At 59.1% G+C, this 56,183-nt stretch overlaps 4 protein-coding genes, 3 long non-coding RNA genes and 1 other non-coding gene across 20 annotated transcripts; 4 read left to right on the plus strand and 4 right to left on the minus strand.

Moving 5' to 3' along the window:
* The first annotated feature begins 657 nt into the window (after positions 1 to 657).
* On the plus strand, positions 658 to 8,831 carry ZNF672 (zinc finger protein 672). 6 transcript variants are annotated; one of them, XM_051828568.3, is made up of 4 exons: positions 683 to 892; positions 5,448 to 5,553; positions 5,822 to 5,866; positions 6,460 to 8,831. In XM_051828568.3, the coding sequence occupies exon 4, from the start codon at positions 6,819 to 6,821 to the stop codon at positions 8,220 to 8,222; it is 1,404 nt and encodes a 467-aa protein (XP_051684528.3). In that variant the 5' UTR covers positions 683 to 892; positions 5,448 to 5,553; positions 5,822 to 5,866; positions 6,460 to 6,818; the 3' UTR covers positions 8,223 to 8,831. The 6 variants fall into 6 exon arrangements, with proteins under 6 accessions (XP_069932062.2, XP_051684528.3, XP_051684527.3 ...); XM_051828567.3 differs by having other exon boundaries at positions 6,534 to 8,831; XM_051828569.3 differs by having other exon boundaries at positions 5,826 to 5,866.
* Positions 8,832 to 9,153: 322 nt separating this feature from the next.
* ZNF692 (zinc finger protein 692) lies at positions 9,154 to 15,065 on the minus strand. 3 transcript variants are annotated; one of them, XM_089334751.1, is made up of 11 exons: positions 14,752 to 15,065; positions 14,602 to 14,630; positions 14,138 to 14,401; positions 13,813 to 13,861; positions 13,624 to 13,722; positions 13,173 to 13,391; positions 13,010 to 13,087; positions 12,433 to 12,511; positions 11,274 to 11,388; positions 9,741 to 9,840; positions 9,154 to 9,619 (listed from the first exon to the last, which is right to left on the minus strand). In XM_089334751.1, the coding sequence occupies exons 1-11, from the start codon at positions 14,928 to 14,930 to the stop codon at positions 9,325 to 9,327; spliced, it is 1,506 nt and encodes a 501-aa protein (XP_089190877.1). In that variant the 5' UTR covers positions 14,931 to 15,065; the 3' UTR covers positions 9,154 to 9,324. The 3 variants fall into 3 exon arrangements, with proteins under 3 accessions (XP_089190877.1, XP_089190876.1, XP_089190875.1); XM_089334750.1 differs by lacking the exon at positions 13,624 to 13,722; XM_089334749.1 differs by lacking the exons at positions 13,813 to 13,861; positions 14,138 to 14,401; positions 14,602 to 14,630; positions 14,752 to 15,065 and having other exon boundaries at positions 13,620 to 13,719.
* A 1,602-nt stretch (positions 15,066 to 16,667) lies between these two features.
* On the minus strand, positions 16,668 to 19,713 carry LOC103346383 (uncharacterized). The gene is made up of 2 exons (XR_016235000.1): positions 19,530 to 19,713; positions 16,668 to 17,688 (listed from the first exon to the last, which is right to left on the minus strand). It is a non-coding gene; the product is annotated as an uncharacterized LOC103346383 (long non-coding RNA).
* A 45-nt stretch (positions 19,714 to 19,758) lies between these two features.
* LOC149125942 (uncharacterized) lies at positions 19,759 to 22,528 on the plus strand. 2 transcript variants are annotated; one of them, XR_016235002.1, is made up of 2 exons: positions 19,759 to 19,861; positions 21,369 to 22,528. It is a non-coding gene; the product is annotated as an uncharacterized LOC149125942 (long non-coding RNA). The 2 variants fall into 2 exon arrangements; XR_016235001.1 differs by lacking the exon at positions 19,759 to 19,861 and adding an exon at positions 19,882 to 20,765.
* On the plus strand, positions 19,824 to 19,929 carry TRNAL-CAA (transfer RNA leucine (anticodon CAA)). The gene is made up of 2 exons: positions 19,824 to 19,861; positions 19,884 to 19,929. It is a non-coding gene; the product is annotated as a tRNA-Leu (tRNA).
* A 1,675-nt stretch (positions 22,529 to 24,203) lies between the features above and the next one.
* LOC100355677 (L-amino-acid oxidase) lies at positions 24,204 to 28,556 on the minus strand. Its single transcript, XM_089335754.1, is given in 8 exon segments — positions 24,204 to 24,448; positions 24,451 to 25,037; positions 25,442 to 25,574; positions 25,961 to 26,033; positions 26,730 to 26,919; positions 27,528 to 27,596; positions 27,598 to 27,638; positions 27,845 to 28,556. Coding segments are annotated over 8 exon segments (1,641 nt in total). The 5' UTR covers positions 28,148 to 28,556.
* An 18,189-nt stretch (positions 28,557 to 46,745) lies between these two features.
* On the minus strand, positions 46,746 to 50,009 carry LOC149125943 (uncharacterized). The gene is made up of 2 exons (XR_016235008.1): positions 48,770 to 50,009; positions 46,746 to 47,103 (listed from the first exon to the last, which is right to left on the minus strand). It is a non-coding gene; the product is annotated as an uncharacterized LOC149125943 (long non-coding RNA).
* Positions 50,010 to 50,126: 117 nt separating this feature from the next.
* On the plus strand, positions 50,127 to 55,941 carry PGBD2 (piggyBac transposable element derived 2). 5 transcript variants are annotated; one of them, XM_070075965.2, is made up of 5 exons: positions 50,151 to 50,360; positions 51,154 to 51,341; positions 52,464 to 52,773; positions 52,948 to 53,008; positions 53,824 to 55,941. In XM_070075965.2, exons 4-5 carry the CDS (start codon positions 52,992 to 52,994, stop codon positions 55,583 to 55,585), a joined length of 1,779 nt encoding a protein of 592 aa, XP_069932066.2. In that variant the 5' UTR covers positions 50,151 to 50,360; positions 51,154 to 51,341; positions 52,464 to 52,773; positions 52,948 to 52,991; the 3' UTR covers positions 55,586 to 55,941. The 5 variants fall into 5 exon arrangements, with proteins under 5 accessions (XP_008250668.4, XP_017195325.4, XP_069932066.2 ...); XM_008252446.5 differs by lacking the exon at positions 51,154 to 51,341 and having other exon boundaries at positions 50,127 to 50,360; XM_017339836.4 differs by lacking the exon at positions 51,154 to 51,341 and having other exon boundaries at positions 50,142 to 50,360; positions 52,572 to 52,773.
* Positions 55,942 to 56,183: the final 242 nt, after the last annotated feature.

Below are 56,183 nucleotides of genomic sequence, written 5' to 3' on the forward strand. Positions count from 1 at the left end.
CATGCACAAACCTTCACCTCGACTTCTCACTGCACTCAATATTCCTGTTCCGATTATCGCCAGCCGCTGATGACTCGCAGAGGAAACAATCCACCTTCCTGCATTAGCCGGGAGCTACTCCACGGGCAGCTGGTTAGAATGTGTGCAGCCATTGTGTACACAAAGGCTTCTCTTCCGGGTTCAGTGAGCCCAGCCCCTTCAATTACGTGACCTGTGTGTCACCGCCCTGGCCACTGGGAATTAGCCGTGTTTGTTTACCGGTGTCCCAAAAAGCATGACCTCAGTACTGAGCAAGCGTCCAGAAATGTTCGCATTCTGGCTTGGAAGGCGTCCTCCGAGCGTCCTGAAATTCCACTTCAGACGCGTTTTCCGTACTTCCGCCCCCTCCTCGCTCAGACCCTGGTCCCCGCAGACCCGCCCTCTACCACGCTGCGGTCCGCACGACGGCAGACAAGCAGGAGGCGCGGGAATACTGCCGCGGACCCGGCGGGCGCGCGCGGACCCGGCTCCTGCACCCCGGCGGCGGGAGTCCCATCTCGGCGCCCTTTCCTCTGATTGGGCGGCATGAGGCCGGATGGGCGGGCAGACCAAAAACCCTCGAAATGATTGGTTGGTCGTGGGAAGAAGGCGGGCCCTCCGGAATTCCCCCTCCGGCCGCAGGGGCTGTGCGGTCAGCAGGGGGCGCGCGTCCGGGTCTTCCCGGCAACCGGTGACAGGGCCGCAAGGGGCCGGCCACTGGCCAGCGGGGAGAGAGCGTGACCCCATCCCAGCGCCGGACGCCGCTCCGCTCGGCGGCCGCGCGCTCCTCAGCCACTTCCTCGGTCCACGACGCGGGGTCGGCGGGCCCGCCCAGCCGGAGCTGCGCGCCGTCACAGGAGCCATTCGGCGACCGGTGAGGGGCCCGAGGGACCGGGCGGGCGAGGGTGGCGCGGGGCAGCGGCCCAGCCGTCGGCCGCCTTCCCCCTCCGCCCCGGAGACTCGCGTCCACCGCGTCGAGACAGCCGCCCTGCCACGAGTGACGCGGCGGGGCGGAGGCGGGGCGATTGGCCCGAGGCGTGCGTGGGCCACGCGCGGCCGCTTCTCCCGGCCCGCGCGTCTTCGCGGTCCTTCCGGGTGACCTTCAGGGCCGGCGAGCCCCCGGGGCACTGACAGCCGCTGGGCTCCGAGGGCGTCAGAGACCCGCGCTCCCCGCCGCGCCCGGGTGGGAAGGGGCTCGCGGGGCAGAGCCTTCTCCGCGAGGGGCGGCAGCTGACCCCGCGCCCGGGGACTGGCCGCGCGGAGACCGCAGGGGCTGCATCCGAGGCCAAGCCTTCCCCGAGCCCCTCTGCCCCGCGTGAGGGCTGACAGCGGCCTGGCAGACTGTGCGGGACCCCTCGGGAGGCACGGTCCTGAGCACCGTTCTGGACTCGGGGCGGCTTCCATGTCGAGAGAGCGGGCACGCCGAGTGCCCGGTCCAAGGTCACCCGGCAACGTGGCCGCTCGCCTCTGCTTCCGGGCCGGTGGCAGCCCCAGCAGTGCTTGCAGGGTGTGCCGTGAACGGGGCCCTTCCTCCAGGACCTCCCTGGCGGGGCAGAAGACCCCACGTTCCGGGAGGCTCCCTCCACCGCGGGCCTCGGTTTTGTCCTTGTCAGGGACGGAGGATGGATTCCTGCTCTGTGGGTTTCTGCCTGCCTGCGTGCTCACCCATACCTTTACACCTCTCAGACTTCAAAGGACAACGTTTGCGAAACCACAACTTACAAAAGAACGTTCGGATCAAGTCAGGCGTGAGCACCCCAGCTCCCTGCCCTCTCAGAGTGGACCTGGAGCTGAAGGGAGCAACTGTTTGAAGAACTGGACCCTGTTTCTGTTACGGGGAGGAGGATGCAGGGGTGGCCGCTCCCGGTCTGAATTCCATCCCCCACCTTTGCCTGCTGGAGCACGGTTAAGATTTCCCATAGTGGGTGGGCCCCGTTCACTGATTAATTCAGAATACAGCCAAGTAAGGGCGGGAGAGCAGCATGGGGGACCTCTCCCAGAAAAGGGGTATTTGAGAAGGGGCTCTCACGGAGGGGAAAGAGACCAAAGCAGGCTCTCGGAAGCCATGTACACCTTCCTCTGCCCTCTACCCCCCGCCCAGAGTGAGGAGTGTGTCCGTTGTGTCCGTCTGGTCTGGATGTCAAGGGGTCTCCCAGTGTCACAGAATCCTGGAGACAGCGTCTCTCAGCTCCCAGGAGGAAACCAGAGACTCACCTCTCCAGGATGTAGCTACAGCTCCCACCGCCCCCTCCTGCTCCCTCTCCTAATGGGAGTCGTCCTATTTCCTGGCCCAGGGCCCTGAGATTGATTCAATACCCACAGAATACACCCTGGGTGCTTGAGCAGCATCTCACCTCCTCATCCTCTGGCCGCTTGGTGCTTCGTACGGAGCTGCACAGTCAGGCCTGTTGTCTCTGCTAAGTGAGCTTCTATGCACCGGCCAGGCCTCAGAAAGCTTGGAGGGTGCCAGGGGAGAGGGACAGGTAGACCACTTGGCCTGCTGTCCTGTCCCTGCACCCCACTGTGTGCCTGTGTTGGATGACTCTGGACAAGCCTGCACAGGAACCTCAGATCATAAGGGATAACGAGTAACGCCCACTTCCCATACAAGAAGGGGACACATGTGCAAACATGTTGATGGCACTAACGCCTGGGATGGTTTCACCTTCTGAGTAGCAGTGAGAGAAAGTTGCATAGGTCATGACCCCAAGTCCCAGCCAGGTCTCCTCCTCTTTCCAGAAGAGAGGTGGACTCTTCAGGAGGGGCTGATCAGAGGCCAGAGCGTGGGAAGTGAGAGCAACGACCCTCCTGCAGGGCCCAGGGGCCCTGAGTCGGGCAGGTTCACAGCCCTCTCCCACAGAGTCTCCAGGTGCTCCGGCATGGGCTGCTCACCCTCTGTGAGTTGTTCCAGGGCTTGGAAAGGCAGTCTGTGTCCAATACAAATAAAATATGAGCCAATTTATCATCTTGAATTATCTTTAACATGGGTGAAATTAATTTTTGTACTGTTTAACCCAATAAATCCTAAATACATCAACATTAAGTATTACTAATGAGATATGTTGCATTATTTTCCCATATTAAGTCTGAAATGAGGAGTGCGTTTGGCCCTTACAGCACCATCTCAATCTGGATGAGCCACACTGCGAGTGCTCAGTCACCTCCTGTTTCTCTCTGCCACTGTGGTGGTCAGTGCAGCTCTGAACAGTCCCCTCAGCCCCTCCCTGCAGCTCACACCAGTCCTACCTAACTCCACTTCAAGATGGAGAGATCATAAGGTGGTCACTTGCCTCTAGCAAGTCCTGACTTTCTGGAGCCTCATCTCACCTCAGGATGCGGGCATGGCAGGACAGCTGCAGAGGAAACCCCATTCTGCCTGAAGGACTCACCGCAGAAGAAAAGTCTCTCACAGCACATTGTCAGTAACTGTTCTCCATCATGACCACTTCTAGCCCTGGTTTGCAATTTGTGACCAACTAGGTATGATCTGAAATGCCTACATTATCTATGAGGAAAAAAAATAAAGCAATATGTGAAACTCAGTTTATCTTGAATCTCTTGTGAATGTTAATTTTCCACTAGTTTATCTTACTTAGTACCTGTTTTTATTAGTTATATGTAAAGTATTAAATGCTTGGAAGATAATAAGGTACTTTATTTTTATTTGGAAGGCAGAGAGACAGAACGATATGATCTTCCACCCACTGGTTTACTTCCCAAATGCCCACAACAAGCAGGACTGAGCCAGACCAAAGCTAGGAGTGCAGAACTCAAATCTGGTCTCCCATGTGGGTGGCAGGGACCCAACCACTTGAACCATCACAGCTGCCTCATTAGCAGGAAGCTGGAACAAGAGGTAGAGCCAGAACTCAAGCCCAAGCACTGTGATATGGGATGTGGGCATCCCAAGCAGTGTCTTACTGACCGCACCAACCAAATGCCCACCCCCCGACCCCTGCAAAGTACTTTCAAGGATTCAACAATTAGGACTTTTCACTTCCCCTTTTCCAAGCTTTCCTGTATGTTTTTCCCAAAGTACTGGAAATTTGGCAGATTACTTCAAAGCTCACAGCCAGGAGAGAGGTGGTTGTGATAGTCCAGAAAGCATCCTCTTTTAGCACAGTTGATATTTTCTTCTTTCAGGCCCACCTCAGGCACTGACCCCTTTGCTTCTGGGGCAAACTCCCACGTGGAGTGAGGTTCAGAAGAGACTTGAAGAGCCTGCCATGGCACTCAGGCACCTAACCTGCATCCCAGACCAAAGTCTCTCTTATTCCTTGTCCACAATGGAAGGAAATGCTGTCTTCATTTTAACGAAATTTATGTGTGTCTATTTGTGTTTTTATTTCTTTTGGCATGTGCCCTGGGAGAAGGTGGCTTCTGAAATAAAGGCCTGTGAGGTGCTGTGATCCCCGGAAACCCCTGCCAGAGCATTGCTCTCTGGGGCATTTGGGACCAGCCATTGACCTGGAGTGTCTGGGTCGCACATTCCTTCTGGAGTAACCAGGAGGTTCCTGCCACTGCTTGCCAACACATTTGTAAAACCATTCTCTTTGAGGGGCCGGCTCCATGGTGCAGTAGGTTAATGCTCCGCCTGCAGTGCCAGCATCCCATATGGGCACCAGTTCTAGTCCCAGCGCTCCTCTTCCAATCCAGCTCTCTGCTATGGCCTGGGAAAGCAGTAGAAGATGGCCCAAGTCCTTGGGACCCTGCACCCACATGGGAGACCCGGAAGAAGCTCCTGGCTTCGGATCAGCACAGCTCTGGCCGTTGCGGCCATCTGGGAAGTGAACCAACAGAAGGAAGACCTGTCTCTCTGACTCTCCCTCTCACTGTCTGTAACTCTACCTGTCAAATAAATAATAAAATCTTTTTTAAAAAAATCATTCTCTTTGAATAAAATGTCTGGAATTCAATATACTGCACCCCCCCCCCAAAAGTAGAGTGCTGTCACCAATGAAACAAGAATGGCAACATGATCAGTGAGTTGTGATGCTGTTCTTCCTAGTTTTTCCCCCTAAGTTTTACTTTATTTATTGAAGAGAGAGGGATGGAGGACTCCCATCTGCTCATTCTCTCCCAAAATGCCTGCAACAGCTGAGCAGCAGGAGCTGGGAGCCAGCTCAACACGGTCTACCACATGGGTGGCATAAACCCAGTTGTCTGAGGCCTGCTGCCTCCCCAGGTCTGCATTAGCAGGAAGCTGGAGTCAGCAGCCAGAGCCAAGCATTAGACTGATGTGGACACAGCATCTTAACCAGTGTCTTAACTGCTAGGCCGAATGTCCACTCCCTTCCTAAACTTTACTTTTCAAAATGTCCATTAAAAAGTACCCTCCTTTCTCACAGTGAGAATAAAGACCCTCTCTCTCCCTGCTTGTCTCCTGCTCAGATTAAACCTGCATTCCCCCTCTCCCTTTACCCCTGCAGGGCAGAGCACCCCTGCCCCTCCAGAGGCACCAGAGGAGGACTTCCCACGCTGGCTGCTCCTGCCCTGCACCGAGGGGAGTCACAGCCCCAGAGCTCACCTCTGCAGGTTTGCTGCTTTTCCCCATCTTTGTGGGGAGTATTTGTATGGATTTCTATCCACTAACACGGAAATGACTGTGGACCATTGGTTTGCCTCCCCCACCCCATCTGTCGGGGGGCAGGTGGCTGAACCAGGCACTTTTTCTGAACTCCGGTGCCCACAGAACTGGGCCGGGGCACAGTCTGGCCTTGTGGGAAGCAGTCAATGGGGAGGCGGGCAGGTGGGGAGGGCGTGCCAGTGTCCCTTCCCGGCTGACGAGCTGCCCTTCTCCCAGACAGCTGCCAGGAGCACCCTGTCGGATCTGAGGGTTCCACCGGAGGTAAGCAGGGTGCTCTCCATAAAGGGGTTCATCTGCTACTCCTGGTTCTCCGATCCCTGGACCTGGGCAGAATGATAGCCAACGACTCGGCCTCCCGGAGGCTCCTGGAGCCTGCCCCTCCCCTTCCCTTCCCAGCCTTCCTGACGGTGGGGACGTGCTTCTCGGGCGCTGCCAGCAGCTTGTGACCGCGTTTGCTGTGAACTCACCTGTGCACGCTCCTCTCCCCACCTCCTGGGTCCTGAGCTGCCCTCTCCTATCTGGGGCTGGGTACTTCCTTGCAAAGCCAAGGAACAATGTTTTGGGGTTCCTCAAAGACTTGCCCGGCACAGGCCTCGGCTCGCTGTGCACCAGGTTTGCGGCTTCTGCCCAGGCTGCTGCCAGACCCCGGCCCATGCGCGTCCTCAGAGTGCCGCTTTGTCCTGTGCAGGCCTAGCTGGGCTCCCCCGGCACAGGACGGTGTGGGGGGAGCTAAGCCCCGGGATTTTTCATTGCCTGTGCTCTACTAGCGCATCTCTGGCGGCCCAGTCTGTGGCTAGAGAGCAGGCCGGACACCCCGTCTGTCCCACTCGTCCCCACTCTGTCCCTGCGCCCAGGCCTCCCGCCTCCTGTGCAGAGCGCAAGCCCTGCTCCGCATCGTCTCCTGCTGCTGTGCCTCCCGCCCTCACAGGTGCCACGTGGACACCCCCTTCACACGGGTGGAACTCGGCGGCTTTGCATCCTCTCGGAGACGGACCACGCGGGGAAGTTACAGGAACACGGAGCCAGCGTTCCCCTGGGCGGGGCTGCTGGCGCTTTCGCTGGGGTTCACTGTGACCTCCCCACGGGGCTCCAGGTCCGGGGTGAGCCTGGCCGCAACCACCCCTCCCCCCCGCAGCGCCCCCTGTCCAGGCCTTAGGGACCCTAAACCTCCCTGGCGCCGCGAGGGCGCGCCTCCCCACGGGCCGGGCTCGCCATGTTCCCTGCGGCAGGGGTGGCGGCGAGGCCCTACGCTTGCAGCGAGTGCGGCAAGAGCTTCGGCTACAGCTCGGTGCTGCTGCGGCACGAGCGTGCCCACGGCGGCGAGCGCCGCTTCCGCTGCCTGGAGTGCGGCGAGCGCTGCGCGCGGGCCGCCGACCTCCGCACGCACCGGCGCGCGCACGCCGGCCAGACCCTATACATCTGCAGTGAGTGCGGCCAGAGCTTCCGCCGCAGCGGCCACCTCGACCTGCACCTGAGCGCGCACCGGCGGCGCGGCCGCATCTGCCCCTGCCGTCTCTGCGGCCGCCGCTTCCCCCACCTGCCGGCGCTGCTTCTGCACCGGCGCCGCCACCACCCCCCCGAGCGGCCGCGCCGCTGCCCGCAGTGCGCCCGCGCCTTCCGCGACAGCACACTGCGTTTCCATCAGGCTCGGGCGCACCCCGCAGGACCCACCGTCTCCCCAGCCACCAGCGCGCTCCGCCCCCACAAGGCGCCATCGCAGCTGGCCGTCCAGGCCAGTGCGCAGCTACGGCGGCGAGCGCGCATCCCAGCGGCCCGGGGAGCCCGAGACAGTGCACCCGCGTTCCCGCACCCCGCGGAGGCGCACCAGTGCGGCGTGTGCGGCAAGAGCTTCGGCAAGGGCGCCACGCTCGCGCGACACCTGCACACGCACTCGGGCGAGAAGCCCTTCACCTGCCCCGAGTGCGGCAAGCGCTTCTTGGAGAGCGCCACGCTGGTGCGTCACCGGCGCACGCACACGGGCGAGAAGCCGTACGCGTGCGGCGACTGCGGGCGCTGCTTCAGCGAGAGCTCCACGCTGCTGCGTCACCGGCGCAGCCACCGAGGCGAGCGGCCGCACTCGTGCGCCATCTGCGGCAAAGGCTTTGGGCAGCGGTACGACCTGGTGGTGCACCAGCGCATCCACACGGGCGAGAAGCCCTTCTCGTGCCCCGAGTGCGGCCGAGGCTTCAGTGACCGCTCGGACCTCACCAAGCATCGGCGCACGCACACGGGGGAGAAGCCCTACGGCTGCGAGCTGTGCGGCAAGCGATTCACATGCGTGTCCAACCTCAACGTGCACCTGCGCAACCACGCGGGCCACAAGCCACACAAGTGCCCCGAGTGCGGCAAAGCCTTCAGCGTGGCCTCCAAGCTGGCCTTGCACCGCAAGACGCACCTGGGCGAGCGGCCGGCAGAGTGCGCCCAGTGTGGCAAATGCTTCAGCCACAGCAGGTCGCTGTCGCAGCACCTACGGGCCCACACGCGTGCCCGCACCTCTGCCGCCGCCGCCACTGCCACCACCACCCAGGCTGCAGTCGGCACCGCCCTCACCTTTGCGGGGCCAGCCCCACAGGAAAAGCCAGCGCTCTTTGCGTCCCCATGGAGGGGGACTTGCTGAGGCCACAGGAAGGCCAGGACAACTGCAGGCAGCTGCAGGCTTGGGAAAGGACTCCACGGGTGGCCCTTCCCTGGGCTCTCCTGCCTCTGCACCTCCCTCCCCGGTAGTTCTGCGCCCACCCGGTCCTTAAGTTCCTGGCTTCTCTCTAGGGGTGCGGGTGCAGGGAGTCAGGGTCTGAACGCCTCCCCTGCTGCCACCCTGCACTGTTTGCTTCCGGCTTTCCTGCCTGCCTTCTATCTCCCCGGGCCTCTCCTAATTTCAGCCTGTCTCCACCTCCCCTTCCCCGTCGTGTGCTGTGCCCACCTCCTCAGGTGTCCAGCAGATGTGGCCGCAGTCCGTCTCACCAGCCTCTTGATCTCACCTGGTCATCCTGCTTCCTCCCCAGCACCTGGGAAGCAGCCGGCAGACCCAGGGGCTCTGGGCTCAGCCTCCTGCAGTCGGCAGGGAGCTATCTGCTCCGTGACCCCAGCCGGACCGTGTGGGCCGTTGTCAATGAGTGGCAGAGGCTTCCAAGCCAGAGGGGAGGGGCGGGAGGGAAGAGGCCTGCAGGTGTCCAGTGACTGTCGGCGTACGGCTGGTGAAATAAAGACTTGTTTGGGTTTGAGATTCCGAGAGCCCCTCTGAACCCTCAGGCAGCCGTCTCCACAGACGCCAGGTTCTCTGGCAGTTCAAGGTCTTGTCCCTTCCCACCGCAGCACAGCCTCTTGGACGCAGGACTCCTTGCTTCTGTGCCGTGAGGAGCCGATAGCCAGTACGATGCGGCCCCAGATCGCGTGCCTCCTCCTGCTAGGCGTCCCCCCGGGCAACCGGCACCCTCCTCACGGTCGCATTGAAAGTGCCAGCGTGCATCGGAAACCTGCCCTCGGGGCAGGGCAAACGTGGAAAAGGGCCCAACCTCAGGTGCCCACACAACCCGCTCGGCCACACGTGCCCAGGAACAACGCGGTTTATTCCGTCCTTGTCCAAGACCAAGGTCGCCCAGCTGCCCTGCGCTCCGGGCCGCTGTGGTCCCAGGGCCCAGGCCCCTGGCATTCTCTTCTGGTCCCTCTCCTCCTGGATCCTTTTCCAGCCTGGGGTCTGGCTCCCCAGCTGAGGGGACAGCTCATTGCTGGGGGAGCAGGGTTGGAGCCTGAGGGGGCCTGGGCCCTTGGGTGGCACCCAGGGGCTCGGGGGCAGAGTGGCTGGGGCAGGGCTCCTCGGGCCCAGATGACTCTGGTGGGGCCAGGAGCAGGGCCGGGTGACTCTTGCTGCGGTGTGCTGCGACACTGTCCGGCTTCTCAAAGCGCTTGCCACAGAACTCACAGGGGAAGCGCAAGGCGGCCGCTGTCTCCGCGTGCTTGCGCCGGTGCCAGTTGAGGGAGGCCTTTTGGCGGCAGGTGAACCCGCAGATCTCACACCTGGAGCCAAGGACAGGAAGGGAAGGAGGCGGCCTCGTCCCGTCAGGACTTCAGGGCTCTTCCTGCTTCCTGTGCCCGGCTGCCAGGCCCGCCCCCACCCGTGGCCCTGGCCCTCACTCACTGCAGGGGCTTCTCTCCCGTGTGGATGCGTCTGTGGATGACCAGGTTGCTGCTGGTTCGGAAAGACCGGGCACAGAACTCACAGATGTAGTCCCGGGTGTCTGTGGGTGCACGGGAGAAATAGTATGCTCTAGCCCCAGGCCGTGGCCCCTCTGCAGCTCACCCACCCCTCTTGAGGGTCAGGAGGCCTGGGTGGTCACTGCTTGTGTTCCGTATCGTGGAACTAGTCTGGGCCTTGACCTGACGGGTCACAACAGCCGAGTGAGATATGACTACAGAAAATGTGACACCACCAAAGAGCCTTCCTTACAGTCACCCAGTCCCACCAGAACCACTGAGCTCCCAGGGGAGGCTCCCTGCCTCGCAGCTGGGCCCCCAAGCTGCTCTTTGCGAAAGAGAGGCATGGAAAGGAGACCTGGGTCCTTGTGTGTGGACGAAGGCACAGGTAGCAGCTACACGGAAGCCTGGAGCTCGGGAGGGGAATTCGGATTGAAGGCCGAGCCCTGCAGACACGCCCCAGCGCCTGGAATCCTCTCCCTGCTCCAGCTGTTGGCTGAAGGCAGCCAATGCCACCCCCTCCTTAACGTGTCCCCCCTGAACAGTCCAGTGGCACCTGGAGTGTGTCACCTGTGCTGCACCCCAGATCTCTCCCTACACCAAGTGCAGGGGTGCCACATTCACCCCTCTTCTCTGCCCCCACACCCACTCGCCCCTCCCTGGGACAGGGTGCTGCAGCCACACAGCACCAAGTACCTGCTGCACACCTCCCCTAACTCCAGGTTCATGTCTCCTGAGATGCCTGATGAGCACGTCCCCTAGCCCGCCGCTCACAAAACTGCAGCCTCTTCCGCCTGGCTGCTGCAGCTGGAACCCTCCGCGGCGCCAGCTGCCCCTGCCCGCCCCTGCTGTGGCCATCTGCCCTCGCCAGGCGGCCACTCTCCCCAGCTTGGCTGCAACCAGCAAGTACAGCCCAGCCCACCTCTGCAGTGGCCGCTGCAGCCCCCTGCTCCCACAGCGGTCTCTGTGTTTCTGGGCCAGCCCTGTCCCTGTGTGGCTCCAGACCCGGGACGGTGTCTCCTCACCTGAAGTGAGAGCCAGGCAGAGTGCCCTCCTCCTTCCTCTGTACCCTCCTGGCCTCCCCAATCCTGCACAGGCCAGGCTGGGGCACCTCAGGGTCAGCAAACGGAGCCCAGGCCCCCGATCCTGCACAGGCCAGGCTGGGGCACCTCAGGGTCAGCAAACGGAGCCCAGGCCCCCGATCCTGCACAGGCCAGGCTGGGGCACCTCAGGGTCAGCAGACGGAGCCCAGGCCCCCGATCCTGCACAGGCCAGGCTGGGGCACCTCAGTGTCGGCAGATGGAGCCCAGGCCCCCGATCCTGCACAGGCCAGGCTGGGGCACCTCAGGGTCAGCAGGCGGAGCCCAGGCCCCAGGCCCACTGCACTTAGGGCTCTGCTCACAGCGTCCTCCACGCCCCCTTCCCCAGCCCCGGGAGGCGTCCCCGAGGCTCAGCCGCAGGTGCCGGGCGCACTCACCGCTGTGCAGCTTCACGTGCTCCTTGAGGTGCTTCTTGAAGTTGAAGGACTTCCCGCAGGCCGGCTCCGGGCACGAGAAGGACTTCTGCTGGATGTGCTGGTATTTCTTGTGGTGCTGAGGCAGAGGCGGGAGGTGGGCAGTGGGAAGCAAAATGATGACGGCCTTCCCGGGGAGACGACCACCTGACCCCACAGGCAGGCTTCGGTCCCCCGTCCTACCTGGCCGCACCGACAGAGCCAACAGCCCCGCGTGCCTCCCCCCACCGTCACCCCTGCCCTCACACGGTTCTGCTCTTGCCTGGCCCCCGCCTCACTCTGCGTGCTCTGCAGTGCTCACTCCACAGTGCTCGGGGACACTCCCAGTGCCCCAAGTGTGGCCTCCCGTGTGAGGGGGACGGGGCAGGTGGGTGCGGCTGCTATCTCTCACAGCAGCAGCCCTGTGCAACGACAGCGCCCAGCCTTCCTCCGCAGCTGCGCTGTCAGTCCTGCAGACACGCTCCCAGCCTGGAGACTTCTAGGGGGAACGGCTTCTTCAGCCTTAATAACCCGGCGCATCTGACCTGACTGCACCTGGCCCCATGCACAGCCCCGCCTCCCCTGGTCAGCCTGCAGGAGAGCTCCAGCACCCCTGTGACGGCACAAGATGCCCCCCGCAAGGCTCCGCCCTTCCTCAGGCTTCGCTGTCACTCAGGGGCTCCTCCCGCTTCAGCTCTGGCCATGGCTCTGTCCCACGACCTGCACGGCTGGGGTCTACCTCACTGTGGGGCTCTGGCCGGCCCGGCGTGTGCCCCTGCCCAGCGGGAAGTGGCGTGCACCGCCACATGGGCTGAGGAGCCTCCAGGGAGCCTCAGGGCCACATCTGGGGGCGGGAACAGCGTCAGCACCTGTCCCCTAGGGGTGCTGTGAGGACCCCAACTACACACGCCGCCTGCCTAACCCCCCAGCAGCCCAGCTCTGTGCCAGGGCTCTGTGAAACAGGCAGTGGTGGGGGTGGGCCGTGCCTGGGGGACTGACTTTGCGGCCTCGGGCACCAGCCGTCAGTCTACGGATTATCAACCGTGGGCGAGCTCTGCAAGTGCCCGCTTCCCCACTGCTGTCCTCAGCTTCGCCGGCAGCCCGTCCCCAGCCCTGCGGCCACCAGGCCCTGCCTTGCCCTCACATTCAGATACTGCCGGTTGGAGAAGATCTTTCCACAGCCAGGGAAGTCACAAGGCATCAGCTCCCTCCTGGCGGCTTTCCTGGGGACAGACAGGAGGCAGCACTCCCGCCTGCTGTCCCCAGCCCCCACCCGGCCCCTGGGTCCCGTCTCCCCACATCCTACCTGGGGACAGACAGGAGGCAGCACTCCCGCCTGCTGTCCCCAGCCCCCGCCCGGCCCCTGGGTCCCGTCTCCCCACATCCTACCTGGGGACAGACAGGAGGCAGCACTCCCGCCTGCTGTCCCCAGCCCCCGCCCGGCCCCTGGGTCCCATCTCCCCACATCCTACCTGGGGACAGACAGGAGGCAGCACTCCCGCCTGCTGTCCCCAGCCCCCGCCCGGCCCCTGGGTCCCATCTCCCCACATCCTACCTGGGGACAGACAGGAGGCAGCACTCCCGCCTGCTGTCCCCAGCCCCCGCCCGGCCCCTGGGTCCCGTCTCCCCACATCCTACCTGGGGACAGACAGGAGGCAGCACTCCCGCCTGCTGTCCCCAGCCCCCGCCCGGCCCCTGGGTCCCGTCTCCCCACAGCCTACCTGATTCTCTTGGGACCGATCTGTGCAGTGTCCTCATCCCAGGCTGGGCTCTGAGCAGACGGGGCCTGGCTTCCAGGGCTACAAGCAGCAAAGAGGGAGCAGAGGGCCTCGAGGGGGGCCGCGTCCCAGGACGCCCCTGCCCTCTGTCTCAGCATCAGGTTACCTGGCCAGGGGCTCGCTCTGCTGGGCTGCTCGAGGGGCCCCATCGTGCTCCAGCTGCACCCTGAGTTCTGACAGCACAGCAGCGCCGGAGCCCAGCGGGGATGCTGGTGAAGAGAGTGTAGCAGGAGCAGGGGGTGCTGCAGGGGCTGAGGGGGCCTCCTCCTCCCCCAGCGTGAGGGTGGCAGGGGAGGGGCGTGGTCTGGGGGCATCTGGGTCACTGCTGAAGGGAGAAGCGAGAGGAAGAGGACATCAGCTGTCGGGACACTCAGCCAGCCCCAGCCCGACCCTAACCCCTGAGTTGAAGATCCCCAGCTTGGGACAACCCTGGCCAGCACCAGGCTGCGGTCCACACCCGCTGTCGGCCCTCAGAGCCCACCCTCCGGTTCCGCGTGCAGGGCTCTGAACTGCGGGCCCCTCCCGGCTCTGCTCAGCACCCCTGGGGCCCAACTTGCTCATCTGTGGAGCTGTAGGTCCAGGGGCTGGCGTCACTCAGCATCTCCTCTTCCTCCTCGCCGTCCTCTTCCTCCTCGCCCTCCTGCTCTCCCTGCCTGCCGGCGCAAAGACGCCAAGCCTGAGGCCCCGCCCCCCCCCGCAGGGCAGGTGCAGCTCGTCCTGCCCCGGGCTCCCCAGGCTCCCCGTACCTGGGCAGCCCCGCCTCTTGAGTGTGCTCTTCATGCTCGGGTTCCCAATCTGTGGACACAGGCAGCGTCAGAGGGGAAGGCACTGCGTTCCGGTGCAGTTGTAAGGGCCGAGGTGGGGGGGGCTTGACAAGGAGTGAGGGGCCTCCGACCTCTTGGGAAGGTCCCAGCCACCGAGGTCTCCCCACAGGGCACCGGGTGCCCTCGGTGCCCTCCACGGAGGCACAGCACACGCTACCCTCCTGGGCAGGGCCTGAGAGCACACCACTTCCCTCGCACCGAGCTTCCCTGGGCAAGGACCCCTTGTCAGCACAGGGTCCCAGCCTACCTGCAGGCTGCCGCCTGCCGCTGGCCGCAGGGCAACAGCTGCTCCGGGCAGTGCGTGCGAGGGGCACGGGCTTGGGCTCCTCTGGAGGTGAAGGGCCCGAAGAGGGTCCCCAGGAGAAGGTGTGGCCTGCCGAGCACTCCCACACAAGCCCCCCGTCGGCACCCCCGGGCCCCCGAAGGCCGGGCACCAGGCTGCACTCGCGGCTGTGGGCGTGCGACAAGAGCACCAGATACTGCAGACCCTTGGGGGGCACCGGCTCAGGACCTGGAGGGGTGGGGGAAGCCATCAGGCCCGGCCAGGGCTCCTGCTTCTGCCCTGAGGGCCACACCCACACAACCCTGGGGCCGCAAACTCCTGGGCCGCCTGGTGCTGCTCCTGTGCACCCAGCAGGCCCCTGTCCGGGCTGCCCCCATCAGACCACTGTGCCCCGCTTCCCAAACCCACTCAGGCGCCCCGGCCCCTACCTGCACAGAGGATGCAGCCTGAGGTGTACCTGCCAGAGAGAGGGGGCGGGCGGGTCAGGCCCGCGTGCCCCGCCCCCAGCCCCCGGACAGCGCAGGGAGCAGGGCCTGGAGAGCCACCGGGCCCTGGGCAGGGAGGAGGGGGATCCTCACCGGTCCAGCAGGAACTTGGCGAGCTGCGAGTGCAGCGCGAAGCCCAGCCGCTCCTTGAGCAGGCACCACCGCTCCATGTGGCCGCCCAGCCGGATGCGGCACTTGCTGCGGCGCGCGTCCAGCTGCCGCCGCTGCTCCCGCCGCCTGCGGGTGGCGTCTGCCCCCGAGGGGGACGCCATGGGCGCCAGGACCTGCGGGGCGGGGGCCCGGCCGCTGGGAGGCCACTAGTTGTCCTGACGTCGGGGGACGGCCAGCCTGGCGCGAGATCACGGTCAGGACACCGACCCGCGGACCCAACAGGAGTCACGCACCAGAGCGTGAAGCTCTCCCGGGGGAGCGCCAGCTGGGGTGGGGGGCACAGACGCTGCGCCCTGGAGAAGCACGGGGCCTTCACTGGTTCTGGGGGGGCAGTGGTCGTGGCCTGGTTTGCACCTGGGGGGTGCTCTTCCCGGTCAGGGCCGGGGGCGTGGGCCTGAGAGGAGGCCACCCCGGGCCGCCCCCGTGAGGCTCGCCGAGCGCGGGGACACACCGGTCCCGCAGACCCCACCCTGCCAAGGCCTTACCTGCGCGCCCCACCCGCCCTCTCCCCACTGCGCCTGCGCCCCGCGGCCTCGCGCGCAGGCCCGGAGAGCCGCGGAGGGCCGGGGCCCACCTCGCGCGCGCGGCGCCGTTTCTCCTTTAAGAGGAAACGGTCCCCTCGGCACGGGCGGCTCCAGCGGAACCGCGTCCCCGAGCGGGGCGGGCCGGACGGGGCCGCGCGTGCGCGCCTGCGCGCGGCCAGCCCGCGCAGCGCCTGCCGGGAGAGCGGTGCGCGCGCGTGGGTCGCGCTCGCGGTGGGCGCTGTCCGCGGAGAACGCCCGCGACCAGAGGCGTGGGAGAGCGGGCTGCGCGCCTGGGGTCGAGGCCTCCCGCCGTGTGCGGACCCCAGCCCCTCCGCCCACGGGCCGTGCCTTCCGTGGGGTCCCCCGCCGTTGCCGCCAGCACGGAGCGCGCACCGCGCCGCCGGCCGCCGCCACGCGTGGGCCGCGAGGCCGCGTTGCCGCCGTGTGCGCCTCCTGTGTGGTGCGAACTGGGCCCGCGTGGCGCCCCGGCCGTGTTGGCGCGGCTGAGGGAACGGACAGCCCGACGAGGCTGCCCAACGCGGCCCACGCCGGCCCCGCGCGCCCCAGGGCGCCTGCCTCTGCCGTGGCCAGGCCGTGCACTGGGCGCGTGCCCTGAGTGCTGCTTCCACTGTCTCCCACCCAGGGGCGGCCATTCCTGGGCGCAGCGACCTCTGTCTCACCAGCACACCCACGTGTTCCATCGTCCGTTTTCTCTTGATTTCTGGGGTTCTTAACCAGGACTCTGGAATCCAGGGGCCCATGAATTTGGACAGGAAATAATTTATGTCTTTTTCTAAACTAACTTCTGGCTGCAATTGAGCATTTCCTTCTATTAAGCAACACACCTCAGTAGTAGCAGGACTTAATGTGATGAATAAAAACCACACATATTTTCATACCACACTACAATTTTGTAAAAGATTTATTTGGAAGAGCAACAGAGAGGGATATCCTCCATCTATTGGTTCACTCCCCAAATGGCCACAGTGGCCAGGACTGAAGCCAGAAGCCTGGAACTCCAGCCTGGTCTCCCATGTGGGTGGCAGGGGCCCAAGCACTTGGGCCATCCTCCACTGCTTTTCCAGGTGCACTAGCAGGGAGTTGGATCAGAAGCAGAGAAGATGGGACTCAAACCAGCACTCCATTGTGGGATGCCGGCATGGCAAGTGGTAGCATTAACCACCGCGCCACAGCTCCAGCCCCACACGTGACGGCGGTTGCAGATATTTCCCAACGTCATTTAAATTCTTCCCTAATTCAAATGAATGCTACTTTACTTTGTTATATAGTGACTTTAAAAATAGTACACATTACTATGTTACAAATTTAATATTTTTAATATTTTATGGAAGAAGGCCAGCCCTCTGCTGTGGCCAGGGAGTGCAGTGGAGGATGGCCCAAGTGCTTGGGCCCTGCACCCCATGGGAGACCAGGAAAAGCACCTGGCTCCTGGCTCCTGCCATCGGATCAGCGCGGTGCGCCGGCCGCAGCTTGCCGGCCGCGGCGGCCATTGGAGGGTGAACCAACGGCAAAGGAAGACCTTTCTCTCTGTCTCTCTCTCTCACTGTCCACTCTGCCTGTCAAAATAAATAAATAAATAAATAAAAATATTTTATGGAAGAATTTTGATATAATTAGCTCCCTTTGTAATCCTGTATATTTTGTCTCACACATTTAAAAACATTACAATGGCACTTTTCCTCAGCATGATAAAAGGCATATATGAAAAGCCCAGAGCTAACACCAAATTCCATAGAGAAAACTGAACATTTTCCAAGTAATATCAGGAACAAGAATGCCTACTTTCACAAATTCTATGCAACATTCTATGAGAAATTCTAACTAAATTAGATTGGTAAGAAAAAAAGAAGTAATTGAACAGGTAAACTATTCGTAGATGACATGATCCTACATATTTTTTTAAATGCCAAAGACCACAAACATACACCAACCCTGCAAGAGCTAATAAATTAAACAAAAATGCAGGATACAATACACAACCTTAAATTGTGTTTCTATATAGCAGCAATGAACAAGAGAAATAATTTCATTTGCAATAGCACCCCAATGAAAAATATGTAGGCATAAATTTAATCAAGTAAATGAAAAACGTGTACATTGAAATCTATAAAGCATGGCTAAAAGAAAAAGATTACCTAAATAAATGAAAAGTTAGCCTATGTTCATGGACTGGAAGAAAATATTAAAGAGTCAATACTACTCACTGTAATGTATAGAGTCAATGCAATCTTTATCAGACTTCCAATGTCTGGTTTTGTTTTGCTTGTGGAAATGTATAAGCCAATCTTCTACTTCATATGGGACTGCAAGGGCCCTCAATTAGGAAAAAAAAAAAAAAAAAAAAAACACTTGAAGGGAACAAACCTAGTTGGAAGACACATTTCCCAATTTCACAACTTGCTACAAAGCCACAACAAAAGTCATCAAAACAGGTTAGTAATGCCATAAAATAGACATGTGGGTCATGGAATAGAATTGATAGTCTGGGGAAAAAAACTTATAAATCTATGGTCAATTGATTTTGGGAAAAAGTCTTCAACAAATGGTGCTAGCATGACTAGATACTCACATACAAAAATAATGAAGTTTGACTTCTACCTCACACCATAAACACTAAAAAATGGATTAAAGGCCTAAATATAAAAAAAACCATAAAACTGGAAGAAAGCATAAGGATAGATCTTCCTTTTTATTTGACAATGGATTCTTAGATAGGCTATCAAAAGCATGAATAAAAGAAAAAACAGAAAAACTGTCCTTATTCAAAGTTTAAAACTTTTGTGTACTAAAGACATTATGAAGAAAGTGAAATAGATGGTCTACAGAATGGGACGGAATATTTTCGAGACACCTCAACTGAAAAATGGGCAAAGGAATTGAACAGGTATTTCTCCAGAGAAGACCTAAGAACTAACAAGCACATGAAAATGTACCCAACATTATCAGTCATTAGGAAAATGCAAATCAGAACCACAATGATATCACTAGGGTGGCTATGAAAAAGGGGAAATACGTGTGGAGAAATTAGAACCTCCTACATTGCTCATGGAAGCATAAAATGCCTTAGCCACTCTGAAAAATATCTTCCCAGTTCTTCATATGACTCAGCAGTGCTACCCGGATTTATATTCCCCCAAAGAACTGGAACCCCGTTCAGACGTGCACATGCGCAGTCATGTTCAAGCCAAAGCTACCCCAGAGTGGCTGAAGAGGAAGCACGGTGTGTCCGCGCTTGGAGTGGCGAGGAAAGAAGTCCCGATGCACGCCACGCGTGGAAATCACAGTATGGCCAAGGCAAATGCAGCCACGTGGAATACGTTTTTCTTTCCTTACCATATTCTCACAACAAGCAAACTACCCAGCTTCCGGCTGGCTAGAGTGTCTGTTCTAAAGATGCGTAACGCTTGCTGGTGACTTCCAGAGTCTGGCCTGAGAAAGCAGCTGCCGTTGCGCGCTATGTGGCCTGCCAGGTCAGCGCGACCAGAGGTTTGAATGTATCCTAACAGAATTCAAAGGGGGTACAGCAACTAAGGGCAGGATGAGCATGGCCTCCAGGCTGCTGGGCTTCATCCTGACTAACGAAGCACTGGGCTCTCTCAACCCGGTGCTTGGCCTCTTCCAGATCTCAGCAAGTAACGCTTTGTAGCCCTTCGCTGCGCAGACTTCAGCTCCTTCCTCCTCGCGGTCACGGCCATCTATCCAGCAAGGTTCCCGGGGACGTCTGCACAGGTCTGGGCTGACCACACCCTGCCTCCGGTCTGTCCACTCAGCGGAGCCCCCATCTCCTCTGGGGTCTGACCAGCTCCTCTTCCCACACCTGTGACGCCTACAAGGCCTGCCCTTCCCTGGACTCCGCCAGTCATTCCCCACCCTCTCACCCCTGCCCTGCAGCGTAGGGGTGAGCAGACCCCTCCCCGGGCAGTCTGCAACGCTGAGGTTGACGCTGTAGACATGTTTGCCCGAGTCGTGTGCGAGTGTGAGAGGGACACAGCTCCTGCCCGCTGGCGCATCCCCGTGGGCCCAGGACCGCCGTCCGGGCCTCCCACTGGGTGGCCCAGGCGCAGCACCGGAGCCGCCACCTCAGCGGGGAGCGGGCTCCGGGCAGGGCAGCCGCCGCACTCGAACCCGGGCCCCGGCTGAGGCCCGCGTCCTCACCACGCATTTTGGTTCTCGGAAAGCTGTGTTAGCCCCAGCGCCCTCCGTGGGCGCCCGGCCGGCACCAGGGACGCCGCGTCGCACGGCCGGCCGGGGTTTCTGTGCCGTCCGCCTCCGTCAGCGGCCCCCGGGACGTCCGCACGGCGCCGACTCTCGCCTCGCGCCCGGCCCCGCCCGCGGCGCCCGCGCCTCAGCCCCGCTCCGGGCCCGCCCCGCCGGCGCCTGCGCAGTGGGGCGGCGGGCGGCCGGGCGGCGCAGGCAGCAGGCGCGGCGGGAGCGGCCCGGCTGTCGGGTGTCAGGATGGCCGAGTGGTCTAAGGCGCCAGACTCAAGGTGCGCACCTTGCCTGCGGGCGTTCTGGTCTCCGAATGGAGGCGTGGGTTCGAATCCCACTTCTGACACAACATTTTCCTTCCCTTTTCTCGCAGACCTCGGCCCTTCCGCGGGCGCTCTCTTTTGTGCGGGACCTCGGCCGCGCCGGGGGTCAGTCCTGTTCGGGCCCGCGGCGAGCGGGAGGCGCGGGGGCGGGCGGAGCCTTCGGCCCAGTCGTCACGCGCCCTCACTTAGTCTGTCACGTCAGGGCGCCTACTCTTGTCGCCTCCCTGGTGGTCTAGTGGTTAGGATTCGGCGCTCTCACCGCCGCGGCCCGGGTTCGATTCCCGGTCAGGGAAGCTTAACTTTTTTTCATTTATTATTATTAAAAAACAAGACACAGTGGCAGAGAGCCTAGGACGTTCTCTCGGGGCAGGGCAGCCATCAGCAGAGATTCCTACCGTGCGTGAACCTAAAGGAACCTCACAGGCCCCGCAAAACCTGGCCGTGGCTGCCGGAGGCGCCTGGTCCCGGAGCCGGGCGTGGACTCTGCGCCCGCTCAGGGGCTGACAGGGCCGTGGGCGCGCGGGAAGGACGCGGTGACTGTCCCCGGACAGGAATGGGACCGGCAGGGCCCCTGCCGGGGGCTCCGGCCGCTCTTCACCGCAGTCGAACTTGCCCGACTTTGCGCCGCGTGTCCTCACGGCGGCCGCCCAGCGCCAGAGCGGGGTGGCTCCTCGGCGGGAGAGCGGGGTTCCGATCCCGGCTGCTCCTCGCGGGCTGAAAGAAATCGTCTTCCCCAAGTCTTTGGTGTTCTCTCTCTCAAACTGGCCCGATGACGAAGAAGAAAGAAAAAGGAATCCTGCCAGACTTCTCCGTTTCAGTCTGAAACCTCTTCAAATTGCTCGACAGGAATCCCGCATGTGTAAGCACAGAGGCACGCAGATGTCTATGTGTGATGTGATGGCCTGCAGCGGAAGGATTATGAAAATTTTTAATTTTCTTTGTTGAAATTTTATGCATATGGTGAATTTTCTACCAAAGTATATACACTGTATTAGTAGAAAAATAATATACTTCACTTGTTCACTTGTAAACTCACATTGGCTCAAATGAATCTTAGTTTTAGATGTAACTACCAGACTTTTTAATTTATGTTACATTTATTTTAATTTTTAATTAGTTTTGACAGATTCAGTGTGGTTTGTAGATACAATTCAAAGAACATAATGATATTCCCTTCCTTCCGCCTTCCCCCCTCTTCCTCCTGCCCTTTTCCTCTCCCTTTCTTTTTTTTTTAAGCTTTTGAGATAACATTTTAAAATTACATTACAGTAAAAAGGGTTAACACTTCGCCAAATAAGACAAATAAAAAGCAAAAAGACCCTAGTTTGGTGAGAATATAGACAGTGGCTATAAACAATAATTAAATGTAAAAATGACCATTTCACCCATATACAGTGAATTTTAATGATCACAGATCATTAAAACTATAGTGATGTAACATTCTTAACTGTTGAACTTCCAGACTTTCCGAAAAAAACAGAGCGGAAAATCTTCAGAGCAGTCGGCTTAGAGAAGAGTTCTCACACAGGACACCAAGAGCGAAGTGCGTGAAAGAAACCCGCTACAGGAAAGGCAGCCACAGTGAACGCTGGCACCCCAAGGAACTTTGGTAAGAGGAGGAGACGAGCTCCAGACAGGAAAAAGAAACTTGCAAACCTCATTTGTGGCACAGGCTCACACGTAGGTATACAGAGAACTGCTGACACTCGGCAGAGACAAAGCGAACACCTCAGCTAGAAGAGGAACTCAAGGCGTGCGACGACTTTTAACCAAAGACACCTAGAAAAAGACACCCATCGCTGCAGTGAGACCTCAGCACGTACTGCTCAGGGTGCGTAAAATGAAAACTGGAACCGAATGCTGGTGAGGATGCGAGGAAGCTGGGCCCCTTGTGCGGTGCAGGCTCAGCGTTCTGCAGAGGCGTTGCGTTTCGTAACCTGCACACGTGCGCACCAAAGCACCAAAGAACCGCAACCCTGGGGATTTACCCCCGAGAAGTGAGAGCTTCCACTCACGTGAGAGCCCACACGCAAGTGCTCATTGCACGGTGACTGGAAGCATCCCAGGTCCCTCAGTGCTCATTGCACGGTGATTGGAAGCATCCCAGGTCCCTCAGTGCTCATTGCACGGTGACTGGAAGCATCCCAGGTCCCTCAGTGCTCATTGCACGGTGACTGGACGCATCCCAGGTCCCTCAGCAGGTGAAAGGACAAACACAGACTCGGCTCACTATAGAGTACTGCCTAGCAAAGACAACAAATCAACTGCTGATGCGTGAAACTTGGGTAGACCTGGGACGCACTCAATGTGTGAGGAAGCTAGTTTCCCAAGATAGAGATGGCAGGACCCACCCGTCCCCTGGAGATGACATTACAGGGACAGAGGGGTTAGGAATGTGGGGCTAGGGATCCAAGGCAGCCTGTGAATGGAGGGGGTAGTTCTGTGTTCTGATTGTGATGGTGGTTCCAAGAAGGTACATGTGACAACACGAGACAGAGCTGTACACACACAGCACACCAATGTCATATCTCTGGTTTTATTACATATTAATTATGTAAAATGTCATTATTGGCAAAATATATATATATATAGTGATTATTGGAAGTGAAGGCTACACTGGGACCTTTCTGTATTCTTCTTATTTTTTTAAGGATTTTATTTATTTGAGAGATAGAATTACAGACAGTGAGAGGGAAAGACAGAGAGAAAGGTCTTCCTTCTGCTGGTTCACTCCCTAAATGGTTGCAACAGTCGGAGCTGAACTGATCCGAAGCCAGGAGCCAGGAGCTTCTTCCGGGTCTCCCATGTGGGTGCAGGGTCCCAAGCACTTGGGCCATCTTCTACTGCCTTCCCAGGCCATAGCAGAGAGCTGTATCGGAAGAGAAGCCGGGACTAGAACCGGTGCCCATATGGGATGCCAGCACCGCAGGCGGAGGATTAGCCTACTGCACTACAGCGTGGGCCCCCTGTACTCTCTTTGAAACCTTCAGTGATTCTATGATTATAATATTTTTTTTCCCCAAATGATCTGCTGCCTAGGGGATGGCCTTGTGGTGTAGCAGATTAAGCTAACGCTTGGGAAGCCAACATCCCATATTTTTAATGGCTGGGTTTGAGTCCGAGCTATTTCACTTCCAACTCAGATTCCTGCTAATGGGACTGGAGGGCAATGAGTGATGGCTCAAGTACTTGGATTCTTGCCACCCGCGTGGGAGACCCAGGTGGAGTCCTGGCTCCTGGCTTTGTTGGCCCTGGCCTGGCAGTTGGGGGCATTTGGGGATGTTCACCAGGGCAGGGCTGGGTCTCAGTCACCAGGCTCCAGAGCTGCTCCTGAGTAGTTCTAATCCAGTGACCTCATTGTGTGCAGTGCAACTAGGTAGGGGCTGTGAGGCTGGGATGTGGGTAAGGAAGGAGACAGAGGACCACGGTGTTGGGGGGCGGGGGCTGAGGGAGTCAGCCCCTTGCACTCCTTATGAGCAGGTCCTGTGTGCTGCATCCCTGGGCCACTTCTCAGGGCTGTGTGTGGCAGGCAAGCCTGAGGGACACAGGGACGTCTCCCCCACACCCTGCGGGTCTGCCTGCTGCCTGCTGCAATACTCGTGAGTCCTCTAGGGCACTGCAGCCCACTGCATGCGGAGCCCACCTTGAGCCCAGCCTCAGGGGACTTGGGGACACAAGACAACCATCTGTTAGTCGTGACAACATTCAGGCCAGGTCACAGCCTCCTCCTGAGCGCCTAACCACATCCTCATCTGTGTGACAAGGTGGGGTTTCTAAAAATTTAAAACCTCAAGCCAAAGTAAAGCAAAGCTGTGTAGGCTGTGTCGACTGAACATTAAGGAAACCTTTGGTACCGGAGGACGTCAGATGCCGGACACCTGGCACCGGCCACGACGTCAGGCGGGAATAGGTGTTGACTGCTGATTGGCTTACTGCTTCCAGCTTGCTCACCATGCCCGCACGATAACTGCCACTAACAGAATGTGGTTTTGCCTTTGAACCCCGCGCCGCCCGCGCACTGCTGCAACTCTGCTGCCTTCTCCAGGCTCCTCTGTGGAAAGGCAGTCACCAGCTGGCTCCTAGACTCCTAACTTGATCTCAAAGTGTCGCTGTGTTTTAATCGATGCACCAGCCACACTCTGTCTGCTTGAAAGCCATCATCAGGGGCCACCCCTGTCAGCCTCTTCCTCTCTCGGGGCAGCCAGGACCAGAAGACAGAGCGGGTCGGGGACAGGTGGGGGCAGACCGAGGCCCTGGGCATTCTGAGAACTGGTTTCCTCTCAAGCACGTAGCAAATTCACTGCTGAACGTCCCCTAAAGGAATCATCACCAGTTTGAGGAACCGGAGCAGCAGCCTCACCCACACGAGCATTTGGGCCACAGCCCGAGTCAGGGCTGGGTCTGAGTCCCCTAGGGCCGGCATTTGGGACCCCTGGCAGGTGGGCCGACTCCTGGAGACTCGGGATGTGTGCTCACCCGCGAAGTAGACAGGCCCTTCAGCTTGGCTGAGTTCCTGGCTGTAGTCCACGTACCGGTAGGGGTGAAGAGGGTGATGCCGCCCATGGAGTATGGGTCCCGGCTCCAGCGCTTGACTGTGCCGTAGGGGCACAGGGCCCGCAGCTCCCTCTCAGGGTGTGCGTGGACGGCGGCCAGGTCGTTCAAGACCATGTCCAGGATGCGCTCGCTGTTCAAGGCCGTGAAGAAGGCTGAGTCTTCCTCCCTGGTGAAGGAGGCCAGCAGGACGTCCGAGGTGTGTGAGAAGGCGTGGCTGGGGCAGTAGATGAAGTGGGAGGGCCGGTCGGTGGTGGACATGCCGCTGGTGATGCATTCCCAGAAGCGCTTGGTGGCGCTGCTGTAGTGCGCCTGGCGCAGCGAGTGCTCCTTGGCCGGGCTCTGTGGGGGCCGGAAACACAACAGCCGCGTGGCCTTGGCTGTGGTGGCCACTACCAGGAAGTCGGCCGCCAGGCGCTCCCGCGGCTGCAGTGGGTCCGGTGTCCCGAGAGTGACGTGTACTCGCCCCCACAACGTGTCCACCTCATGCGCGGGCGAGTACAGCCGCACTGTCCTGGGCAGGAGGGTGTCTTGCAAGGCCTGGGGCAGCTGGTCGAAGCCCCCAGCGATCTCACGATACCTGGACACAGGCGGGAGGGGAGGCTAACTTTGGGCTCTTGGCAGCGTCTGCCCTGGGTCTCCAGCTCAGGGTGGTGAGTACGTCTTTGTGGCTTCAGATCGCACGGTTGGGAAGCAAGGGTCTGGTGGCTGGGGCCTGAGTTTCAGCACGCCTGACCCATCCTCCTGGGCTGAAAAGCAGCCACACCCCAGCATGGACCCCCAAATCGGAGCTGGGGCCACTCTCCCTGGACTCTGGACGGTCCTCAGAGCAGGGTCTAGACAGCAGGCAGCAGCGCAGGCCCTGGCCCAGACCCATGGACTCCTGTGTTCCAGCAGCACCCCCCACCTCCCCAGTGACACGGAGGCTGGCCCCCTGGCTGCCCCCACCTCTGCCCTTGGCCGCCCCACGCCCGTGCACCCTACCGGAGGTCCTGGAGGAGGGAGATGGAAGCCTGCATGGTTTCGATGAAGGCCTTGTGGTAGCCAGAGTCTGGTTCCAGCAGGTCCTCGATCATCTGCATGGCGCCGAGGCTCAGGTCCCCACGGTGGACAGGAACTCCTGCAGCCGGGTGCAGGGAGAGGCCAGGGAGGCCTCCCAGCCAGGGCCAGTGAGGAACGGAGTCAGGGTGGGTAGCCCGAGTCTGTGTCAGTGCAGCCTGCTCTGTGGGACCCCACCCCAGCCACACAGCGGGCGGCCGCATCCCCACTGGTAAGCTCTGCTGCTGAAGCTGTCCCAGGCCTCTGCCGGCCTTCACCGGTGTCGCCCCCCATGATGCCGTGAGCTCTCCCCGGATGCCGGGAGCCCTGAGCTGTTCTCCCTGGGTCCCTCTCTCCTCCTCTCTAGCCCTCCTGTCCTCACAGAGCCTGCCTTCCAGCAGGGGAGAAGCACGTGGAACCGGGACAATGGCCGTGGGAGAGGGCAGCGGCCTGCGGGCTGACGACTGACCTTGGTGGTGAAGGAGCCAGACTTCCTCAGAATGTGCTCACAGCTGCTGGTCTTCAGTTCCTCCTCCACCTGCGCACACCGGAGAGTCTGCTGCAGCCCACCCCACCCCCCGCCCAGTCCCTGGCTGTGTGTGTGTGTGTGTGTGTGTGTGTGTGTTCAGGGCTTGCTCCATGTGGACCCTGGGTTCCAGGATTGTGTCCTGAAACTGACTGGTGAGTCCAGACACTCTGGTCTTGTACCTGTCGTGGGGTATGCGGAGGGAGGGCCCCAGGCTCACTGGCCCGCGGGCTCCCAGAGGTGGAAGCCCGCGTTGCCACAGTGGGGCGGGCCTGGGCCCCCTGAGCTGTTCAGTGAGGCTGGACAGGATCTGACCTCCTTGGCAGGACACCGGGGCAGGGCCTCCCCTGAGAACTCGTGTCCCACGGAGGACAAAGGCACTGGTCATGCTGGGTGACCCTCACCCAGACAGCCAAGGGTGGGTGGGCCTTTCAGGCTGGGCCGGCAGGGTTTCCCCGTGTGCCCAGGCTCGGTCACACACTCACACCCAGTCTCGGCTTCGGCCTGGGCCTGCCTTCTGCACCTCTGGCCGAGCGTGGGGTCAGGTGCTCACGGCGACTGCTGGGCATGGCGCCTCCTGAGCAGGGGGCTGGGGCTGGGGCCCACCATCCTTCCCCTCCCCCTCCCGAGGGGGTGGGAGAGACGCCTGCGGAGGCTCACCAGAGGTGGCCCCACGGCGGCAGCGGCCCTCGTGGGCTCACCTTCCACAGACTGCAGGAAGAGCTGCTCGGCCGTCTTGCCCTTCTCTGCTCTGACAGGGTAGCCCAGCGGCCCGGGGTCGGCCTGCATGTGCCCCAGGCACTGCCGCATGCCGTTGACCAGCACCCAGGTCTGGCTGTTCCGAGGCCAGAACTCCTGGAGGGGCAACCCTAGCTTCCAGACGAGCCTGAGGGCCAGCCTGCGGGAAGAGGAGTCGCCCACCTGCCCTGCTCCCGGGGCACTGCTCCTGCCTCCACGGACTCACCCGGCCGCCCAGCCTCCACGCACAGAGTCCCAGGGGCCCCGGCAAGTGGCGGCACAGCCAGCAGGGGGCCAGGCAGCCTTGCTGTGGTGTCACCACGCCATGACGGTCCCCCACACTGGCTAGCGCTGTCTCACTGTGCTGGGACCTGTGACCTCCAGGCCATCAGGTGCAGCCATTCCAGCCCCAGAGATGCCATGGGGGCTCACGGGGTGCATCCTCTGGAGGCCACCCCACCCTTCCCGAGTCCCTGGGCTGCACCCTGTGAGCCCACTCCACCCTCTGGGATGGCCCCAGCAGACTGGGCCGCTCTTGACCTCCAAGCTGTAGCCTTCTGCAGTGCCCAGCACGTGGCCCCTTGCCTGGCAGGCAGTGCAGTCATGCCCATTAGATAGATGACAGCACAAAAGCCTGCAACTCTTAATGATCTGGGATGGGCCCCAGCCCCTCCCCACCCCTGCTGGCCTGCCCCTCCTTGTGTCACCTGGCCTTGGTGTGGGCACCCACCAGGTAGCCTTCCTACCGCCACGTTCTCTCCACCGTACCTGTGACTGACAGGAATCCGCATGGCGCCCAACTCCACGTGCCACGGCACTCCAGGCACTCTGTGGGTCTACCCTGCCGCCCACACGCCCCGAGGCCTCCAGCACAGTCACCTGGAAAGACAGCCCTGTCCTGGCCCCGTCCACGCCAGCCGCATCCCCACACCCCACACCCCAGTTCCCACGTCTGCCCCACTACTGGGTCCCACCACCTGCTCTCCCAGCCCTCCCCCTGGGTCTGTACCCTGCTCTCCAGCACTGTCCCCTGCCGAGTTCCCCACCCTCTGCTCAGAGGGATCCTCCTGAGCCCGGCCGTGCACCTGGTGGCCAGCTTCCTGCAGGGTCTTGGCCACGGTGAGCCTGGCTATGCCAGCCCCAATCACGACAATCCTCTTCCTCTCAGCCGTCTTCCCCAGCCCCTCTCGGGCCAGCTGCACCAGCTCTTCATACTGGGGGTCCTCAAAGCACTTGACAAGCTTGAAGTCCTGGGTAGCCGAACTCAGCACGGACAGGAGGGCAAGGACCAGCCAGCCTGGGTAGGTGACAGTGCAGACAGCAGTCAACCCCACACGGAGGAGTGGCTTTGTCACCAGGCCTGTGATGCGGGGTCCCAGCTCTCCCATTTCTTTCCTGCCCTACCAGAGGGTGCCTCCATCAGGGGGCTTTCCACAGACTGCCGCTGGCCAGCGATGCTCCCTCGGGGACTAACGCCCCTGCTGCACACCTGCCAACAGCTAGCCTGGAGGCCAGGCCCTCAGCCCAGGAGGACCGGTGGGGGGCTGCTTGCCACACTGACAGAATGTCTGTCGGGCTGAGAAGACCCTAAAGCATGGCAGCGTGGAGGGACGCTGTCCACTAAGGCACACAGCCTCCGAGACATGTGTACAGCTCGGACCAGCCCCAGTACAGCCCCTGACTCCCACAGAACTCAGGCCCAGGAAGCATGCGTTGGCCCCAAGTGCCTCACGGCACTTGCTGTTTGCCAAGCAAAGTCAATGACAAACCCATGGCCCTCATTCTCTTTCCTACGCAGCTAACCGACCACCAGTCCCTGACTCTGGGGTCAGGGTGAGTCTGCCCACCACCCTGGCCAGCCCCAGGCTCCTCGGTGGACACCTGGGGTCAGGTCTGGTTGATGAATAACTGAGTGAGGAGTAGATCTGGAAAGTGTCCATCGTACATCTTCAACTTGCTCCTTCTCAAACGCACCTGTCTGTTACTGGCCTCCTGGGCGAGGGCTCCCAGCCCCTCCTTGGTGGAGGTTTCCTCCCACCAGCTTTGCAACCACAAGATCACCGCCTGTCCCCTTGGCCTCCTACACCCAGACTCCTTGCTTCAAACCCATGCCAGGGGTCCTTGCCTGTGCTGCTACAGCACTGTCCTCACAGGACCCTGTCTCTCTCCACCCCGTGCTAGGAGAGCCCCTTGGGGAGTCACCGCCGGCCGCCCCCCGACTCAGGCCCCTGCTCCTGCCCAAGACCCCGAGCTTGGCCTCGGCGAGACATCTGCTTCGGGGGCTCAGCCCGGCGCCTCCTGTGCACCCCGGGCTCACACGTCTTTCCTGCCGCAGAGACTCTGATGCCCAACCGTGGGGCAGGGCTGGCCCTCGGCCTGGCCGGAAACCGCAGCGGGTGAGGGGACGAAACTCCATGCTGCGAGCTCCCGCCCCGGGCACCAAGCCCCTCACTCTGCACGCGGGAACCCGGGGCTTGGTGTGTGCGTGCGTCGGAGTCTCACAGAGCACCGACCCCCAAGGGCTGTGCCCCCAGGGGCTTGCTCAGCACCTCCCGATCTCTGAGTGCCGGGCCTGTCCCCCGAGATCCCCAGGCCCCACGTTGGGCAGGGGAAACCAAATGGTGCGTGCTGGACCGGCTCTGCATATGGGGGTGAAAGTGACCGCAGGGTGGTGGTCTCTTGTCCAGGACGCCAGGCAATGCTGGGCACGTTCTCTGTCTTCACCCTGGACTGACCACACATGTGTGTCATTGGTTAAAGTGTCTACACTGCACGGCACACACCCCACACCTCTCAAAACTCAGGTCAGACTCTAAAGCATAAATACGTGCCCATGTGCTAACACTAACATTGCATTTTGCAGGTTAAAAAAGGTGGGGGATGGGGTGGGAAGAGGACAACAGAGGAGAGGCAGGAGCCGAAATCACTGTAGGAGCTGTCCCCTGGGGGAAGCCGCAGGACTGGGCACAGCATGGGCTGGGCGGGCGGTGGGGACACCTGGGAGGCCTGCTCGTGCTCTGCCTGTGCCTTGCTCGGGATCCCGGGAGCCCTGTGCCTGGAATGTGCAGTTCTGATAAAACATCCGCAAATTCCAACAGAAGAAAAGCCCAACAAAGACTTTTTTTTTAAATATCCCTGTCCCTTCCCAGGAGGCCCCTCGGTGCTGCCAGGGCCCAGGATGTGGGCGGCTCAGATCCTGCGCTCACCTGGGGGCAGGTCTTCTTTCCCGCTTGTGAGCAAGCCGAGGCTGCCAGGAGCGTGGACCTGCTGACAGCCCCACTCCTGTCGAAGGGGCGGGCCGGACCTGAGACCTCGCCAAACCTGGCCCCTGGGGGAACGCTCAGGACAAGAGAAAACGAAACCGACATCTGACTCAGCCACTGAGCGGAATCAGCAGCACAGGTGTGCTCACAGGTGTGCACCTGATGCCCAGAGGAGCCCGGGGAGCTCCGGGCCTGGGATGCGGGCACCCCCTCAGAAGGTGGGGACGGCCTCCAGGTGCATCCTGAGCACAGGGCGCTGCCCCTGTGGGCCCGGTGGCCACTCTCCCAGCCGCTTGTGCCCGGGGGCTGGTGAGGTCTGCTGGGGGCCTGGCCAGCACAGCTTCCTGTCCCTCCATCTACCCAGAGCCAGGAGAGGGGTCCCCAAGGGAGGCCTGGGTTGGGAGAGTTTTCTGCTAGCCCTCTGATGGGAGGGGCAAAGTTTGGGCCCATGGTGGGCACCCCATGGCAGCCCAGGCACGGGGTCTGGTCGGGAGGGCAGCCAAGTCCAGGAGCTAGCAGGAGCAGAATGCTGGGCCGGCAGGGGTAGGCCCAGTCCGTGTCCTGCCTGATGGCACTCTGGAGCCCGTGCCTGGCCCAGGCCCTTGCCACCGCTCTGTTTTGTTCTTGTCAGCCAACCTAGGGTACGTGAGTCACCCTAGAGCCCAGTCTGCTCTCGATCATGTCCCTGAGCCATGCCCCCGCCTCACCTGCCGACCCTGTGCATGGCAAAGGCACAGTGGAGACAGTGTAGGCCGTGGGGGACAGCATGAGGGCGGAAGCCCTGGCTGCACCTCCTCTGTCCCTGCCATGCACCCCACTTCCACTGTAACCATGCACAGAACCCCAGGGAGCAGTGGAGGGGTGTTGCCGATCGGGCAAGAGAAGGGAGACAGAACAGGGGCCCAGGAGAACACACAGCACACAGCACAGCCCCCTGCCCCAGACACACACTCGGCTCCCTCCTCCGAACCATCCCAGAACATCCCACCCTGTGAGAAGGAGAAGGCACAGGAGGAAGAGGCGGGGACAGGGAGGGGCTCAGACCGTGGCCTCTCACTGAAACCAGCAGCCCAGGAAGCTGTGTTAGGGGAGAGTCCCCGTCCTGCGCTGGGGCCCGGGGAGGCAAGCGTACCTCCTTTTGGAGTGGCCAGCCTGTGAGAGGGCCTTGCCAGTTCTGCTGTGCCCACCCCACAGGGCCGCGCCTTGGCAGCAGGTAAGGGGCCACACACCTGGGAGCCTGCCCAGGGCCTGCAGCACCCGTGCCCACAAGGCCAGGGCTGCAGCTGGTCGTCAGCCTCTGGGAGGGTGGGTTGAGGTCAGAGACCCCTGCAAGGATGTGTGTGTCACCTTCTTTTCTCACGAGCCCGTGGCTTTGGCCTCCCTGCAGCTGGGCTTCCCAGACTCTCTGTCCCCTTATATACGGGCCCTGCCGGGGAGCTTGGGGAGGAGAAGGGAAGAGGGTGGGATTTTCAGGTGTCTGTCAATGCCAGCTGGGGCTCATGACTCTGCCTGACAACCAGGAAGGCATCCTGGAATGACGCAAGAGGCACATGGTGCAAGAGTGTGCCGACTAGTGGCTGGCCAGGTGGGGACGAGGCCTCAGTTTCCACCTCCCTCGCTGTCTCTGCGATCCAGCGCCTGTGCTGTCTCCCAGCTTCCTACAGAGGGTGGGACCCCAGACCTGGCGTGGACTCACCCAGCCTCACCCAGGCTTGCCTGGCCTTCGCTCCCAAGAACTGCACCTGGACAGGTTCCAGAGAGAGCAGTGGTAGGCTGGTGGGGAGCACTGTAGGGGTCTGCCACGGCGGGGGTGGGGGGCAGCTGGCTCCTGGGCCCCACTGGGCTCCAGGCTGTCCTCCTCTCTGCCCTGGGGCCCTCTGCATGCCTGGACACAGTGCTGTCTCCACTCTGCCTCGGGCACTTCTTGGCTCTGAGCCTTGTTAAAGACAAAAGTTATTTGTACCACTTTTGGGGACCATAAGACAGACTTAATACGATGTGGCTTTTTTTAAAGATGTACAATATTTATGTGAAAGTTAGAGTGACAGAGAGAGGAGAGAGAGATGGAAAAAGAGAGAGAGGAGAGAAAGAGAGATCGATCTTCCAGCTGCTGGTTCAGTCCCAGATGGCCACAATGGCCAGGGCAGGGCCTGGACCAGGCTGAAGCCAGGAGTCCGGGACTCCATCCTGGCCCCCCACGTGGGCGGCAGGGGCCCAAGTACTGGGCCTTCAGCTGCCTTACCAGGAACATTAGCAGGGAGCTGCATTGGAGGTGCAGTAGCCGGGACTCCAACCGGTGCGCCAATATGGAACACCATGATGCAGGCTGTGGCTTAACCCGCTGCGCCACACTGCTTGTCCTGGCACAATGGGTCTTTCAAAACAAGTTTTATCGTGTCTTTGTGGCTTACAACATGATGTTACAGATGCACGCAGATAATGAAATGGCTTCTGTAGCGAAGCCGATTAAGATAGCTTTGTCACTGCCTTTGTTGTGACAAAAGGAACTAAAATCTGCTACTTAACAGAAATCCCTGGTACAGTCCCATTTGATTAACTTTAGCCCTTGTTTGTACATTGGTTCTCTACACTGGTTCCTCTTGCCTGTCTGCTGTTTTATATCCTTCGACCTGCATCTCCCCGTTCTCTCTCCACTCTCCGCCCTGGTAACCACTGTTCCATTCTCTCTCTGTATATTTGAGATTTAGAAAAGACAGAACCCAAGCAGGATCATGCACTATCCTTATGTCTGGCTTATTTTACTCAGTAGAGTGGCCTCCAAGTCCATCTATGCTGTTGCAAATAACAGGATCTGCTTTCCATTTAAAAAAGACTTATTTATTTATTTGAAAGTGAGAGAGAGATCTTCCATCCGTTGATTCACTCCCCAGATGGCCACAACAGCCAAGGCTGGGCCAGGCAGGAGCCAGGATCTTCATCTGGGTCTCCCATATGGGTGCTGGCTGCTCTACTTCTGATCCAGCTCCCTGCTGTGGCCCTGGAAGGCAGCAGAAGACAGTCCAAGTGCTTGGGCCCCTGCACCCGTGTTGCAGACCTAGAAGAGGCTCCTGGCTGCAAATCGGCTCAGCTCTGGCCATTGCGACCATTTGGGGAGTGAAACAGTGGAGGGAAGACCTCTCTCTCCCCTTTCTCTGCCTCTGCCTCTCTGTACCTCTGCCTTTCAAATAAATAAATAAATCCTACAAAAAAGTGCCGTGAGAGCATAGGAATCTCTCCTGCCCTTGGCCGCTGCCCCACACGCTGGGTCACACAGGAGTTCCACTTTAGGAACCTCCACACTGTTTCCCAAAGTGGTGCGTCCGTCTGCTGCCTGGCAGCCGTGTGTGAGGCACCCTTGTCTCCACGCTGTCACCGTCTTTCTGGTGACAGCCATGATGTGAGGTGGTTGATGCAGCGGTTGTCACCTGTGTTTCCCCGACGAGTCCGATCCTGAGCTCTTTTTCACACACCTTCTAGTTGATAAATGTCTTCTTTAGAGAAGTCTCTTCAAAGTCTGTGTCCACTTCTTAGTCAGGTTATTTGTTTTTCTGTGATTGAGTTACAAGGATTTCCGTGTAAGTTTTGGGTATTAACCCCGGATCAGATGTGTGGTTTGCCCACAGTTTTCCTAGTGTGTGGACTGCCTTTTCATTGTGCCGAGTGCTTCTTCCGCTGTGCAGACTTTCCAGTTTCGTGTGGTATGATTTATTTACTTATTCTAAAAAGATTATTTATTACTGTTTCTTCATTTGAGAGAGAGATGGACAGGGCTCCCCTCTGCTAACTCAGTCCTCGCATGCATGCAGTGGCTTGAGCTGGGTTGGGGCTAGAGCCAGGATCTGGGCGCTTCATTCGTCTGCAGTGTGCGTGGCAGGAACCAAGCTACCTGAGCTCTGCCTCCCGGAGTCTGCATTGGTGGGAATCTGGAGTCAGGAGCCAGACTTGGGTCAAACCCAAGGACTCCCGTGCGTGACGTGGGCTTCTTGACCACCAGGCCAAGCGCCTGCCCCCTCTTTCAGTGACTTTTGCGTTTGCAGCCTAGGATTTGCTGTGATGGCCAAAAATGATTGACAAGGCCAATGTGAAGATTCCCCTGCTGTTGTCTTCTAGGAGTTTTATGGTTTCAGCTGTTAGGTTTCGAGCTGACTTTAGCATATGGTGTAAGATTGAAGAATTAAAATTGCAGGCCTAAACCTCCTTCCCCAAAGCTGAAACCCCGTGGGGCAGGGGTTGTATAGTTTCGGTTCCTTATCTTTACAGCTGCACCTGTGTGAGGATGAGGGGCCGAAGCTGTGTAACCCTTGCCTCACCCATCATTCCCGCCAGATGTCCTTTGAACTCCCCACGCGTGCTAATGAGTTTCCCGTGGTGTGGGTTGATTTGCTAATTAGTTTCCTGCAGTGTGAGATGATTTGCTAAATGGTACCATAATGTGTGCAATGTCTCTGAAAACCCTATAAAAACCCTGACCCTTGACTTCTCGGGGCTGCTTGTTCCTGTGTGTTCAGAGAGCCCCAGCATGCTGGATCAATAAACCCCTTGCTGATTGCATGAGAGTGTCTCTTGGAGTCGTTCCTTGTGTGGCGGATGTTTCTCGACCCTAATAAGATAAGGGTCCAAAGTCATACTTTTTACATGGAAATGTGGTTTTCCCAGCGCTATTTATTGAAGAGATTGTTCCTTCCTCATGTGTGCCCTACATTTGGGTTTTGTAACAGGAGGGAGAGATTGGGCCCCACTCCAAATACAACAGGGACAGAGATTCATGCTGCATTGCAGGGTGGGGGTCAGAGCACAGAAAACTACCTGGAGGAGGCATCAGGGCTAAAGGAGAGTCAGCAAGATTCTTGCTGAAGGCAGGCCCGGGTGACGCAGAGGATGGGAGATCCGACCAGATTTGGTGGGTGGGGGACTCCTGCTGAACCGACCTGACAGGGTTCTTGCAAAAAGTGGACCGAAGCAGCCAAGGACAGAGCCCAAGGTCAGACTTCAGCTTGGTGGAAGGAGAGAGCCTTTGTCAGCACCCCAGTCTGCTCTCCTGGAACAGTGGAGGTCCGTGTGTCGCTGCGGAGGACACTTGCTGGGTGCGAGCACTCAGGTGTCCATGAGAAGGAAGACACAGAGGACAGCGGCTTGAAGCATCTCACCTGGAGGGGCGAGGGCAGCGGGTCAGCAATACAGTCTCTGGTTTGCAGTTTGAACGTCTCCAGGGGCAGCGCTGGGGGGCCGTGCTGCAGCAGACGTGTCCACAGGGCATCCGCCATGCTCACTCGCTTGCAGTCGACGCCAGCCCACCCAGCATCAGCCCGCAGGGTGTGGGAAAGGGAGGTGTTAGTTCTCAGTGACTCCGTGTCAGGGGGCGGGAGGAAAGTGGGGAACGTTGGTTTGGAGCCTGAAGCTGAGGAAGCTGGGGACCGAGAACCTGCAGGCAGGGCTGTGGTCTCCCCACTGACACGGACCACGTCTGGACAGTCCTCCACTGCTGAGCAAAGGCGACCAAGTGAAGTTATTCTTGTCAAAGTAAGTCTTGTCTCATTGTGCTCGGCCCGCTCATTTACACAAGCGCAGTACCATTGTTCATGGACCACAAGGCCTTTGGAAGTTTGCTTTTCTGGAACTTTCCGTAAGGAATCTCCAACTTCAGGTTTGTTAAAGCCTCTTAAGGCCAGGAAGCCGAGTCCAGAAATCAGCAGTGCGTTTCACGTGGGACACTTCAGAGGAGGTGAACCCCGCGCTTCTCAGGTACCCAGGGGTCCTGAGGTGTGTGGGCCCGGCCTGTCGTCCCGGGAGTCCTGAAGCCAGGTCCAGGCGGCCTTGGTGAAGCGTCTCTTGGTGACAGTGCTCAGACAGCGTTCTCTCTGGTGTGTCTGCGAGCTCTCTCCAGAGACCCACGTCAGAGTTGGAGTGGTTGGCCTGGTGGGTGGATGCGTGGGTGCCAGCTGGGCCCTCCAGGCTGTCTTGGCTCCCCCAGTCCCCAGCTGCCGCCTCTCTCTGCACACGGAGGGGACTCCCAGACCCATGATGCTCGGAAGCCAGGCTGTGCTGGGATACCAGAGGGCTCTGTGCACGGGGAGGCAGGCAGTAGGGTCAGGACTGTGGGGTGCCAGGACCCGGGAGGAGCATTCGATGTTCTGCACCACCTGACAGCAGCAGGAGCCCCAGTGAGGAAGCAGCTCGCCCAGGTGGGGAGCCCTGGAGCTGGGCTTTGGAGGCTGGCCCTGGGCACCCGCTCCCCAGGAGTCCTGTGCACCTCGTCCAGGCCCCCTGGTCTCCAGTGCCTTCCTTTCAAGTGCATTCAACCTGGCTGCCTGGAGGGGGGAGAAGGGAGCCCTGGCAGAGGGGCTGGAGCTGGCCCTCTGGACTCTGTGTTCCTGAGTGTGTGGCTTGCCTGAGTGTTTAGCTTGTTGGCACTGTCTAGCTGGCCTGGGGAGGGCGCACCCTACCGCTCCCTGCTCTCACAGCTGCTGGCCCCCAGGTCTGTTCTCTGCCTCTGGGACGTGGCCACACTGAGTGCTGTGTGCGCGAGGAGTGACTCGGCCTTGACTTGTGTCGGTGTGCGACAGTGAACGCAGGGTCCTCCAGGCTGCGTCACCCTGCGTGGCGGGCACAGAGCACATCCGCGTTCTGCTGGGCACTAGTGAGCCAGCAAATCACTGACCCCAGAGCTGAGGACCAGCGAGTCGGGGGGCACAAGAGGTACAGCTGTCCCCAGGGACAGGCACAGCACAAGCTGACGCTGTGATTCTGTGCGCGGTGATGGTGCAAGGGGGACGAGGTTCAGCCTGTGGGACTCCGTCCCCTGAGCAGGTCCTGAGCCTCTGTGGTGGGGGGTGAGGCTGCACACCCTGGACCCCAGGTCCAGTGAGGGCAGGAGCATCAGGGAGGCAGCAGGAGCCGTGTTCACACTCAAGACAGGGCCTGGGGTGGCAGGACCCGCACTGCCTCCACTCTGTCTCCCTGGGATCCTCAGAGGGCGTGGCCCAGGCTGTCGACCTTTCTGGAGACAGGGTCTGTGAGAGTGGAGGGCTGGGGCCCCCTGCCCAGACAGATGCTGGGAGGAAAGTACGGGGGAGGAGGCGGTGAGCTGCTGACTCACGGGCCTCCTGGGCTGTTCGAGAGATAACTGCCGCCTCCTCATGGCAGCCGGCCAGTGTAGCCGGGATGCCTTGCCCAGTCTAGCTGGGATGCCTTGCCCTGGAGCGGCTTGAAGGGCTGGTTATCACAGGGCACCTGGAAGTCTCGGGGCTCCAGGTTGCTGGGCTGGAGACTTCCCTGGGTTCCCCCCAGCCCCTCTGCACTCCCCTCATTAAGTGCTAGGATGACTGAGCCACTTCTCAACACAGTGCCAGGCCATCTGGGAAGCAGGTGCAACTGAGTGGAGGCTGGAGGAAGGAGGGAGACCTAGGCGGGGGCAGCAGACACCGTCCTCCCCAGGGGAGGACATTTCAGAGGAGACACAGGGTAGTGCCCGTGAAATGATTGATGCGGTCGCAGGTCGGACGGGCAGGCCGTGGACAGCTGCAGGGAGCAGGAGCCCAGCTGCTCCATCTGTCCTCACACCCGCGGGCCACTGGGCTGCTGTTTAAACAAAGCTCAAGGATATCCTGCGCTGTCTTGCGTGTGTCTCCTTTCAATAGCCAGGGAACGGGCAGGCAGGAGAACGAGCAGAGAGCAGACACCACGGCCGACGTGAAGCGTGGGAGAGGCCGCTGTGGAACAGTCCTGGACCTGGGGCCAGAGAGGCTGTGCCGAGGCGGTGAGCCTGGGCCCCAGCCATGCACACGGCAGGAAGGGCCCCTGCAGAAGAAGAAAGGTGTATCTGGGCCGTGCTTCCAGTTCCTGCGATGTCTGCCACAGGGTGGCAGGGGCCCGAGCACTTGGGCCAGCCCGGCACACTGGGGTACTGGGTCGTGGGCGCAGCTTGACCCTCTGGGCCACAGCGGCTGTCCTGGATGACAGTCGGCTGTCAAATCCTCTGGTTTATTGTGGGTTCCCTGATGGAATCTTCTAGCTGTCATTCCTTCCTCTTCATCAGTCGTGAGGCTTCCAGAAAGCGAGAGTGACTTCCGGGGAGGGCAGATTGGTAACCTGCGTAAGCTCCTTAAAAGCCACCTCTCTCCTTCCCAGAAATCCCCTCCAGGAATTTATTCCAGGGCAACAATCATCCAAGTACTGCAAAGGTTGTGTGTAAAGGAGGCTCTCGAGGACAATCTGTCCACGCGAAAACCGGGACAAGCTAAACATTCATCTCCCAGGGGGTCTGGTAAACAGATCGCTGTCAGTTCCAGTAGTGGGACATGTCTCAGCGATGCATGAGGATCGGAACTGCACTCATCGAGGTGGAAAACCCAAAGAATCTAAGCACAGAAGTCACACTCGTGTTTAAAACCTGCGTGTGCAGTGTGTGTCGATGTGGAAGCAAACCCAGGTCCGGCACCTGCGGAATCCCGGAAGCTGGCTTCCTGAGGCCTTCCTGAACTACCCGCTTCGCTAAGGAATGTGTGCTGTGTTCCTAATCTGAGAAGACAACCCATCAGCAATTCACAAGGCTACCTTCTCTGACGAGGAGTTCCTACGTAGCCACTCCTTCTCTGAATTCGTACTTGCAGCCAACAGTGTCCAGCACGGAATTTAGGACTTCGCCCCCCTCACGTGACTCGGTCAACATGACCGCGAGGCTGGGGACGGTTGTTCTGCTGCTTCTGCTTTTGGAAGCCATACAGGATCAATCACCGTTTTTGGAAAAGCTCAACACAACTTTAGGCACTCTCTTGGGCCCTTCAAAATGTGTTAGGGGGCGATCAGTGCCTACGCGTGCTTGAAAATGCGCAGCAGTTCTGAGGCCTCTCCCGTCCACTCTTAGACGAGCATGAGGGGCAGAGTAATGGCTCCTCAGAGATGTCCACAGCCTGGTCCAGGGCCTGAGGGTGTGGTTCACGGTTGGTAGAAAAGAGCGAGGTTTGCCCGAGGACGGAGGCTGCCGGTCTGCAGCCCTTACACCAGGAGATGACTCTGAATGATCCAGGGGCCCAGCGTCCCCAGCTGTGGAAGGCGGGGACACAAGAGCAGCTCTGACGTGGTGTGAGAGGCCCAGCCTGACACAGACACTTTGCACACAGGAGCAGGGCCGGGCGGCCAGGATGCCAGGAAGTGTCCTGGAGCCACTGTGGGAACGCTGTCCTGCCCACACCTTGATGTCTCCTAGCGAGACCCGTGCCACACTTCTGACTTACAGGTAGAAGATGTAGGGTGTTTGAAGCCACAGAATTTGTGTTAATTTGCTATACCAGCACTGGAAAACTAACCCAGTGCCCAACAGAGATGTGCTCATCTTCATTCCAATACCCAGTCCTGATCCAGAAACAAACCCCTGTGAATATAAGTGGACTCATGCCGCCCCCGTGGAGGGGGGGTGGCGCCCCCAACACCGTGTTGACATGTGTGGAGCTTGTATTCTGCACCCAGAGATCTGCTTTGCACTCAGGGGCATCTGAAGCATTCGGAGTTCCAGTGTGACATCCCCTTTAACACATGCTCCTGAAACTCTCTCCACCATCGAGGCTGAGCCGCCGCTCAGACCTGCTGCGAGGACACACTGTCCCCTCCAGTGGGCTTTCCCGTCCTGTATGCACCCTTCAGTGACCGTCTGAAGACACTCTGTGCAAACAGTGGTTGCCAAAGACCTTGCCGAGGTGATCTTGGCCTGCACCAGCTCCCAGTGGCTGTCACGTGCCCAGCTCTGTCAGAGGGCTCCTATTTTATTAGCACGAAGATGGGGCAGCGCTGTCAATAGCACCCATGTGTGGGTTGCCGGGAAAGTGGCCAGCGTGACTCTTGGGTGAGCTACTGTTAGAAGTGCTGTTACCTGGATCGCCCAAACGAGTTCTCAGCCCCACGACTAATTAGCGCGGCACCGAGAAGCGAGGGCGCTGTTGACTTAGCGCCGAGGGACTCATTACTTTCAGGGTTCCTTCGGGGATCATTGCTGCCCCATCCGAAGGTCTGCTCCCTGAGACTGCGAGTCACACAACTCAAGCACGGAGCAGAAGCACAGCTGACACGGCGGGGAAGTCTTCTAGGCCCTGGCAGAGGAGCTGGAGGCTGGGAGACCCGGCTTCCAGGCTGAGGGAGTGCGTGGAGAGTGAAGCGTGCCCGGCTCCCTGGAGTCCTGCGCTGGGCTCACACGCCCTGTTTCTCTGCTGAGGGAGACGCTGCTCTCTGAGTGGACACTCCCGCTGGGTGGCCTGGCGCCCTGGGACCAGGAGTGCCGGCAGGGATGCCACAGCAGCCCTCGTTAGCCTGGGCAGATTCTCCCCGGAGGGCCTATCGGGAACTTTTTAAAAAAATGATGTTTACTTCCCTGGGATAAGCAGAGCCGTCAGCAGGGAACACATCCCAGGGCTCACCCTGCTTCTAGGAGCCGGCTAATCAGAACTTCTCCAGCGCACGAGCACCGTGGCCCCGGGGTGCTCAATGGCTGAGGGTGGTGCCTCCTGAGTACAAGGTGCCCAGCGCTGTGGAAAATGCATAGCGGGGGAAAAGCTAGGCATGGGTTTCAACGCTTTTCGCGTTGAACCTTTTAGTTCCAGTTTTCCCTGAACTTTTTGAAGCACCGTCATAGGTACACACACACATACACATCCGTTTACCTTTTACTTGGAAACATTTCAGACTTACAGGAAAGTCACAGAAGTGGTGGAGCACACCCTACGGCTAACCCTGCACATCGCTGCAGGGTGGCCTTCTAGAATTACCAGGGCCGCAGCACAATCAGCCAAACCACAGGTCTTTCTCCAAGAACTCACTAAACCCAACCCAGGCTCCCACGTGGCACTGAACCGCGTCTCAGCCTCCTTCCATGGCTGGCTTCCCCACACCCTTCCCTGTCGTCCCGGACTTCAACACGTGTTAGATGTTCCATTCACTTCTGTGTTGCGTGTTAGATGTTCTGTTTCATTAAACCCTGCAAAAACCTTCTGACCTGGGCAGAATTATGCTCACAGGTTTAATATTTCCATTTATTCATTTTATTTATTTTGTTTAGGAGGCAGAGAGACAGGAACACATGAGAGAGAGAGAGAGAGAGAGAGAGAGAGAGAGAGAGAGAGAGAAACAGAATTTTCCCATCTGCTGGTTTTCTCGGCAAATATCCACTACCTATGGGCTGGTTCAGGCTGAAGCCAGGAGCTGGGAACTCTCTCTGGGCCTCCTATGTGGGTAGCAGGGACTCGAGTACTTGAGCCATCGGGTGCTGCCTCCCAGGGTGCACATTAGGAGGCAGTGCAGTCAGGAGAAGAGTTGGGACTGGAACCCTGGACTCTGACCTGGGATGGAAAAGTCTGAACGGCCAAACCCCTCCCCGTCTCTTCACAAGTTTTAGAGAAGAAATAAAGACCCAATGAGGTTAAGAAATCACCCACAGTCCCAAAGTTCCTTTTTTTAAATTTTTTTTTTTTTGACAGGCAGAGCGGACAGTGAGAGAGAGAGACAGAGAGAAAGGTCTTCCTTTGCCGTTGGTTCACCCTCCAATGGCCGCCGCGGCCGGCGCGTTGCGGCCGGCGCACCGCGCTGATCCGATGGCAGGAGCCAGGAGCCAGGTGCTTTTCCTGGTCTCCCATGGGGTGCAGGGCCCAAGCACCTGGGCCATCCTCCACTGCACTCCCTGGCCACAGCAGAGGGCTGGCCTGGAAGAAGGGCAACCGGGACAGAATCCGGCGCCCCGACCGGGACTAGAACCGGTGTGCCGGCGCCGCTAGGCGGAGGATTAGCCTAGTGAGCCGCGGCGCCGGCCCCAAAGTTCCTTTTGTTGTCTTGTTTTGTTCTTGGTTCTTGGGTGGTGAAGACCTACCCACTTAACGAACGCTTAAAGGCGCAGCATCGTACTGCAGACATTACGCTAAGTGGTGGATCTTTGGAAGTCATTCTTTATGTACGACTGTACCTACATACGCTCAGCCGACATCTCCACAGCTCCTGCCCCGTCCCCCAGCAGCCATCGCACACTTGACTGTTTATTCCACCTTGACTAAGGTGTATCTGAAAAACAAAACTGTGTACGTTTATGTTGTCTAATGTGATGTTTTGGCATATTAAGAGTTTTCTAAAATCTCATGGAAATAAGTATTATGGGAAAATATGAATGGATTTCAAAAATCTTCTGCACCAAAATAAACATCTCTTAACTCCATTTTCCATGAACTTTTTTTAAAAGATTTATTTATTTATTTGAAAGTCATAGCTACACAGAGAGGAGAGGCAGAGAGAGAGAGAGAGAGAGAGAGAGAGAGTCTTCCATCCGATGATTCACTCCCCAGTTGGCCACAATGGCCGGAACTGTACCGATCGGAAGCCAGGAGCCAGGAGCTTCTTCCGGGTCTCCCACATGGGTGCAGGGGCCCAAGGACTTGGCCATCTTCTATTACTTTTCCCAGGCCATAGCAGAGGGCTGGATCAGAAGTGGAGCAGCTGGGTCTCAAAACAGTGCACATATGGGATGCCGGCGCTTCAGGCCAGGGTGTTAACCCACTGTGCCACAGCGCCGGCCCCTGCATGCACTCTTGAAGAATTTCTCCTATGTATGCATTGTGAAATGATTAAACCAAGCTGACTAGCATAGCCACCACCTCATACACTTATCCTTGCTTTCTGGTGAGAAGATCTGAGCGCTGTTCTCTTAGCAATTTCCAAGTGTCTGTTAACGTTGGTCTTCATGCTGCACAGAGCTCTGCAGAGCTACTCATCTTGTCCAGCTGAAACCCGTGCCCTTGGACCCACACAACAGGTCCTCATTCCCCCACCCCTCCTGCCTGGAAACCACCCTTCCACTCTCTGCTCATCTGGGGCCGACCTTTTTGGACTCCACAGGTGAGATCACGCAGTACCTGTTTTTCTTGCCTGGCGCATTTCACCCAGCATGAGTTTCCCCAGGTCGTCACACAGGCCAGAATTTGTACACCATAGTCCCTATCCATCCATCTGCTGGGGGTCCTTTGGTTAATCTCTAACCTGGCTATTGAGAATAACACTGACATGAACACACAAGTGCAAGTGTCTCTGGGAAAGCCTGACTTCATTTCCCTTGGAGATGTGTCAGTAGTGGGATTGCTGGGCCACGTGGCGGTTCTCTGTGATTTTCTGAAAACCTCCGCCCTCCGCCGTTTCTCCCATCATGGCAGCAGTAATCGACCTCCCGCCCACAGCGTGCACACACTCCCTCACCTCCTCACCAGTGCTTGTTATTATTCTAGTGATAGCTGTTCTGACCGCTGTGAGGCAGCAGCTCCCGACTCACCCAGAGAGTGGGTTTGAACTTGTCTGTGTCTGATGATCAGTGATATCGAGCGGCATCTGGAACATGCAGAGCCCAGCTCCTGGTCTCTGCCCACCCGAGCCCCGACCTGCTTGTCTGTCACCATCTTCCCTAGTGAATGGCACCTCCATACTTTCAATTGTTCAAATCAAAACCCAGGAGGGTAGGGTGGGAAACATCATTATGTTCCCAAAGCTGTCTATATGAAATGCAAGAAATCTGTTCCCTTTAGATAAATTTTAAAAATAATAATTTAAAAACCACAGGGGGCTGTCCTGGCTGCCTCTCATGCACTCACATCAGCAAATCCAAGGCTGTGCTCCTGGAGCACATCCGGGCCCCGCCTGGCCCCACCCACCCTCTCACCTCCGCAGTCTCCGAGGTCTCCTGGCTTCTCTGCCTCTGCCCTGGGCCCTGCTTGTCCATTGGCAGCACAGCAGTGCAGGCCTCACTCCTCCTGTCTTTCCCTAAAGGTAAGGATGCTACAACGCAATGGGCTGTAGGACACTCGGCTACGTGTGAACTTCAGGGCCCAGTGTCATGCTGTAGCAGGGTAAGCTGCCACCTGTGATACTGGCATCCTGTAGGGGCGCCGGTTCGTGTCTTGGCTGCTCTACTTCTGATCCAGCTCCCTGCTAATAGACTGGGAAAAGCAGCAGCAGATGGCCCAAGCGTTCAGGCCCCTGCCACCCATGTGGGAGACCCGGATGAAGCTCCTGGCTCCTGCATTGAGGCCACCTGGGGAGTGAACCAGTGGATGGAAGACTCTCTCACTCTGTCTTTTCCTTTCTCTTTGCAACTCTGACTTTCACATAAATAAATCTTTTAAAACAACGTGCACTTCAGGTAAATACCTTTTACGCACCTTTTTAGTATAAGGGGCATGTTGGAAGATATACTCTTGACGTTCACCTCAATCCTTTTCGTGTGCTTTGTCAGAATTGGAGACATGGAAAAGAACTATTTACTCTTCTGAATGTGGATGGGGTCTGTCTTACACCTCTCTGACAGAAAACCACAGACTGGGCCATTCGCAATGAGAACAAATTCATTTCCCTTGGTTCTGGAGGCTGGGAGCCCAAGATCAGAGCGTCAGCTTCTCGTGGGAGCCTGCTTGCTGCATCATCTCAGGTCGTCAGCGAGCGGGTGAGAGAGAGCAAAGGCGAACTCGCAGCCTGCAGCCCCGCAAAATCAGCATCAATCCTCTCACGAGGGAAACACTCCAACCGTCCAAACACCTGCCATCAGGCTCCCTGGTCTACACGGCGACACTGAGGGTAGGGTTCCATCAGGCTCCCTGATCTACACCGCGGCACTGAGGGTAGGGTTCCATCAGGCTCCCTGGTCTACACCGCGGGCACTGAGGGTAGGATTCCATCAGGCTCCCTGGTCTACACCGCGGGCACTGAGGGTAGGGTTCCATCAGGCTCCCTGGTCTACACCGCGGGCACTGAGGGTAGGGTTCCATCAGGCTCCCTGGTCTACACCGCGGCACTGAGGGTAGGATTCCATCAGGCTCCCTGGTCTACACCGCGGGCACTGAGGGTAGGATTCCATCAGGCTCCCTGGTCTACACCGCGGGCACTGAGGGTAGGGTTCCATCAGGCTCCCTGGTCTACACCGCGGGCACTGAGGGTAGGATTCCATCAGGCTCCCTGGTCTACACCGCGGGCACTGAGGGTAGGGTTCCATCAGGCTCCCTGGTCTACACCGCGGGCACTGAGGGTAGGGTTCCATCAGGCTCCCTGGTCTACACCGCGGGCACTGAGGGTAGGGTTCCATCAGGCTCCCTGGTCTACACCGTGGGCACTGAGGGTAGGGTTCCATCAGGCTCCCTGGTCTACACCGCGGGCACTGAGGGTAGGGTTCCATCAGGCTCCCTGGTCTACACCGCGGCACTGAGGGTAGGGTTCCATCAGGCTCCCTGGTCTACACCGCGGGCACTGAGGGTAGGGTTCCATCAGGCTCCCTGGTCTACACAGCAGGCACTGAGGGTAGGGTTCCATCAGGCTCCCTGGTCTACACTGTGGGCACTGAGGGTAGGGTTCCATCAGGCTCCCTGGTCTACACCGCGGCACTGAGGGTAGGGTTCCATCAGGCTCCCTGGTCTACACCACGGGCACTGAGGGTAGGATTCCATCAGACTCCCTGGTCTACACCGCGGGCACTGAGGGTAGGGTTCCATCAGGCTCCCTGGTCTACACCGCGGCACTGAGGGTAGGGTTCCATCAGGCTCCCTGTTCTACACGGCGACACTGAGGGTAGGGTTCCATCAGGCTCCCTGGTCTACACCGCGGCACTGACGGTAGGGTTTCCAGCTCATGTTGTTTGGAGGGCATGTGCCATACACTCAGTGCCTTTTCCCATTTTATTTGTTTGCACAAACGAGCAGGCAAACTCAGGTGCATTCCATTTGGCATAGCTGATCATACATTACCAGTGTAGACGCTGGACTCCTGACATTACATGACACATATTATGTTGAACGATTGAGTGGTTAATTTCATGCGCCAACGTGCCTGGCCCCAGGAAGCCCACATGAATTATGATTTTGGGTGTGTCTGGGAGGGTGTTCCCGGGAGGGCTGGGCATTTGAATCAGTGGACTCAGTATGGAGGACTGCCCTCCCCAGCATGGTGAGCAACATCCCAGAAGATGAGATCCTAAATAGGACAGAGGGTGGAGGAAGGAGAAATTTGCCCACTTTGCTCCCTGCCTGACTGCCTGGGCTGGGCCACTTGTCCTCTCCTACCCCTGGCCTGGGATTTCTTCCCTGGCTCCTGGACCTGGACCTGGACCGGGACCTGACTGACCATTGGCTTCTCTGGGTTGTCAGCTTGCAGACGGCAGAGGTTTGGCTACTGTGATCTCATGAGCCGGTGCCTCGTGCTAAATCTCTTGGCAGATACAAATTGTGTGTGTGCGTGTGTGTGCATGTGCACATGTTGTGTGCATGTGTGTGTGCATGTGCACATGTGTGTGTGTGCGTGTGCATATCCTGCTGGCTCTGCTTCTCTGGAGAACTCTAACAAGAGTACTTGGACATCTACTGTCCCCGGGTGTTCTCCACCAATGGTAATTCCTGACACAGAGCATGAGAGCCACATAGTGCACAGTGTGTCCCAACAATCCCATCTCCATCAGCACTGGGTCACCCACAGTGTCACTCACAACAAGCAAGCTTCAAGAAACAGGCAGCCACTTGAGCAGTGTACCTCTTCTTACCCTGTGCCCATTCATCATGAAAGCCTAGCCTAAAACTACACCTAGCTTCTGGTTCTTTCCCCTGGGTCATCTTGCCAAAAATCACTTGTTCTTGTAAATATGACATCTTTACGGTTTAGTGACTTATCTATGATCCTCCACAACTTTGCGTCATGTATGTGGCATTCTTTATATATATCTGTATATATATAAATATATAAAAGATTTATTTATTTATTTGAAAGTCAGAGTTACACACAGAGAGAAGGAGAGACAGATAGAGGTCTTTCATCCGCTGGTTCACTCCCCAACTGGCTGCAATGACCAGAGCTGCACCGACCTGAAGCCAGGAGCCAGGAGCTTCTTCTGGGTCTCCCATGCAGGTGTGTATGCCCAAGGACTTGGGCCATCTTCTACTGCTTCCTCAGGCCATAGCAGAGAGCTGGATCGGAAGTGGAGCTGCTGGGACTTGAACTGGTGGCCATATGAGAAGCCAGCACTGCCGGTGGTGGCATTACCCACTATGCCGCATCTGGCATTCTTAACTGTTGGGTAGGCTGTGATTTTGCTGTGGACATTGAAGACCTTCATGTAAATAAAGCGATTTGTAGCTGAGCTTTGGCTGAATATCATTCAGCAACAGCATCAACCATACCATGAATATTCTTTAGTTTGACAGACATGAGAATGTTTACAGGTAAAATCTCACCCAAGACGTGCATAGGTTCATACATGAGAAGCAAAGTAAACAAATGTGCGAGTTTCATTCAAGTCCTTTCTCTCCTTAAGTATCTCTAATTGCATTTTTGTAAGTAGTTTTTACAACATAATGCACTTCATTTTAATAGTTTTACAAAATTTTTCTTTATAAAACTTGGCCTATTTCTCAATCACAGATGATTTCAGAACATACATGTTTTTCCTAAGACTTCTGCCTTAATTTTTTCTAACTCCTATTACACAGTTCTTTCCCCTACTTTACACCAAATTTTGAAACTTTTTTTTCAAAGGATTTGACATTAAATCATTAATGTAGCTTAATTCAAAGTAGTACACTAGAAACGGCTATGTGGGCTCTTCATAACTCCATAAACACCTAGATGCAGTGCTGATCTTTTTATTAACTTAAAAAATGATTTATTTTACTTGAAAGGCACAGAGAGAGAGAGAGAGGCTTTCATTAGTTGTTTCACTCTTCAGTTAACTGCAACAGAGTAGCCAGGGCTGGGCCAGGCAGAAGCCAAGAGCCAGGGACTCCCTCCAAGTCTCCCACGTGGGTGCCAAGGAACGGCCTCCCAGGCCCATCATCAGGGGGCTGGGTGGCAAGCACAGCAGGCAGCACTTGAAGGAGGCACTCCAACAGGGGGAGCCAGTGTTGCAAGGGGTGACTCACCCTGCTGTGCCAGACGTCCATCCGCACAGCAAACACGCGTGCATGCACGCGGCAGACACCAGACCTGAGCGCATCAGCTTCACTCCAGAGGAGCTACTCCGCCTCAGCCCACCCTCCCCAGGCTTTTCCTCGACTCTGCCCTCAGGTGACCTCCACTCTGCCCTCGGCTCCAGCCATTCTGCCCCTGGGTGACCTCGACTCTGCCTTCGGCTCCAGCCGTTCTGCCCCTGGGCGACCTCGACTCTGCCCTTGGCTCCAGCCATTCTGCGTCTGGGTGACCTCAACTCTGCCCTCGGCTCCAGCCATTCCTAGTCTGGGTGACCTCGGCTCCAACCTCGGCTCCAGCCATTCCGAGTCTGGGTGACCCAGGCTTGCTCCCACCTCAGAGACCTCCCAGATGCCGTTCTCTCTGCCCCTGCAGTTCTGCTTGAATTCTGCACGCGTTGCCCCTCGTTGCACGTTGCTTCCTCCTCGGCCACGACCTTCCCATGTGGCCTCCCCAGTCACAGCACTCACAGTGCATTCTCCACGCCCTCTGCCACGATCATCCCCTTTGTGAGTGAAACCAGCGCCGTCTTAGGCTCTGGCCGGTCTCCACCTTGTACAGTAAGTGTTGGCCTCTCCAGCATCCAGGCTGGCCAACCAAAAGTCAGGTGACCAAGCGGCCCAACCACCGCACGCCAACGGGATCGGGGCTCCCACTTCCTTAGCCCTGCAAGGCTGTAACAAGACCCACTGTCCCCGCAGGGCCTTGCACCCTTGCCCTCTCTCTCCAACCCCAGCAATGACCCTTCTCCCTGACTCCGGGGTTTGGTCAGCACGTCCACCCAGGTAAACTCACTTGTTTCCTGTCGCTCTCTCGCTGGAGTTCAGGGTTTCCTGTCTTTGCCTTCTGCTCTGTTCTAGCAGTGGTGCCAGAGCAGAGCCTGTCTCAGGATGGGCACGCAGGGAACACTCGCCGAATGAACGAACGGCACACACAGGTGCCGGGAGCAAGGAGCTAGGAGCCAGGCCCGGCCTCACTGGCACGGCTCCCTCGCCCTCCCACGGCTGGCCCTCCATCCCCCTGGCTGAATGGATTCCGCACATGGGCATCTTTAGGAAAAGAGGCGCAGAACAGAGAGGAGGCGGAATACGAACCTATGGCCAGACCACATTGTTCAGAGAGAAATCCGCAGAGGTGGGTGACCAACTGCCGCGTGCACATCCACGGAACACGCGGAACGTGCGGCAGGAGGCCCCGACCCCAGCGGCCCGGCCACTCTTACATGAGGGCTGAGAAGGGCTGAGCCTTTGTCTCTGCTCCACCAGCCATGGCCCAGGAGTTTCGGCACACACTTTACCCGGAACAGGCAAACAACCCCTCCGTGCCAGGGTGGAGGGCCAGGTCAGACCCTGCACTGCCGCCTTTTCTGCGGAGCTCGCTCTGGGCTTTGTCTAGGCAAAGCTTTCTAGCTTTTCGGGAAGCCCACAGGTGGAGGTACGCAGCGGGCTGCCAGGTTCCGGGGGACAGTGACTCCCCAGGGGGTCGCACAAGCTGGTGGCCTGGGACGGGCTGCCAGGTTCCGGGGGACAGTGACTCCCCAGGGGGTCGCACAAGCTGGTGGCCTGGGACGGGCTGCTGCCACTCAGCAGGCAGGAGGACGCCCGGGAGCTCCAGGCCCACAGCCTAAGGTCGGATTCTCAGCAACTAAGAATACAGGAAGCCAGGGGCTGAGGAAACGCAGGGACCCCCGGCCAACGCTGATCTCGGGCGGCTCTGAGTGTCAAGGCTCTCCGCACTTCTCGGGCGACCCCCGCCACGGAAGAAAGACGCAGGCCTGGACAGCCGCCTCACAGCGGCGGGGGCACCGCCACGGCCTGCAGGGCCTGCAGGGAGCGGACGCCCACGCCCCGCTCCGGGTGCGGGCCCAGGGCTTGCAGGCTACCAACTCCAGGGTGATGCTGCTGTCATTTGGGGACTACGCTTGGGAAGCACCGCCCCCCGCAGTAAAGGCCTTCCTCCGCGACCCCGCTTCGCCCCAGCAACGGGGGCTGGGACTCGGGAGGGAAAGCGGGACGGGGAAGCCGGACGGCGCCCCTCCTCCAGGGGCTTCCTTGCCGCTAGGGCGCCCGGCTCCGAGGCACTTCCGGGTCCCCTCTAGGCGCCGCGGAGGTCCGGCCGTCTCGGTGGTCGCGCGGGCCGGGGCGTGGCCCGGGGGAGGCGTGGCCGGAGGCGGGCCGAGGCGCCGCGAGCGCTCTTGTGCCGGACGTTGCGCGGCCGCGACGCCTGGTGCCAGCGATGGCTGCGCGTCTCTCCCTGGCCGGAGCGGGCAGGCGTCGGGCCGCTTGCGCCGCAAGCGAGGCCCTGGCCTGAGTGCGGGAGCAGCGGCGTCTGGCGCTGCGCTTTCTCGGCGGCGCCCAGCGTCCGCCCTTGTGGCGGCGCACGGACGGTGAGGACAATGGGCCTGCTAGCACCGAGCTCCGGGGCCGCTAGGGGGCGCTCCCGGGGTGAGGCCGCGGCTGGCGGAGTAAGGGGCGGGGCGGGGCGGGGCGGGGCAGGGGCGGGGCAGGGGCGGGTCCAGCCTTGGCGGGATGGACATTGGGCAGTCAAGGTGGGTGGGCGTGGCCGGGCTCAGCTCAAGATGTGGGCGGGGCCTGGCTGGAGAGGAATAGCTGGGGGGTGTGGCTACGGAGAACGCAGGCGGGGCGGGGCCTGACCGAGGAGGTGGGTGCTGTAGGCGGGCCTGAACACGGGGAGCGGGGTTGTGGGGCGGGGCCTGGCTACGGAGAGCGGGGCGTCCGGCCTTCTGCTGCCTCCCCTCTTTGGCATCCCTGGGACTCTGTTTCCTGTTTTTCTTTTGATACAAGATGGGCAGTAGGCAGGCTACCCGTGTTCCACACTGGCCTCTCCTGAGCCGGTTTGCATCTGGCGTTGAAGGATTTACATTTATAAGTTACTTTTTAAAAATAATTTTCATCTTGAAATAATTTTATAAAGTTGCAAGTCTAGTGCAAAGAATTCCCCAGCTGCGGTTCACGCGGGTCGCAGGTTGCTTCGTCATCTCGGGGCCTGCTGGAGCTGGTCTGCCAGTCGGCCGTGCTGTTGGTGGCCCAGCATCTGTGCCCAGCAGGCCCTGCCCTCTCCCCAAGGGCCTGAGCATAGCATAGCCCCGAGTAGGGTGCTTTCTCCTTGCCGGGGTCCTGGTCAGGTGTGAGCGTCCTCTGGGCCCCCTGGCCTCTCAGGTGCTGGCTCTGGGTTGCTCCCTGGGTGATCTGTGTGTGACTCCAGCCGGGCTTCTCGGTGGCCCAGGCCCATGGAGCCCGAGCTCAGCCTGCAGCCGGCCTCCGTTGTCTCATTGATTCTGCCCGCGTGCTCCTGGCCTGGCCTTCCATCTGCACACTGTGCTGCCTGTCAGAGGAGCTTGCTGAAGGTATGGACCTGGCAGTCACGCTCTTAGGATAAACACAGGGTCCCTGATGGAGCCTGGGGTCCCCGATGGAACCTGGGGGCCTGGATGGAGCCTGGGGTCCCCGATGGAGCCTGGGGTGCCCAATGGAGCCTGGGGGCCTGGATGGAGCCTGGGGTCCCCGATGGAGCCTGGGGTGCCCGATGGAGCCTGGGGTGCCCGATGGAGCTTGGGGTGCCTGATGGAGCCTGGGGTCCCCGATGGAGCCTCGGGGCCCTGGATGGAGCCTGGGGGCCCGGATGGAGCCTGGGGTCCCCGATGGAGCCTCGGGGCCCTGGATGGAGTCTCGGGGCCCTGGATGGAGCCTGGGGTCCCTGATGGAGCCTGGGGGCCTGGATGGAGCCTGGGGGTCTCCGATGGAGCCTCGGGGCCCTGGATGGAGTCTCGGGGCCCTGGATGGAAGCCTCGGGGCCCTGCCAGCTGCTCCAGACTTCTTTGTCCCTCGGGTTCCTCCTGTGGCCCGGCCGGCTTAGCCATCTCTTCCTGTGCTGTTCATCCTCTCTGGGGTGCTGTCCCCCCCCACACTCAGGCATTGTTCTTCCTGTGGCCCTGCCCAGTCGTCCCCTCCTCGGGGAACTGCCCTGCCCTCCCTCGCTGTGCAGATCTGGCCTTGCTGCCACCCCTTAGGAGCCCAAGAGCACACAGGCACCTGCGGCCGGGGCCCCACCTGGTGGCTGATGGGAGGGGTCCTCAGGGCTGCTGCACGGTGGCTCAGGGCCCCTGCCCGCGACGGCTCAGACGGCAGCTGACCTCCTGGAGTGACCGAGGGTAGAGACCGAGCAGCTTAGGAGCCCCAGTCCTGGGCGTCTGCTCCCACCACTGGGCCGCACTGTCTGTCAGCAGTGAGCGGGGCGGCCTGCTCGGGAGGAGGGCGCAGGGCTGTAAGCACCAGCGGGTGGGGGTGTCTCTGGGCTCTGTCTTAGAGACCAGCTCTGCGGAGCTGTTGGACGTTCGATGAAGTTAGGTGTAGAGTTAAGTTGCGGTATTTCCTTCAAGAAGGACTCCCCTGTTCTGGGGTCATGTACATATTTTATTTTTGCATTTTCATAATTAGTTCTTTACAAGTTTAGGATTTCGTTGTAACAGAGCAGCCGCACATGACTGTTTACCACAGAGCTGATGACGCTCGTCTAGAATGGGAAGCTCACTGTCACGTGTCGGACGTGGTGGCGTCACGGCTTCCTGCCCTCGCAGGGAGCTCCACGGGCAGCGCTGATCTGGAACAGCCGTCGTCACCCAGGGCCGACTTTGTCTCCCGGGGCATCTGGCGACGTCTGGGAAAGCGTTTGGAATTGGCAGCTAGGCGGCCGTGTTGCGGCGGCCATTCCGTGGTGCCCAGGACCGGACACGGACACGGCAGACGCCCCGGCGGTGCCGACTGCGAGAAGGTGCCCAGGTATGTTGTCTGAGGCGCCGGCGAGGACCGGGAGCTGCTTCCTGTGTCTGCCCAGCCCCTCCCTCTGGCGGTGGGGCCCTGAGGCTCCTGTGCTCGTCCGTGAGTGGTGGGCAAGACCCCGCTGTGCCGTTGGTGGAGACGTGAGCTTTGAAGTGGACTTTCACTGTCTTACAGATGCGTGGACTCTGGGCAGGGCAGCCTCGTCTTCCAAGTTCACCATGGCCTCAGCCTCGAGGTAGGAGTGTGCCTGGGACGTTGTTAGCCCCTGGTTCTCGTCTCACTAAACCGCTGGTGTCCACGGGGCTTAATAAAGGAGGCAGGCGGGGGTGGGGGAGGGAGAGGGAGTGACAGAAGGCGAGGCTGATGGGAGTGCGGCACCCATGTGTCCACAGACGTGAGAACATGGTGGACACAGCAGGTTTCCATGGCCAGGGTTGGGACAGCCACGTGCAGACAGGGTTGACAGTCTGGGGAGAGCGGGGGCTGGGACGTTAGGGCTGCAAAAGCCCTGGTCTGTGGGCCCGAATCCGCCCCGTGAAGCCGAGGAGGCTGGGCCGGGAAGGTGTGAAGACGGCTCCTGGGCCCACAGAAAGGCTCTCGGCTCTCCCCTCCCCTGCTGGCCACCACAGCTCAGGTGGGCGCATCGCTGCGTCCCTGAGGTCAGCCCCGGGGATGGCGGAGTCAGCGTTGGGAGGGGAGGCTGGAGTGGGTCAGCACTTCTGGTGCGCTGCAAGGTTCACGCCAGGGCTGGAGGGGCCCATTGAGGGCCCAGGCGGGGGACAGCAGTGGGCGCTGCTCTGGTGACTGGCGTCCCGCGGCCGTCACCGTTCTCCGGGCTGATGACTGACAGCAGCCCCCAGGTTCAGCGCCAATTTGTAAAGCAGGAAAGGAAGCAGATGCCTGCTTAGATGGCCTCCGCCTCCAAAGCCTGCCCTGTTCAGCCCCGCGCCGGGCCTGGTGCCGGGCCTGGTGCTGCCAGGCCTGTGAGGCTGCCGCTGGACGCAGCCCTGGCTCTGGGAATGGCCCTCCTGACCCTTCCTGTTGCTGCAGAGGTGTCACTTCTGGGAGCGGGGCCCGCCGCAGGGCGAGGGCCGCTAAGCTGCTGGAGGTGCTGAGCGCCCTGGAGGAGGAGGAGTCTGGCCCCGACAGGGAGGAGATTTTCATCGCCCCACCCGACAACGCCTCAGGGGACTTCACAGACGAGGACTCGGGGGACGAGGACGGCCGGCCAGGGGCTCAGCTGCCGGGCAGCGTGCTGCACGCCTCTGTGGTGTCCGACCACTCTGGCAGCAGCGAGGAGGACGGAGCCCCAGAGCTGCAGCCGGCCGGCGAGAGGCAGAAGGCGGGGGCGGAGCCGCAGCGCGTGTGGACCAAGAGAGACATCCGGCCGGACTTCGGCAGCTGGCCGGCCTCGGATCCTCACATGGAGGACCTCAAAAGCCAGGAGCTGAGTCCTGTGGGCCTCTTTGAGTTGTTCTTTGACGAAGGAACCATTAACTTCATTGTCGACGAAACCAATCGTTACGCCTGGCAGAAGAACGTGAACCTGGGCGTCACGGCCCAAGAGCTGAAGTGTATTTTGGGCATCTTGATCCTGAGCGGCTACGTCTCCTATCCGAGGAGAAGGATGTTTTGGGAAACCTCTCCCGACTCGCATCACCATCTCGTGGCTGATGCCATCAGGAGGGACAGGTTCGAGCTGGTTTTCTCCTACCTGCACTTTGCAGATAACAGCGAGCTGGACGAGAGCGATAGGTTTGCCAAGGTCAGGCCCCTCATCGTCCGCATGAACGGCAACTTCCAGAAGCACGCGCCCCTGGAGGAGTTCTACAGCTTCGGGGAGTCCATGTGCGAGTACTTCGGGCACCGCGGGTCCAAGCGGCTGCGCTCCGGGAAGCCCGTGCGCCTCGGCTACAAGATCTGGTGCGGCACGACCAGCCGGGGCTACCTGGTGTGGTTCGAGCCCTCGCAGGGCACGCTGTTCACAAAGCCGGGCAGGGGCCTGGACCTCAGCGGCAGCATGGTCATCAAGTTTGTGGACGCGCTGCAGGAGCGCGGCTTTCTGCCCTACCACATATTGTTTGACAAGGTCTTTACAAGTGTCAAACTGATGTCCATTTTGAGGAGAAAGGGAGTGAAGGCCACAGGAACCGTGCGTGAGTACAGGACTGAGCAGTGCCCCCTCAAAGACCCCAAAGAACTGAAGAAAATGAAGCGGGGTTCATTCGATTACAAAGTCGACGAGAGCGAGGAGATCATCATGTGCCGCTGGCACGACAGCCGCGTGGTCAACATTTGCTCCAACGCCGTGGGCATAGAGCCAGTGAGGCTGACCAGCCGGCACGCGGGGGCGGCCAAGACGCGGACGCAGGTGCACCAGCCGTTGCTGGTGAAGCTGTACCAGGAGAAGGTGGGAGGCGTCGGCCGGATGGACCAGAACATCGCCAAGTATAAGGTGAAGATCCGCGGCATGAAGTGGTACTCAAGCTTCATTGGCTACGTCATCGATGCCGCCCTCAACAACGCGTGGCAGCTGCACAGGATCTGCTGCCAGGACGCCCAGGTGGACCTCCTGGCCTTCCGGAGATACGTGGCCTGCGTGTACCTGGAGAGCAATGCGGACACGTCCTCGCAGGGCAGGCGCAGCAGGCGGCTGGAGACGGAGAGCCGCTTCGATATGATCGGGCACTGGATCATCCACCAGGACAAGAGGACCCGGTGCGCCCTCTGCCACTCCCAGACCAACACCCGCTGTGAGAAATGCCAGAAGGGTGTCCATGCCAAGTGCTTCCGGGAGTACCACATTCGGTGACGCCTTGGCCTGCTTGTTGGACTTTGTGGTCATGGCGAGATACTTGCAGCATTTCTGTGCACCACTTGCAGCACTTCTGACCCAGTTGTGTCGAGAAAAGACCCGAATCCCTGCTGACTGGGTTTTGTATTTCCTCCTACCCTGTAAACAGTGCTGTGTTTTACTGTGTTCTATCATGATGCATGATGTCATTAATATTTACATTAATACTCCTAAGTGTTAGCAAATCTGTGTTTTGTACTGTTATTTATTTAAACTTATTCAAGTAAAAGTCTTGCTTTGGGATGTATTTGAGTTCCCAGTGAAGATTATCAAAGAAAAATTTGCATGAACAATAAAAATCTTTTACCATTGTATGTCATGATTTAACAATTTTTTCAAAAGATTCATTTATTTGTTTTTTTTTTAATTTTATTTATTTGAAAGACATGAGTTACAGAGAGAAGTAGAGACAGAGACAGAGAGAGAGAGAGAGAGAGAGAGGGAGGTCTTCCATCTGCTGGTTCACTCCCCAAATGGCCATGATGGCTGGAGCTGAGCTGATCTCAATCCAGGAGCCAGGAACTTCTTCCACATCTCCCACATAGGTGCAGGGGCC

This window comes from Oryctolagus cuniculus, chromosome 6 (genome assembly GCF_051225735.1).
Source record: "Oryctolagus cuniculus isolate XC-2025 breed Fujian yellow rabbit chromosome 6, ASM5122573v1, whole genome shotgun sequence".
In the NCBI taxonomy this organism is placed as follows: Eukaryota; Metazoa; Chordata; class Mammalia; order Lagomorpha; family Leporidae; genus Oryctolagus; species Oryctolagus cuniculus.

Excerpts from the sequence above, each read along its gene's own strand:
- ZNF692 (XM_089334751.1), bottom strand. The coding sequence starts at position 14,930 with ATGGCGTCCCCCTCGGGGGCAGACGCCACCCGCAGGCGGCGGGAGCAG. Across the intron at positions 11,389-12,432 it reads CCAACCGGCAGTATCTGAAT|CACCACAAGAAATACCAGCA; the intron begins GTGAGGGCAAGG and ends CCTCTGCCTCAG. Across the intron at positions 9,620-9,740 it reads ACGGGAGAGAAGCCCCTGCA|GTGTGAGATCTGCGGGTTCA; the intron begins GTGAGTGAGGGC and ends CCTTGGCTCCAG.
- ZNF672 (XM_070075961.2), top strand. The coding sequence starts at position 6,819 with ATGTTCCCTGCGGCAGGGGTGGCGGCGAGGCCCTACGCTTGCAGCGAG.